We start from the raw sequence: 51,213 nt of genomic DNA on the forward strand, positions 1-51,213 counted from the left end.
AAGCAGTGGTATCAACGCAGAGTACTAGAGAGAGAGAGAGAGAGAGAGAGAGAGAGAGAGAGAGAGAGAGAAAGCAGTGGTATCAACGCAGAGTACTTGTGTGATTAATTTTTGCTGAGAGAGAGAGACCTGTAAAAATAAAAAGGTTAGGTTAGGTTAGGGTTAGGTTAGGTTAGGTTAGGTTATAAATATGTAATATATTATAATTGAACTTTATTTAATTTTATTAAATTCTTTACTTTTTATTGTATTATTTTCTCTACTAGTTGTGTATGTATTTAATGTCGTAAAATGATGTGTTTTTCTCTGTTTATACTACAGTATACTATTTCCGTTCTCAGTACACTGTAGCGACTCACAAAGCAAGCTAAATTTTCCTTACGATTAAGGGTGCCGTCACATGGGGCGTTACTTGCGTAAGCGTAACCAGCGGATCGCCAATCACCGAGTTATTCCGATAGAGCTCGACGAAGGGCTCTATCGGAATAACTCGGTGATTGGCGATCCGCTGGTTACGCTTACGCAAGTTACGCCCCATGTGACGGCACCCTAAGACTTTAACAAATGGCTGCAGGCGGCGCTGACAGCAGTGCTGCAGGCAGCGCTGACAATGTTCCTCTTTATTATTTACAATTTACGACACCAGGTCTGCGCTCGGAAATCACGTTCTTAGCGATAGAGTGTCATTCTATCTTTGTTACTTACGAAAAGGTGAACAAAGATAGAACACACACTCAAGGCCGTGGCACATAAAAAAACGTAAGCAGTAAGACTTAAAACTTAAATGAATCGACCAATCACGGTCGAGCAGTAAGGAAGCTATTTTGAAATTTAAGCATTTCTGCGAATTCCGCATGGATGATATTCTTAAGTCTTAAGTCTTACCGCTTAGGTTTTTTCATGTGCCACGGCCTTCAGAGTGCTAAGAACGTGGTTCCCGAATGCAGCTAAGATTGTACAAGATGAACTACAATGTGGATGTGCAACAAAATGCGAAACAAAATGCGGACCAAGAGTCGCAAGATGTGAGTACTTTTTTATATAGGCTATTAACCATTCGCATATAGATACACGAGGTGTCTCGCCACTGAAGCGCGTAACTGGCTGCGCCCACACTACCGTGTCTCTTGATTAATAATAGAAAAATACATTTTTTTGTGTTTCTTTTTCAGATGGATAATTTATTATTAGATATTGATGACTTATCGGTCGACACGCCAGCCGGCGCGTCAGCCAATGTATTGGTCGACGTATATCCAGTCAACGAGCCTGGGCCTGGGCCTGAAAATAGTAGACCCAGACTTCAATCTGAACCTATACTTAGCTTTGAGCGTGCATCTGCTCGTGGATCTAGACTTGAGCCTGGGGCTCAATCTGGGCCCAGCTCTAGTGAACTTGCTAATACTGCTCCACGTAAGTCTGTTATTATATTATAAAGTATTATATATTATATTTTTACTATAAATTTTGATATAGTAATGTTGTGATAATTATTCAGTGTTACAATCACAGGCACAATTAAATGCAATATGGAAAAAGTATTTATATTATATTCTCTTCCCTTTATTCTACAAATTATTTTTTTTTACATGCGCTGCATTTGATTGTATCTGTGAATATGATATACATTTTAATTGCACCAATATAAAACAAGCCTTATTACAAATAATTATTTATGTCATTTAACGACAGCAATATATGTATATATATAGTTGTGACTTATTTTAATACAACGTTGCAATCACAGGCACAATCAAGTGCACATAAGAAAACATATGAGAAAAATATTTATATCTCCTCGCTTTATTGTATAAATACTTTTTTCATCTATGATTGTAACATTGCATTAGAATAATAATACGTCACAATGCTACTGTATATTGCTATCGCTTGATTATATAAAATATCATTTTTTACAATAACATTTGTTTTACATTCGTACAGTTAAAACGTATATCATGTCACAGATACAATTAAATGCAACACATGTAAAAAGAGTATGTATAAAATAAAGCTAAGAAAATATATAATAACTTTTCTAACGTGCTGTTTAATTATACTTGTGCAACGAATTGGAATAGAAAAAATCACTACTGTACTATATAATATAAATAGTCCCAACTAAGATAACATTTTTATTAATTACAGATTATAAAGCAAGAGGAAAGAGCAGGAATTCGAATACAGGAGCAGCGGTTTATGAGCTTTTTATATAAGCTTTCTTCCCCAAACTATCATTGGGGCCCGAGAAGGGGAAGAGGAAGAGGCAAGGGGAGAGGTGGTGAAAACACTCAATAATAAAAGGTATATTTAGATCTTTATTACATTCATTAATTATATTTATTACATTTATATTATATTTATTACATATTTATTACATTTATATTATATTTATTACATATTTATTACACTAGAACAAAACAAAGCGCGCGCTTCGCCCGCGCCATTTATTCTTTTACATTATATATTTTTAATGACATACATACTTACTTTATGAACACAATTAACCCCTTGATACAGCTGTCAAAATTGAAATGACAACCGAAGTAAGCGTAGAGAGGGAGGGAATCAACATTTCAGAAAAGAGGCAATAATACTTCGATGGATTCAAGTATCCAATATATAAAAAAATATTTAATTATTATATAAATAAATAGTAAATATATAGTAAACATTCAAAAAAATTCAAGATGATCTTGTCCTGACTATGCCAACGTCATCCAAGGTTAAAATAATAAGATCTGTAATTAGATCTTCATAAACTCTACAACTTCTGTCCGAAAAACTTTTCTGTAAAACTTATATTTTTCTAGATTTTCCAGAGTTTATATTCTTTGTCCTCAGTTTGTGTGTATATATACTCGTCAACAAAATTAAAGCATATGTATTTTAAGTCAAAATTTCGCATAATTTCAAATAAGCATAACTCCACTAAAAATGATCGGAAAATTTTTTTTTCACTGTCAAGCTTGAAGTCTCTACTTTAAAAACCATTCGTCAGATTTTTAATTTATCCTCCCCCGTACGCTACTGCTTCAAAAGTAAGGACGTGTTTTGTCTCTAAAAAATTGCGTAACCATACGCACGCACGCATACGCACGCACACACGCACACATACACACACACACACACACAGCAGAGAGGTTTGGAGTCATTAAATGGAAAAAATGTATGGGTAACTTTCATATGTAATAACTCCGCGAAAAAAAATCGTACGAACTTTGCTTTTTTTTAAAATTTGTAGTAAAAAGTCCACATTTTACGATAGTTATGATAAAATTTGCGAAAAAAATTTATTTCACCCCGTGGAGTGCATCAAAGTACGCAATTTTTTAGAGACAAAACACGTCCTTACTTTTGAAGCAGTAGCGTACGGGGGAGGAGGATAAATTAAAAATCTGACGAATGGTTTTTAAAGTAGAGACTTCAAGCTTGACAGTGAACAAAAATTTTTTCAAATCCGATCATTTTTAACGGAGTTATGCTTATTTGAAATTATGCGAAATTTTGACTTAAAATACATATGCGTTAATTTTGTTGACGAGTGTATATATATATATATATATATATATATATATATACATATATACAATATATATATCTATAAAACTTTTAAAAAAATATAAGTTTTCATATATAATTATTAATTAAAAACGACAGCCCACAAAAACAATATAGATTGACGCGTCTCTTTCTTCTATTTACAAAGTCAAGCTATACATTTATATTTACCTGATATACTTTTTCATATCGAAATCAGAAAGATCGATCGAGAACATTTCTCGGTCACCAGGTGATATTACTGACATAAGATCTCGACTGTTTGTATTATCAAATTTCCATTCGTTACACCCAAAATGTTGCAAAGCACGATTGGCCACATATATTTTTCTTTGCAGTCCCAATACCCTATATGTTGTATATATGTTAGGCTCAAAGACCAAAAACGCTCATTGAGCGAAAAAACCGATTACAACGCGTTCTGGCTTCTCAGATTCAGTCACAACGCGAAATTTGTGTTGTGGAATTTTCGAAAACGCTCATAAGCCTTTTTGAACATGCAAAAACGCGTTATGATCGGTTTTTTCGCTCAGTAAGCGTTTTCGGTCTTTCAGCCTAACATATATATGAATTACATTTTTAATAATAGTCTGACTTAAAAATTTCTGACTTCTAAAATATTTAATTTGTTTGATACTTACATAAATCGATGTCCCCAAAATTTTAAAACTAGATCTATTAATATAGCAGGTAAGATATGCCACATTATTGTCAATACATAATACATAACTGAACTTTCAGTAAATAATATAGGGGTCCAAAGAATGTTTTCGAATGGTATTTCGTTTTCAAATTTAAGCGCTATATTAGAAAATTCACGAAATAATATATTTTTTTCATTTGGAAAAGTGTTATTGACAACAAAAACTGTAGAACCTGTTCTGAAACTAATAATAGATAATATTATAAATTAATCAATGCATTATTTATATAAGATTTTATAAATTAAATTTTATAATATCTTAAATAAGATTGTTAAAATTATGAGATACTATTACAGAATATTAAACATTTTATTTCAACATATTTTAACGAATTAAACATTAAGAATGTAGATATATTTATAAAAAAACTATTTTTAAAACCTCAGTTTAATTCCATTCCAGAGAAAGTCATATGTAAATTCAATTGAGAATAAATATGTGACTTCTTAACTCTAAATTCTGATGCAAAAAAACGAAGCAAATTGAATAATGCGCGTGTAATGACAACATAAATTTAGTTTTAAATTAAGATAATTTCCGTTTGTAGCTTAATGTAACTAGAAATGCATTGATGTATATACTGATGATCATACGTTGTCGATCCAAGCTTCCAAGTTACGAGAATTATAGTGTTGATGACAGTATCTACTGGCATAATATTATACGATATATTATTACTAGCGTATATTATTCGCATTAATCCCTTTAAGCTCGCAACCGATAATCCCATTAGACCATTAAAATTATCAATCCATCCTGGGATTGGATCCTTTAACGAAGCTATCACTAACAAATAGAATATATTTTTTGGATTATTATAATTAAAATATTATATATATATATATATATATATATATATATATATATATATATACTGCTGTTTGTGAAAATTGTAACACCACGAAGGAATAATGATATTAGCTATGTTGGAATTTTCACAAACAACAGTGTATATTACTATAATATATAAAGAGAGCGATATATATCTTCTCTCTCCTAGTACATTAAACATAGATTTTATGATGCTTTTTTACTAGTTATTAGCAGTTAGTAAAATTGAAATATTTTGATTAGAGAAAATAAAAAGAAAGACTAGTACTAATTAGAGAGTAGCTAGTAGCTAATAAAAAAGCATCATGTAAATCACGCTTTATTAATAAAAATGAAAAACGAAGAACTGCAAGCCTAAAAATTTAATTTCAATTTTTGTTTAACTTAATGTTTAATTAGATAAGCAAATTTAACTAAATATTTAAATATATTGTTATCTAAAATAATTATACAAATTGTTTTAACTAACATTACGTTTAAATAATATTTAAACAATACGTTTAGATATAATATTATATATAGTAACTATTATACAGATATAAAGCTTAATTTAATCTGCTATTAAGTATTTGTAAGCTTTAAAATTTAGATGCATATATATTTTTTCTGCATTATTTACATTTGTATATTACATTCATTCATACATTTTGTATTTCATCATGATATATAAAAGCAAATATTTTATTTTTAAATGCTCTATATAAAACAAAATAGAAAAAATATTTAACATGTTTAAATTGCATTAGAGAAAGAAAAAGAAAAAAGTCACGTAATATTATTATATTATCCTGTTTTTAACATTAAAGAAAAAAGTTACATACCTATGGAAGGTCTCACAATCGCACAAGACAAGGACAACGAATATTCCTCTATTACACTCTCCGCTAAGTTTTTCGAGAATATGTAAGTGTTGGGAATAGTATTCAAACATCTGTACATAATTTCAAACAAACATTGAAATAATTAAAACATTTAAAAAATGATCGACAATAATTGGAATATTATAATATGAATAAAAGGGAATAATTACATTTTCTAATTGACACATATTTAAAATTTACATACGTATGATATATGTATTTGATATTTATGTTTGACACACTTACTTAGCTGTAAAGATATTCAAGATATGCTCATCCAATGACTCAGCCATTTTGATCATATTTCGCCAATCATCTACAGGTGGGTACGCTTTTTCTTCTATAAATGGATTATTCAAATGTGTATATGCTGTGCTAACATATACTAAGGCCTTTAACAGATAAAAATAATTAATATTAAAATTGTATTTTAGTTAAAATGCTATAGTTAAAGTTATTCGGAGCAAAAAATTCAGGCATGTTTACAATTTCAAATATATATATCAGGAGCGCGAAGTACATAGATTATTGTCTTTTTTTTTTCAATTTTTTGAGTTATTATTATACAGTTAATTTTCTATCTCTAAGTAATAAGCAGTTCTTATTCAATAAAATCTACATGCAATTATAACAAAAAAATCGTTTATATTAATAGATATCATCTCTTTAAAATATCTTTGTAAATATTATACATTGTAATATATACACAATATATGTATGTGTATATATGTTTAAAATATTAAGCTTGAAAGACATATTTAATGAAAAACATTTCTAGAAATAAATGTGCAATGAAAATATTAGTGTATCGCAAATTAAATAAAAACCCAGTGTAAGATAATTCACATAATGGAATACAATAAGAGATTTTTTTTCATGAATATGCAGAATCAATTCCGCATTTACTTACGATTAGATTCTTCATACTTTCGGCTAAGATACATATATCTCTCGTTGATCTAGTATTAGTAAGAATGGCATATTTTAAGGTATCGTTAAATTTCACGGTTGCCGCCGCATGAATTATTATAGTGACTCTTTCAATCAGCATTTGTCTATCGACAGTCGACAAACCTAAATTTTCTTGACTGATATCGCCAGAAACCGGAATTAATTTCTTGAAATTTAAAGGTTGCTCCTCTCGTATAACTAAAATTAAAAAATATTATGTATATACAATATTTATTAGAATATTTGGCATGATGTTTTAACTGTAAAATGTTTGCAAAAATTGTAAAATATTTTTTTTATGACTATCTACAATTCATTAAATTACTCTAAACGTTTCTCTCAATACATTTCATCTCATACACTTTTTTATTAAATTTTATAATTATAAAATAAATTTTTTATTGACATAACATTATAAAAAGATCCATAATCCAAAAATTTTTTTTTATTGAGATGTTATAACAATTCTTAAAGAAATGTGTATTGCAAAAAAGATATCCATTTTGATAAATAACTTACCGGTAAGTTTAACATTTTTTCAATTCTTTCGTTAAGATTCAGTCCTTTCTTCGGACGCATCAATATAAATATTTCTCGAACATCCGGACAAGATCGCAGTATCTTTTCGAAATATACTTTACCCAGAAATCCTGTTGCGCCTGTCAAAAATATACTTTGACCAGCGTAAAACGCCGGAATCGACTTGGCTGAATCAATTGTATTCTTATCCATTATTATTAAAATAAAGCAAATAAACAACAAATAATTAACAACGTAGAAGCAACAGCAAAAAATATATACAAGTGTACTTAAAAACGCTATTATCACTTTTAAGTCGATATCGTTACTAAACATTAGTTTATATACAAGTGATAAAGCTAAGCACAAAAAGAGAGAGAGCGAGAAGGAGAGAGGAGGGGAGAAAAAAGGAATTATATGTATCAATAAACCGGAAATATAGGTCAAAGTTAAAAAATAAATTTTTACATATAATGCAGGCAGTTTTACTATTCACCAATAATACGTATCATTCGCCAATAATTTTAAATATCCGTCGATTTAATAAAGAATGTAATGTTAAATAAAGGTGACGGAACACATCCGATATTGTTTAAAGTACCGAAACAGAAATCCGATATATAATAGCCGATAAAATATCAAATAAGAGACATAATATAAAAATAAAAGAAGCATAACCGGAGATAAGAAATATTAAATATGTCTTTTGGTTTAAGCTGCATCTTATAATAATTTTTAGACTTGTTTTTGTAAAATATTGTTGACAATTGTTTTAAATATAAAATACGAATTTAATGTTATTGTTATATTATGAAACACCTTACATCAACAAGCCCTTTACATGGATAATTTATTTTACGTGGAATATTATAATAATTACAAGGAGAATATAATATTAAAAAGAAATTTTAAAAAATAAAGTGTTATTTTCTTAAATTGATTTGAAAATGATAATTTAATTTATTAAAACTTATAATGACAATCAAGATACAAAACGAGAACAATGTACAAAACAAATGTAGGGTGTCTCTCTTTCTGAACGATATATAAAGAGATATATCTACGTGTTAATAAGATATTTTTTTTAGATTAATTATGTTAAATTATATTACATTCGATAGGATATCTGTACCTGTAAATTTGTTCTTTTTTATTACAATATTCAAAAATAGTATATTTGAACAGTTAAGGATTGATTTCGTTTTATATACATATTCAATATAATATTTATTTTTAAAGGAAAGGAAAAATAAATAAATAAATATAATACAAAATATAATATAATATAATATAATATAATACAAAATGCTTTAATAAGTGCTTTATTCATTATATGAAATTTTTTTATAACTATACGAGTACATAAAATACACTGTACATTATGATATCCCACACCAAAAATATAGTGTATAAAATATCAGAAAAGTTAATATAAGTAATGTGAACATTATATTTATTGCTTCTCATTGCCCTTTTTTGTTGTTTTAATTATTCTATTTATGATTCATATTGATTACAAAAATGATGATTGTGAAAGAAATGTTTTACACAAAGAGATTTTTTGCACTATGCGCATGCAATTATAGCAACTTCGCCGCAAATATCGCATGTTGGTTTTAAATAATTTTTTAAACAAAATTCAACTGGTGTTTGAAATTCTTTCGATCTATTCTGTATATATCCACTTTTAAACCACGCAAATTTAAATAAATTTTGAAACCTGGGCGGTGAGAATTGATAATGTGTTAATGATTGCAATTTCGAAATATTATTTCTAACATGAAGATTTATGGCGAGGTCTAACAATATAACAATATAACTAGTAAATCTTGATTGTTATTAAGTATTATATTAAATATTTTAATGTAATAATTATTGAATTATATTTTTTCATAATTTTATTTTGAAGTAAGACAAAAAGATCATCACTAATATGACAATTAGATAAAAAAACAAAATCTTTTACAATCTTAGTTGGACTACTTTCACATTTTATTTCCTTCTCTTAAAGATTTTCTTAAGGATCACTGTGCACTTCTTAAGCGCGTAATTATTGTATGTATTTATCAATCTGGAAAGATAAATAAATATTATTCCAATTAATAAAAGTAAACAGTATTAAAACAAATATTTTATATTACTAAAAAAATTTATTTTAACGTTGAAATTCTTGAGTTTATTCACTGGTACTGCAAAATTCATTGGCCGATATATTAATTGTATGTTTATTTATCGGTGCAGTCGATTTTAGAGATTTGTACTAGTATTTAAACATATACGTGTTTCAAGTCTAATTATCAGGTTTTTTCCGTTAATCTAGATTTAGTAAGTACAATGCAAACAACATTTATTTAAATATAAGTATATTTTTGTTCCTAACAATTTAAGCGAGTAGACACATCATTAATATTCACAGATAACCTAAATGTCATATGTCATCAACAATTTATTTATTTATTTATTTATTTTTCGTTGGAATCGACGCACCGACATCCGCGTACGGCTCTTATAGCCAATTGATTTCTAAATATTTATATTTAATATAGAAGGGCCTTTAAAATTTCTTAGTGTTATTTATTTTTATTTTATTTTATTTTATTTATTTATATTGACTAATTTAAATGTTATTTAGTTGAGACCTCTTCATTTTATTTGAAGTCCGTTGTCTATTTTTTTTTATTCTTTCATAAATAAGTAAACTTTTAATTCTTATTTTATGGCAATCAAAGTATTTCTCCTGTTAAATCAAATTATAAATTAAAATGTGTTAATTTAAAGGAAATTTTAATTTAAAAGTAATATAAATATTTTCAGCTTATTACGTCTAAACACTAGGACAGCATAATTCAATTATTAGGACGAATATTCTTTCTTGTCCAAACATTGGGACATTTATATAGTTTAATATTTTAATTAATTTTTATGTTGAGATGTTCAATAAACAAATATTGGTGCACTCTTTCAATAGTAGAGATTTAAATCTATCCGATAAATATAAATACTTGGAAAAATAAATTGTTTCAATATATTAAAAATCTAAATAAATAAATCTATATCCTTAAACGTCCAATCACTGGAACATTTACCTTAATTATTTAAAAATAAAAACTGCAAGATTACACAGCACGAACAAAAAACATATCAATGCATACGGATAAGTACATTATAATATATATTCATATATGCCAATGTTAGATTTATTTATATCGTCTATTTATATATTTGAGTGGGGAAAACATAATAAAAGCATTGGTTAGTCGATGATATCCACACATTCATAGTAATATAGATATCAAATCATATTATTATTTCGCAGTTATCATTGTTCAGTGTAATGATATTTGTAAGTATTGTACTAATTATTTTGGCATGTATTGCCACAAGTTATTTTATCTTAAATTACTGTCGCCGACAGTCTTCCATTAAAACAGTAAACACTCTACCTGGTCCAAAAACATTTCCGCTTATTGGAAGTGCCTACTATTTTCTGCAGCGGAGTTCTCATGGTAATATTAAAAAGACAAAAATATATTTAATTATAGAATAATGCTTAATTTATAGGAAAAAAATGAAGGAAAGTAATAAATAAATTTTTTGAAATATATTTTAATATTTCAGAATAAAAATTGTTATTTGTTCAATATAATGTGTTAACCTTTTTACAAATAAATCTCAAATATCGCAAAAAGCCATTTTTGCATATTAAACCTCAATTACTTCTAAAACCTAACATGCTAGTGAAAATTGGCTTGCGGCATCGTGTTTAGTATTCAAAAATCTATCAGAAACATCTTGTCTTGTTTAAAATAATGAAAAAAATATTGTTCGTAAACTAGTGTTATTATTATTATTATTAATTATTATTAATTAATTATTATTATAGATTGTTTCGATATGTTTAATAAAATGCACCTCCTTGCCCCTCTAAAAAAAATACAGATGCATTTTGTGGTAGCTCGATACATCATGTTGTTGCTCAATTTTCAAGGTCTTTTCTATACCCAACGAATTTTTTCATAGTATTATTCAAGAGATCAAAATCTACAAAAAACATTATTCCTCTTACTTACACCTTTGGGGGCCAAATTAGGAACTTTTTTAACATCCTCCTTTCTAGTTTTTTTTTTTTTTTTTAATAAAAATTAAGTTATGAGATTAAAAATTTGTATTATATTACAATTTTTTCGGAATTTGGATGCAGGGGAAAAGCGGAATCTTTTCTTCGGCCACGTACTTTGCAGTGAACCAAAACAATATAATAAATCGTTCCACATAAATTCAAAGTTTATACTTTCCTTTATATGTAATCCTTGTGACTGCTTTGCATAAAAGTGTTACAAACTAATGTGAAATTATACAATTATAACATTAAAAGTACTAATATTTTTGAATATAATATGTCAAAGTTATAAAAATTGATAACCACGAATAATTTATATACATTACTCTTAAGATATATTTTTTTTTTAATTTTAAAACGGTTTAAAAAGTACAAAACTTTAAAGAAATAAATTTTAGAAACTTAGAAGAGTTTATATATAATGTGATACGAGAGAAAAAAAAATGAATGTAAATCAAAACTATAATATCTGTGAAAATCAGAGTGGTTTATGACGTATAACTTATTTGCAATATCTCTCATCTTTCTTTCTCTTTATTATTTTCTTAATAAAATTTCTTCTTATTAAATTCTTCCTAATAAAATTTACTTCAGCGTCTATGTGGACTAAACAACGAAAAATAGTGACACCAAGTTTTAATACAAATATGTTACAAAAATATTTTGATATATTTGTGGAACAATCTTTAATATTTACGGACAAATTAGAAAAGTTACATTAAACGAGAATGAAGTTTTTCTTCTTCAAAATATAACAGAATATGCTCTGTCTACTGCGTGCGGTAAGGCTAAGTATTTTTATTCATTTGCAGTATTTTAAACATTTCGTATCAAAATTATTATAACGAATAAATGGCACTGTAAAAATGAGAAAATTCGCTTAAAATGAAAAAAGCCTACACGTTACAACGATAATTACATTTTATAAACTAAATACCATTAAACAAAATTTATTTAAAGTTAAAATTTTAAAGAGTATCAAATTATGTACTAATTTTGTAATAGCAGAATCAGATTTATAATATTTTATTCGATTTAAATATAATTATAAGTCTATGAAATAAGTAAAAAAAAGTATCAATTTGTTTTTAAGTTTTTATGTTTTTATGTTTTTATTTTCTTATATTTTAATAAAAAGATATCCAAAATATGCTGTAAAAGATCGTTAAAGATTTGACACTAATATAAATTAATAATGCAAAAAATATAACAATCAACAAAAGCAATGAAATAAGTACAGTTTTTCACAACTGGTTGTTATTTTCAAATACTTGTTAAAGAGGCATTTATTTTCTATTTTGAAAAATTACATATCACATTTATTTATTAAATCTAATGTTTAATATGTAACTCAATATAATTAGTCAGTTAGGTTAGGTATACTATTGGTATCTTGAATATTAAGTTTATTTTTATATGATTGTTATAAAGGTACAAAATCGGACATAAAACTGGAATATATATCGAATTTAATCAGTCAATATTTCAAATTTATAACAAGGTAAAAAAAGGTTTTATCGTAACTTTATACAATATCAAAATGTACATAAATCGTAAAAATAAATTTATTTAAATATTTAAAAAGTTTATAAATGTATTTATATTACTAATTAAAGATTTCTTATAAATAGATTTATTAATATATAAATAGAGAAAATAATATTTATTTTTAACTTCATTGTTGGAATTTAATAATCACAATTAGTTAATGCCTTCTTACATCTTATAAAATATTAAAAAAAGATGTTTTTCAGTTTCAAACAAATTTTAAGAACAAGGATGAAAAATATATTTTTATATCCTAATTTTATATTCACTCTCACTGCTGCGAAACAAAAACAACGAGAACTTTTAAACTTCAAACATTTATTTATATGGAGAGAGATAAAGTAAATATTGCAAATATTACTCTAACTTACATAGCATATTATATATTATACAATCTATTATTACACAGTTCATACAACAGCAGATATATTCATTAAATGAATTGAATACCAAGAATAAAAGTGAAACAAGTCGTAAGTTTGTTATTATTTTATTTGTATTATTTGATCTTACTAATTATAATGTTGCACAAAATGAGTTTTTTCTTAGATAGCTTTAGATAAAATATTATTAAAGTGTGTTTTATTATTAAAATGCTTCATTTTATTCGTTGATAAATTGTCATTTTTCCATTCCCGCATTATTTTTAATATTATAATATTATAATATTCCTAAAGCCTAAAGGCCCATATTCTGAATCCTCTTTTATCGATAAAAGAGGATTCAAAATATGGGCTTAATCTACTAATATAAACTTTCATTTAAGCCGTCATTCAGCTAAATCGAACGTAATAAAAACAATAAGAAGTTTTTATGAAAAACTTGACTCTTTTTTTGCATCTATTCATTAATCTATTCAGTATGCGCACTTTATATATATTATAATCACATCTCTATCTATATAAATTCTATATAATATAATCTATATAAATATATTTACAATTAATATTAAATTTTACAATGTGTCAGTTCACGTTAGTGTCTTATGTAAAACTTAATTTATTAATAAGTTTTGAATATATAATGGGTGAATGGTAAATTATGGGTGAATGGTAATGATAAATTATAAAATAAAACTTTTTAGAAGTTACTCATCTCTAAAAGTGTGATGATTTTAATAATATATATTAAGATTTAAGATCATTGATTTCTCTTTATACAGGTTTATCTATTCTTCAAATATAATTAGGACTGCTTTCGCGAAAAAATCAAAATGATCCAGATTAAAATGATCCTGTGCTGTGATTGGTCAAATCTGAAATTTCACTGAATTTCATTGAAACTGAACGAAACTTACAATTAATGAAATTTCAGATTTGACTAATCACAGCACAGGATCATTTTAATCTGGATCATTTTGATTTTCTCGCAAAAGCAGCCTAGAATTATTAGAGTTATCTTTTGACATATTGTTCTATAAATTATAAAATAATTTCAAACGTAGTTTTCATAAAATTATTATATAGCTACAGTCTACAGTTATGTTCGAATTCTAACTTCAACTTGTGTGCGGTTTGTATAAATATTATTCTTTTTCAACATAAACGCTTATAACATGCGAGCAAACGAAAAATATAATCCTGTACGAAATTTATTATAAATTCGCTAAAGTAGAAATTTTATGTGGAATGTTTTAATTAAATTAAGAATCCTACTAAAACGTACAGAAATGTCTACATTAATCTTTAACATTATCAGTATTTCGATACCAGTATTAATAAGATTACATTTCTTTTATTATTGCATATGTTTATATATATATATATATATATATATATAATTAAATATTATATTCAATCATATAATAGGAAAAAGTGTATAAAGAATTATGGAAGATTTATGGAACAAAAACTACAAAATCTGTCCCCATTAAATATGAAGATTTACAACATATGAATTACTTGGATCGTGTTATAAAAGAAACTATGAGAATATTTACTCCCGTTCCTGTAATTGCGCGTCATCTAACGGAAGATGTACAAATGGGTTTGTTTACATTTAAATATAATTATGTAATTATTTTATGAGCCTATTTATTATTGTGTATACAATTATTATCGTATACCAACTAAATGCGACAAAAATTTGTTTTAAAAGGTAAAAGATACTGTAACTTATTGTTAGAAATAATCACATTTTAAATTATTAAAAATTAAATGTATTAAAAAGGCACAAGAAATCGTGCTTATCACACATCAATACGAACAAATTTGATAAAGTTTATTTTATATATTAACAAGAAATATTTTGTAAAAATAAAATACATCCTTGTTTGTGGAAAATAAAATAAAATAAAAGTGCATTTTATTTGACTATTTTTTATTGCTTTATTTATAAACTATTTACTCTTCTTATAAGTAATTACATTTAAATACAAAAATATGTGTTTCAGGAGAGGTTGTTTTACGAAAAAATTCTGAGGTCTTCATAAACTTTATAACGATGCATCGAAATGAAAAATAAGATGGTCCAATCCGTTAGTATTTGACCCAGACAGATTTCTCCCTAGAAAATAGGAACATCTTATAAGCATTACATGCCGTTTAGTATGGGACCCTGGAATTGTGTAGGTAAATATAAACAAATCACAAAAACAAACATATATCACGATAATATTGATTTGTAATATTGTATTGTAATTGCTAAACTTTTGCAGGCATGAAATATGCGATGATTTCAATGAAAGTTTTCCTAGCAACTTTGGTACGAACATTTATGTTCAAAGTAGATAAAAGTATCCAGATTGATAAAATAAAATTACATAGCGACATGACAATATCTACTGTTGAGCCTATAAAAGTCAAAATTGAAAAACGAAATTTATATTGAAATGAAGCTAGAACACACTTATTAGAATATAATATAATATTATATTATATTCTAATAAGTGTGTTCTTGCTCTATTTCAATATAAATTTTATTTTATATATATATATATATATATATATATATATATATATATATATTGTTGCGCCCGTCATGTTACGTCCCTTTACATCTGTCTGTTGCTTGGTGCAATGTTTAAAACATAGATTGTCTTTTGGCGGTTGAGTCGTCAAGAGAGTTGTGGTTGTTTGACAGCTGTCGAACTACGCGGTCGTATTCTGGCTTTCGGATATTGATATACATTTATGTTACTCCATTATATTGCTTTACGTTTTGTTCCCATTAAAGTTATTTCGTTATTTACGAGAGCGTTATTATTTCGCGCGTGAGTGAACCAAGTTCTCAGCGATTCAAGAAATCTCGAAGTCGGCCGAAGGACGCAACAATATATATACCTATATATTCCATGCACATTCAATTTTATTTCCGTACATTATGTCATATAGTTTCTGTCTAAGAACTAAGAAGTGAATATGACATAACCCAAGAAGAACAGAAAATCAAAATAATGTCAATTTAATGTCATATTGACCAAAATGACGTCATATTAATGTCATATTGACTAAATTTATGACAAATTTGGTCCAAATTTTGTCAATATGACGTCAAATGACATCATTCTGACTTTCTGTTCTCCTTGGGAATGTATTTTGGGAAATAAAATTGTACATGCATGGAATAAAATTGAATAATGGATAATATTATGAATAATATTAATATTTTTACATAATGATCATTAAAAGTGACAGGAAAAAATGTCAAATAAGAATTTTTGCGGATTGCCACTAACAACTTTCTGTACAATAAAACCATTATCAGTGTCATAGTCGTTTTCGCGTTTCAACGAAATATTAAAATATCGAAATAATTTTGTTTTTATATCAGTAAAAGTACGACATACAACAAATAAATATTGTTTAAAAAGGAAGCCCAAGTAATCAGGTCAGTGAGGTATAACTTTTCAATTATAATATTTTTTACGTTCTTCAAATAAAGTGTGTACATTATGATTATATTATACATATACATATATGTACTGTACTAAAGGTTTAAATAAGTATATGTATATAAAGGACAATAGAAATTAAGTGTTAATTAACAAATATGTTTAACTTACATATAGCGGGCGTGTGTGAATAGATTAGAGGTAATATAGTCCTTAATTAAAAAGAAATGAATTACGGAAAAAAGTCAGTTGTAATAAAACGAATAAGTGAACCGACGAGAAAATTATCGCTCACGATCACCTTGTTCGAACGGTGACAAGTATAATAACAAAATAGATGGGTTGTGAGCTTGAAAGTAAAATGCGCAGGGAAGCTCTAAATCTGTTTATTAATTTAAAACTTAAGTATTATTTCTATTAATTTTGAATCTATTAATTTAATAATAATATTTTCTGGATAAAGTCACATCTGTTTATAAACATTAACAATTAAATAGTAATTTTTACTTATTAGTTACAAATATACAGGGTGAATTTTTTAACGCGTTACAAACTTATATTTCGGAAATAAAGCATTTTAGAGAAAATGTTTTATACAAAAGTTTTTTGACTCGAAGGGAGACACAAGAAGGTCCCATTATTTTGACCTTGGGTAGTCGTTTGAATCACGTCACGTGAAAGTCATCTTCAATTTCTTAAATGGAACCTACTATTTTTCATTGCATATTCTTGTAGCTTATCTCAAGAGCTTTCCAAAACACTATAAAAATATTTTTCTTTTAAGTACTTTTTGAGTTATAAGGCTTAAAGTTAATAATTTTTTGACATAAAATGTGAAATATCTTGTAATATATTCGGTGATCTTACCTTAATACTTTTATGCACGGAACAATGAGACCAATCAATTGGTGTAAAGAAAACACAATTGTTTTTAAGAAAAAGTACGCAGCTGTATGCAAATTACATACTTTTTTTTAAAACAATTATCTGTTTTTTTACACCAATTGATTAGTCTCATTATTCCGTGCATAAAAGTATATATAGAAGTATTAAGGTAAGATTACCGAAAACTGAATATTTAACAAGATATTTTACATTTTATGTCAAAAAATTGTTAACTTCAAACCTTATAAAAAAAATACTTAAGAGAAAATATTTTATTATAGTGTTTTAAAAAGCTCTCGAGGTAAGCTACAAACATATGCATTGAAAAATGGGGGTTTCCATTTAAGAAATTGAAGGTTACCTATATAAAGGTACATAAGTGATCATAACATAAGATCACATAAGTGATCTTCAAACAACTTTCCAAGGTCAAACTAATGACACCATATTATGTCCACTTCAAAGTCAAAAAATTTTTGTATAAAATATTTTTCTCTAAAATGCTTTGTTTCCGAGATATGTGTAAGTTTGTAACGCGTTAAAAAATTTACCCTGTATATTAAATTTTTTAAGAAGGCATTCTATTCTCTAAAAAATCGAAAATTAGCCTGAGATTTTTTTTAAAAGAACCGGAAATGCTAAATAATAACCCTTTGCAGAGATTATTAATAAATCTCAAGCTTTTTTTTTTTTTTTTTTTATTCATTGGCTATCATATTGCTTTTCGCTATTATAACACATTTCAGGTGCAAAAACAATAATCAGGTTTCTTGATTTTTTTTTCAGAAAAAATAATTTATATTTGTTAAAAAAATTTAAAAATATGGATACTAATACCTCAATTTTTCAATGCTCTACTATTACTATGATGAACACAAAGGAAGTTTTAATCGATGATACGGAAGAATTGAAAAATAAAAACATGAAAAATCTGACCACTGACAATGATGCCACCGATAAAAAATCTGAAACGATGAAATCAGGTCTCTTTAATTTCAAAACCAACATAATATGGTATATTGTTTTGCAAGTCGCTTTATTGCACGGCATTGGTATTTATGGTATATTGACTTTCAACTATTTAAAAAATCCAATAACTACATTGTGGAGTAAGTATCCCGAAAATTTGATATACATCCCAAGGAGAACAAATAAGTCAAAATGATGTCAATTTGATGTCATATTGATCAAATTTGGATCAAATTTATGTCCAAATTTGGTCAATATGACGTCAAATTGACATCATTTTGACTTATTTGTTCTCCTTGGGATATAGTTCTACATATAAAGACCTAAGAAAGAGATTTTCAAGATTTTTTACATATGTTTCGTGTAACGCTATGATCTCCTTAGCCTTAGAATAATATATTCAAATGTTAAAATATCTGTGATTTTAATTAGTACATTTTGTATACTTTTAGTTCTATTAAATCAAGAGCCGATTATTTAATTGAAACGCTGAATGTTATTAATATTATAAAGAATAAGAAATTTTTTGAACATGTCGATAATTTTTTTCAAGTTTTTACTGGTCTCTACATTATTTTTTCTTGCAAATATATTTTTTATATTATACAATTATTTTGATAAATATATAATAAATATAATTTTCTCATATATTTTTAAGTAATCGGCATGTACATCATATCCAATCTCGGCGTATCTGCTGGCGCACACCGACTTTGATGTCATAAGTGTTACAAAGCCAAGTTATCATTAAGAATTCTACTTCTGATCTTCTTCAGCGCATGTGCACAAGTATCTTTAATTCTTAGTACTTTAATTCCTTATTAAGAGATAACTCTATAAAAGAGATATATTATATATAATGCATAGAAAGCGTAAAAATATTACGTATATATATTGCGGTATTTTTTCTATGTTAAAAAAGTGTAAAAATAAATAATTTTTTACAAATTAAATTTTATAATGCAAAACAAATAAATGGATCTTATACATATAAATAAAATTTTATTACAAAGCTTAATAATTAAAATATTTTGTATTGAAAACTTAAAGGTATAGAAAGGTGTCCAATTCAAATTTGAAAAAATCGATTTTATATAGAAGCTATATTATAATAATTTTTGTATTCTATCTTTTCATATTTTGCTTTATAGAAAATAGTAAATAGAAACGTCGTTGCTGTTCACAGAATACAATATGTAAATGGGTGAAAAATCATCGCATGCATCACAAATATTGTGATACTAATGCAGATCCTCATAATACCCAGCGTGGATTCTTTTATACGCATATCGGTTGGATAATGATGAAGGAACATCCAGAATTTATTGAAAAAAGCAAAGAGCTCGATTTGTCAGATATCATGTCAGATTCCGTCGTAGTCTTTGGCGAAAAGTAAAGACTATTCTGTTTATTTTGTCATAAATTATAGAATAAATTTTTCTTATGCACATAATAAATAAATATCGACATATTGTATTTATACATATATTACATTCTTGAAATATATATAATGCAATAAATTTAATTTTCATAAATAAATCTTAAATTTACTTTTTCATAAAATCGAAATTTTCTAAGAATTGCAAAGAATTTCAATAGATTTTTTTTAGCAAAACGTATATATGACGCTTGAATAATCTCCAAATGTGTTCAGTGTAGTATTTTTATAGATATTTTTTGCCACTTCAACTCTTCTTCGGCTTCATTCTACCTACGATATTACCCGTATACTTCTGGAACGAGACCTGGAGCAGGGCCATTATGTCGCATATGTTTATACGGTACATGATTACTCTGAATTCTGTATGGACCATTAATAGTATCGCTCATGCGTGGGGTGCTAGACCATATAATAAGTACGTAATTCGCACGCATAATTACGATACTTAAAATTACTTTTACAAAATTGCATCTGTGTGTGTATGTGATAAAAATATATAACTTTTTTGTTTATTGGTATTATTGTGTTTGTCACACAATAACATGTAATTATTTTATAAAAATTATTTATAAAAATATATTTTATAAAAATTATTTTAACAAAGTATTTTTATATTCTTACAATTTTCTTAAGAAAATATATTTTTACTTACATAGTTTAGCCTTAATAATTTTTGTGACACAATTACATTATACATATATTAAAATATAATAATTAATACTTATTGTTAATCTTATTATATTTATATCGTTTAATAGAGATTTATCTTTATCGTTTAATTAGAGACATAAAACCAGCAGATAATAATTTTGTCAATTATGTGACAATGGGAGAAGGATACCACAATTTTCATCACGTGTTTCCGTGGGATTACAGATCGGCGGAAACTGGAAACAATAAAATGAATTATACCACATTCTTCATCGACAGTTTCGCGAAATTAGGATTAGCTTACGATCTTAAATAGACATCCGTCGACTTGATAAAAAATGTGATATTAAAGAAAGGTGATGGAACACATCCGATGTTGTTCAAAGTACCGAAACAGAAATCCGATATATGTATATAGCAGATAAAATATCAAAAAAGAGACATAATATATAAAAAGAAAAGAAACATAACCGAAGAAAGAAATAACAAATACGTCTATCTTTTGATTAAGGATGCATCTCGTTATAATTTTTAGACTTATTTTCGTAAAATATTGTTGACAATTGTTTTAAATATGAAATACGAATTAATTAATGAAACATATCAATATATATGTATAATTAATGCGTAATGTTGTTGTTATATTATGAAACACCTTATATCAACGAGCTCTTTACATGAATATTATAATAATTACAAGGAGAATATTATTAATAATATTTTTAAAAAACTTTTTTTTAAAAAAATGTCATTTTATTGTTATTTTCTTATAAATTCTTATAAATTTCTTATAAATTTGAAAATGATAATTGAATTATTGAAACTTATAATGACAATCAAGATACATAAGATAGATAGATAAATCGATCAAAGATAGACATATGTAGATAATAATAATTTTACGCTTATTTATATCATTTGACACTACAAAATGCTGGTCTTAAAAGCTTTTGATGAATGATATTTTCTTCAAGCCTGTCAAACATTTAAAATATAGTTGTACTTATATTATACAGTCATTATGCAATACAAAAAAAAATTTTTTTAAAGAAAAAAGTAAATACGATATTCTTTATCAGATTTATTGACTTATAATTTTCCATATTAATATGTAGATTCCCTTAGACCATAAACTCTTGTTTCTTTCCACAAACAAATGTAATAATATCACATTTAAATATCCTTTTTTCCCTCTTTCCTATTATTATATATCGAAAAAATATGTACAATTTTATTTTTATACAAACTTTATTTTATCTATTTACTCTTAAAATACAAATAATACCTACAAATATATAAGGTTTGACATTGTAATTTTTTTAAAGGCGGAAATTTTACTGTTGCCACATTCTTGCAGTAATATTGCAGGAATATTTCACAACTCACATGCAATATTATAATGTTAGATCTATGCAATATGTTTCTACAATCATTCAATGCTGTATGGGTTAGCGAAAAGAAATGATAAGAAACGATAACATATTAATAGGATACTTACGAAAGGAAACGCTAGAGAATCAATCGTACATTTACGATATTCTTTCGTTAACTTTCGATTCATAACTACGATTAAAAACGATGTAATCGTTTTCTGTTGTTTTCTATCGATTTTTTTTATCAGGGCTGTCTCACAATTCTTTTGTCGTCGTCACTCGTTAGATCGTTTGTTCACTTCTACAATTCACTTATATTCACAGCTAGCGAAGTTAATTGACGACGAAACTACTAGAAAAAGTAGTCGTCGCACCTTAGCAGAAAAGATCGAACTACATCTTGCTATCCGTTTGCTTGTCTGTCGTTCCGGTGAAAGAAATAATTCGTTACCGATTTTAACATCTCAAATCAGCTGTGAGAGTTGAGTAATAGAAGAAAAGGTAAGTCGATCCGATCTGTGAGATTATCTTTCGTTATGCTGCCTTAGTGTCAGTTTTCAAAAGCTCTTGATATGGTGACAATCGCGCCTTTGTCTTTCGTAATGATAATGAATGATGGGAAATTAACACATTACCGGTCAAATACGCTATCGAATTTAGGTGGAAAATTTTATTATTTGGAAGTATATTATATATTCTCTCAAAATAATTGATCGCGATATGCAGAATAGATATCAAAGCTATGGTTGTTCATTGTAATTGAATCAAATTCTAGCTCAATCCTGAAGATTTTTATAGGTTGATAGAATGATTATGAATAATATTTGTTTCCGATTGCTACGACTTTCACAAGTTTCGCGTTTTTATGTGTGATATTTATATACATAAAAATTACTTTTAACAGCATCTTCAATAAAGTCTTTAATAACTTTTAATTAATCACAAATAATATAAACACTATAAATTATATGATTTTTGTAGTTGATATTATATAACATAAAAATTATAAGAAATTAGAGAATATTATCGAAATATTAAAACTTTAAATATACTAAAGATGAAATTTGCAAACAATTTAATGTTATATAAATGTTGTAGATAATTATTTATGAGATATTTATAATATCTAACTAATTATTGTTATTCTATAATTATGGTTATTCTATTAATATTTTAGAGTGGAATTGTTATAGCATTTAAAGATATTATCGCTATTAGTATATTTTGAACGATGTATAAGTGCATATGCTCATAAAATATTAGATTACCGACATTTAAATAAAATTTGTGTCACATATACTTTTAATGTATAAACACGTATGGTCAAAAATTTGACCAACAAAATTTAAATTTAAAAAGATATGTTCTTTATATGAACATAGCTTCTTGTTGTTTCATAAAATATAATAGCATTACAATTTAAATATGTTTTCCTGCATAATAGAAGTTGCAGTTTTAAAATACTTCTGTGTTTCATCGTATCTACTTCGATTTACTTAAATATTCAAAATTTTTATAATATCCGATAAACTTTGATGCCACTTGTAACATGTTAATTTAAATTAATTTAAATTAATTTGAATTGAATGAATATAATTTATTTCATATTATATATTCTATTTAAAAAATTTAAAAGTCAAGGTTTTTTGTTCACAATTAGTACTTATATAGTACACGCATATATGCACTATTAAATTTATTGAAAATTTAATTTAATAAATTAAATAGTATATATGCGTGTACTATATAAGTACTGATTGTGAACTAAAAACCTTGACTTTTAATTTTTCAAAATAGAATATACAATATGAAATAGATTATTCATTCAATTAAAATTAATATGTTGCAAGTGGCATCAAAGTTTATCGGATATTATAAAAATTTTGAATATTTAAGTAAATAAAAGTAGATACGATGAGACACACAAGTATTTTAATGCTGCAACGTACTTCTATTGTGCAGAAAAACATACATATTTAAATTGTATGTAAGACTACTATATGTATTTTATAAAGCAACAAGAAGTTATATACATATATGTAAAGAACACACATATTTTCAAATTTAAATTTTGCTGGTCACATTTTTGATCATATGTCTTTATACATTATAATTATATGTAGCACTAATTATTTATAAAATAAACATATTTATAAAATAAAAGTATCTATTTATTTAATGTAATGTATGTATTAATTATTGTTTCTATTTTAATTAATCCCATTCTATCCATATCTATAGTTATCTCTAACATATAATCTTACCAAGTGTATTTAACATATGTATATTGTAATCAAAACAAATTATTGCAAAAAAAGTCTTAAAATAAAATTAATAACGACACATATGTTACGATTTGTTCAGATAATTATTTATATTACTTTATTATACATTTCATATATGTTGCATACACATAATTGTATATGATAAAATACGGAACAAGTTATTGTGCGCATAAGTAGTGTGCAATATAAGCACGCAAAAACAATGTATATATTTGATATTGTATATTGTATATCTATGTGATATTATTAGAAGATAATTCCTTGAAAATAGAATTTTCGAAAACAATATTATTATTATCTACATATGTCTATCTTTGATCGATTTATCTATCTATCTTATGTATCTTGATTGTCATTATAAGTTTCAATAATTCAATTATCATTTTCAAATTTATAAGAAATTTATAAGAATTTATAAGAAAATAACAATAAAATGACATTTTTTTAAAAAAAAGTTTTTTAAAAATATTATTAATAATATTCTCCTTGTAATTATTATAATATTCATGTAAAGAGCTCGTTGATATAAGGTGTTTCATAATATAACAACAACATTACGCATTAATTATACATATATATTGATATGTTTCATTAATTAATTCGTATTTCATATTTAAAACAATTGTCAACAATATTTTACGAAAATAAGTCTAAAAATTATAACGAGATGCATCCTTAATCAAAAGATAGACGTATTTGTTATTTCTTTCTTCGGTTATGTTTCTTTTCTTTTTATATATTATGTCTCTTTTTTGATATTTTATCTGCTATATACATATATCGGATTTCTGTTTCGGTACTTTGAACAACATCGGATGTGTTCCATCACCTTTCTTTAATATCACATTTTTTATCAAGTCGACGGATGTCTATTTAAGATCGTAAGCTAATCCTAATTTCGCGAAACTGTCGATGAAGAATGTGGTATAATTCATTTTATTGTTTCCAGTTTCCGCCGATCTGTAATCCCACGGAAACACGTGATGAAAATTGTGGTATCCTTCTCCCATTGTCACATAATTGACAAAATTATTATCTGCTGGTTTTATGTCTCTAATTAAACGATAAAGATAAATCTCTATTAAACGATATAAATATAATAAGATTAACAATAAGTATTAATTATTATATTTTAATATATGTATAATGTAATTGTGTCACAAAAATTATTAAGGCTAAACTATGTAAGTAAAAATATATTTTCTTAAGAAAATTGTAAGAATATAAAAATACTTTGTTAAAATAATTTTTATAAAATATATTTTTATAAATAATTTTTATAAAATAATTACATGTTATTGTGTGACAAACACAATAATACCAATAAACAAAAAAGTTATATATTTTTATCACATACACACACAGATGCAATTTTGTAAAAGTAATTTTAAGTATCGTAATTATGCGTGCGAATTACGTACTTATTATATGGTCTAGCACCCCACGCATGAGCGATACTATTAATGGTCCATACAAAATTCAGAGTAATCATGTACCGTATAAACATATGCGACATAATGGCCCTGCTCCAGGTCTCGTTCCAGAAGTATACGGGTAATATCGTAGGTAGAATGAAGCCGAAGAAGAGTTGAAGTGGCAAAAAATATCTATAAAAATACTACACTGAACACATTTGGAGATTATTCAAGCGTCATATATACGTTTTGCTAAAAAAAATCTATTGAAATTCTTTGCAATTCTTAGAAAATTTCGATTTTATGAAAAAGTAAATTTAAGATTTATTTATGAAAATTAAATTTATTGCATTATATATATTTCAAGAATGTAATATATGTATAAATACAATATGTCGATATTTATTTATTATGTGCATAAGAAAAATTTATTCTATAATTTATGACAAAATAAACAGAATAGTCTTTACTTTTCGCCAAAGACTACGACGGAATCTGACATGATATCTGACAAATCGAGCTCTTTGCTTTTTTCAATAAATTCTGGATGTTCCTTCATCATTATCCAACCGATATGCGTATAAAAGAATCCACGCTGGGTATTATGAGGATCTGCATTAGTATCACAATATTTGTGATGCATGCGATGATTTTTCACCCATTTACATATTGTATTCTGTGAACAGCAACGACGTTTCTATTTACTATTTTCTATAAAGCAAAATATGAAAAGATAGAATACAAAAATTATTATAATATAGCTTCTATATAAAATCGATTTTTTCAAATTTGAATTGGACACCTTTCTATACCTTTAAGTTTTCAATACAAAATATTTTAATTATTAAGCTTTGTAATAAAATTTTATTTATATGTATAAGATCCATTTATTTGTTTTGCATTATAAAATTTAATTTGTAAAAAATTATTTATTTTTACACTTTTTTAACATAGAAAAAATACCGCAATATATATACGTAATATTTTTACGCTTTCTATGCATTATATATAATATATCTCTTTTATAGAGTTATCTCTTAATAAGGAATTAAAGTACTAAGAATTAAAGATACTTGTGCACATGCGCTGAAGAAGATCAGAAGTAGAATTCTTAATGATAACTTGGCTTTGTAACACTTATGACATCAAAGTCGGTGTGCGCCAGCAGATACGCCGAGATTGGATATGATGTACATGCCGATTACTTAAAAATATATGAGAAAATTATATTTATTATATATTTATCAAAATAATTGTATAATATAAAAAATATATTTGCAAGAAAAAATAATGTAGAGACCAGTAAAAACTTGAAAAAAATTATCGACATGTTCAAAAAATTTCTTATTCTTTATAATATTAATAACATTCAGCGTTTCAATTAAATAATCGGCTCTTGATTTAATAGAACTAAAAGTATACAAAATGTACTAATTAAAATCACAGATATTTTAACATTTGAATATATTATTCTAAGGCTAAGGAGATCATAGCGTTACACGAAACATATGTAAAAAATCTTGAAAATCTCTTTCTTAGGTCTTTATATGTAGAACTATATCCCAAGGAGAACAAATAAGTCAAAATGATGTCAATTTGACGTCATATTGACCAAATTTGGACATAAATTTGATCCAAATTTGATCAATATGACATCAAATTGACATCATTTTGACTTATTTGTTCTCCTTGGGATGTATATCAAATTTTCGGGATACTTACTCCACAATGTAGTTATTGGATTTTTTAAATAGTTGAAAGTCAATATACCATAAATACCAATGCCGTGCAATAAAGCGACTTGCAAAACAATATACCATATTATGTTGGTTTTGAAATTAAAGAGACCTGATTTCATCGTTTCAGATTTTTTATCGGTGGCATCATTGTCAGTGGTCAGATTTTTCATGTTTTTATTTTTCAATTCTTCCGTATCATCGATTAAAACTTCCTTTGTGTTCATCATAGTAATAGTAGAGCATTGAAAAATTGAGGTATTAGTATCCATATTTTTAAATTTTTTTAACAAATATAAATTATTTTTTCTGAAAAAAAAATCAAGAAACCTGATTATTGTTTTTGCACCTGAAATGTGTTATAATAGCGAAAAGCAATATGATAGCCAATGAATAAAAAAAAAAAAAAAAAAAGCTTGAGATTTATTAATAATCTCTGCAAAGGGTTATTATTTAGCATTTCCGGTTCTTTTAAAAAAAATCTCAGGCTAATTTTCGATTTTTTAGAGAATAGAATGCCTTCTTAAAAAATTTAATATACAGGGTAAATTTTTTAACGCGTTACAAACTTACACATATCTCGGAAACAAAGCATTTTAGAGAAAAATATTTTATACAAAAATTTTTTGACTTTGAAGTGGACATAATATGGTGTCATTAGTTTGACCTTGGAAAGTTGTTTGAAGATCACTTATGTGATCTTATGTTATGATCACTTATGTACCTTTATATAGGTAACCTTCAATTTCTTAAATGGAAACCCCCATTTTTCAATGCATATGTTTGTAGCTTACCTCGAGAGCTTTTTAAAACACTATAATAAAATATTTTCTCTTAAGTATTTTTTTTATAAGGTTTGAAGTTAACAATTTTTTGACATAAAATGTAAAATATCTTGTTAAATATTCAGTTTTCGGTAATCTTACCTTAATACTTCTATATATACTTTTATGCACGGAATAATGAGACTAATCAATTGGTGTAAAAAAACAGATAATTGTTTTAAAAAAAAGTATGTAATTTGCATACAGCTGCGTACTTTTTCTTAAAAACAATTGTGTTTTCTTTACACCAATTGATTGGTCTCATTGTTCCGTGCATAAAAGTATTAAGGTAAGATCACCGAATATATTACAAGATATTTCACATTTTATGTCAAAAAATTATTAACTTTAAGCCTTATAACTCAAAAAGTACTTAAAAGAAAAATATTTTTATAGTGTTTTGGAAAGCTCTTGAGATAAGCTACAAGAATATGCAATGAAAAATAGTAGGTTCCATTTAAGAAATTGAAGATGACTTTCACGTGACGTGATTCAAACGACTACCCAAGGTCAAAATAATGGGACCTTCTTGTGTCTCCCTTCGAGTCAAAAAACTTTTGTATAAAACATTTTCTCTAAAATGCTTTATTTCCGAAATATAAGTTTGTAACGCGTTAAAAAATTCACCCTGTATATTTGTAACTAATAAGTAAAAATTACTATTTAATTGTTAATGTTTATAAACAGATGTGACTTTATCCAGAAAATATTATTATTAAATTAATAGATTCAAAATTAATAGAAATAATACTTAAGTTTTAAATTAATAAACAGATTTAGAGCTTCCCTGCGCATTTTACTTTCAAGCTCACAACCCATCTATTTTGTTATTATACTTGTCACCGTTCGAACAAGGTGATCGTGAGCGATAATTTTCTCGTCGGTTCACTTATTCGTTTTATTACAACTGACTTTTTTCCGTAATTCATTTCTTTTTAATTAAGGACTATATTACCTCTAATCTATTCACACACGCCCGCTATATGTAAGTTAAACATATTTGTTAATTAACACTTAATTTCTATTGTCCTTTATATACATATACTTATTTAAACCTTTAGTACAGTACATATATGTATATGTATAATATAATCATAATGTACACACTTTATTTGAAGAACGTAAAAAATATTATAATTGAAAAGTTATACCTCACTGACCTGATTACTTGGGCTTCCTTTTTAAACAATATTTATTTGTTGTATGTCGTACTTTTACTGATATAAAAACAAAATTATTTCGATATTTTAATATTTCGTTGAAACGCGAAAACGACTATGACACTGATAATGGTTTTATTGTACAGAAAGTTGTTAGTGGCAATCCGCAAAAATTCTTATTTGACATTTTTTCCTGTCACTTTTAATGATCATTATGTAAAAATATTAATATTATTCATAATATTATCCATTATTCAATTTTATTCCATGCATGTACAATTTTATTTCCCAAAATACATTCCCAAGGAGAACAGAAAGTCAGAATGATGTCATTTGACGTCATATTGACAAAATTTGGACCAAATTTGTCATAAATTTAGTCAATATGACATTAATATGACGTCATTTTGGTCAATATGACATTAAATTGACATTATTTTGATTTTCTGTTCTTCTTGGGTTATGTCATATTCACTTCTTAGTTCTTAGACAGAAACTATATGACATAATGTACGGAAATAAAATTGAATGTGCATGGAATATATAGGTATATATATTGTTGCGTCCTTCGGCCGACTTCGAGATTTCTTGAATCGCTGAGAACTTGGTTCACTCACGCGCGAAATAATAACGCTCTCGTAAATAACGAAATAACTTTAATGGGAACAAAACGTAAAGCAATATAATGGAGTAACATAAATGTATATCAATATCCGAAAGCCAGAATACGACCGCGTAGTTCGACAGCTGTCAAACAATCACAACTCTCTTGACGACTCAACCGCCAAAAGACAATCCATGTTTTAAACATTGCACCAAGCAACAGACAGATGTAAAAGGACGTAACATGACGGGCGCAACAATATATATATATATATATATATATATATATATATATATATATATATATACATATATACACATATATATTTCTTCGTCAATTTCGCATCTTAATTTTGCTTTTGCTAAAAGTACATAATCAAAATAATTATTAAATATACATATATGAATTTTTATAAATTACTACATCAATTACTACACTTATGTTTTTTTAATCGTTTTAGATCATTATTTTAGTACTTTACAAATTTTAATAAAATATTTATTGGTGTATAATTATTTATATTGTTTTGCAATAATTTTAATAATTATTTCAATTATTTTGGTAATTATTATTATAATGTTTTAATTTACAATGCTTTGTTAATAAATTATATTTTGTCATTTTCTATTATTGTGATATGAGTACCTCTTACAAAATGAATTTTTTCTCCAATTTCGATAACAAATTTTATAATTCTAAAATTAATTTCTATTGACATATAACATAATAAAAAGATAATCCAAAAATTCTTCTTATCGAGATGTTATAACAATTCTTAAAGAAATACTGTGTGTTACAAAAGATATTCATTTTGATAAATAATTTACCGGTAAGTTTAACATTTTTTCAAGTTTTTCATTAAGATTTAGTCCTTTTTTTCGGACGCATCAATATAAATACACTACGCAAAACAATTAGGGGAGCGCTTTAAAACTTGCAAATTTTACTGATTTTGGCGATTTTTAAGAAGTCATATCTCAGCTTAAGAAGATCATAGAATGTTTCTAGGTGCATTTGAACGGGTGAAGCCTCGAAAATCATGAAATTTCCAGACTTTTTTCACGATCTGATTTTGAGTCTCACAAGAAAAGTAGTTTGATGAGGCGGACAATGCAACCTTACCCACCTTAAAGTCGAAGTTTCATCCGTTCAAACGCGCCAAGAAATATTGTCCTACGATCTCCCTAAATTGAGATATGGCTTTTCAAAAATCGGTAAAATTTGTAAGTTTTACAGCGCTCTCCTAATTGTTTTGCGTAGTGTATTTCTCGAACATCCGGACAAGATCGAAGTATCTTTTCGAAATATACTTTGGCCAGAAATCCTGTTGCCCCTGTCAAAAATATACTTTGTCCAGCGTAAAATACCGGAATCGACTTGGCTGGATCAATTGTATTCTCTTATCCATTATTAAAATAAGGCAAACGTAAGTAGCATTAACAACGTAGTTATTACCTCTTTTAAATCAATATTGTTACTAAACAATATAGTTATGCTTCAGCGAGACGTAAGTTTTTAAATTATTTTTTAATTTTTTTATTTGAATTAATGTTTAATTTTTGTTTGTCTAAATTTTTAATTTTTTGTATTAATTTATAATTTATAATTTTTCTATTGATTTTAAATTTAATTTAATTCTTTTTTTTTAATTAATATTTTAAAAAATTTTTATTTATATTTGACGCAATTTTTTTTAATATCACTATTTTTGTTAAATTAAAATAACACCATTTTGTAAATAAATATTTAACAGTTTTCTTAACTGGTACGAGTACTTGTGGTGCTTTTTTATTTAAAAAAATAGGTTTTTAGAAATTTTATTATAGTGTTGACACAATTAATATTTTTTGAAAGCTAAAAATTATATCAACTTAATTTTATAAATATTTATAATTTTGTAAATCAATCTTTAACATGTTACACACTGTAATATAATATGATAAAATACATTTAAAAAGCCTTTTTTTGCAACTTTAAAATTTCTTAAAATTGTAACATTATGGAAAAGTGTCAAAATCAGGATTGTATTCAGGGTGAAAAACAAATATGACCAAAATATTTTATTCTTGTAATTCTTTTTTGTTGAACTGTGTTATTATTACCCGAATCGTTTGTTTATTTATTTATTATAATAATCACAAAATATGCATTTCTATTTCTGATTACAATATTATCAAGAAAATTAATAATATTAAGAGACGCACTAAAAATACTAATTGTAAAAAAGTTATCAAAAATAATATATTTATTAACTATTTTGATCAAAAAACTGACGCAATGATAACTTATATTGTAGCGATTTGCACAAACGGCATATCTCGTTCTGTTTATTTCATATTTATTCCTTTTAACCAAAGAAATCATTACTCTTTATATGTCTATAGATTTTATGCTAAATTTTCTTATATGTGCGCACTTGACATTTAAACTAGTTTATAATGTATATGACATGTATTATTCAACTTAATAAAAAACTTGATAAAAAAAGAAAACAAACTATTTAATGCAAGTAATTATGGACTAGCTCAAGATCGATTAAATTATACAATTAAAAAAAACATGTTATCAAGAGTAATTACTTGAAAACAAAAACTGCAAGATCGCACAGCACGAATAAAAAACACATTATTGCATACGGATAAGTACATTATAATATATTCATATATGCCAATGTTAGATTAAATTATATCTTCATTCTTTTCTAAAGAAGCTATAATAAATATTAAATTAAAATTATTTAAACAAGAGTAGAAAAATGGAATTTTTTTGTAACACATAACATTAGAATTATTATTTTGTTATATCCTTATCAAAACACTAATTATTTTAAACTAAAATTTATTTATATAATTTTTAACTTTATTTCAATATTCTCGAAATATTTCACGTGTTAGGTCACATTAGTAAACTTTATACTATACTGAAATGTGCACTGCTATGCTTACCTCCCGAGCTTAAGAAGAAAAAGACAGGTTGCTTTGGAACAATTTCTGTCTCTGTCTAGTAAATTTTGATTGATCATTTTATATGTTCTCACTACAAACCAATAGAAGGAAAGGAAATGACACAGAAAAGAACGGATTTAGTTCCAGTTTTTCCTCTCGCTCATCCCGTTTTTTTATAATATAGTCCACATTCCAGTATAATATAGAATTCACTGAATCACATTAGTGTTACACTTTAATGTGACATTTCAAGAATGATTAACGACTTTATTTTTCAACTTATAAGACGCATTAATTATTGCGTAAGATAAGATTTTTATTCTCATTTGTTAGAGTGGGAAAAATATAATAAAAGCGTTGATAAGTCGATATATCCACACATTAATAGTAATATAGATATCAAATCATATTATTATTTCGCAGTTATCATTGTTCAGTATAATGATATTTGTAAGTGTTGTACTAATTATTCTCGCATGTATTGCAAGTTACTTTATCTTAAATTAATTTTTATGTTGAGATGTTCAATAAACAAATATTGATGCACTCTTTTAATAGTGGAGATTTAAATCTATCCGATAAATATAAATACTTGGAAAAATAAATTGTTTCAATATATTAAAAATCTAAATAAATAAATCTATATCCTTAAACGTCCAATCACTGGAACATTTACCTTAATTATTTAAAAATAAAAACTGCAAGATTACACAACACGAACAAAAAACATATCAATGCATACGGATAAGTACATTATAATATATGCAATAGGTGTGGTAGTATGTTAAATCAGAATCACCAGTAATATAAAAACAAATTGACACCTTATCTCTCGACCAAACTGGCAGTATATTTATTAAGAAAATCACAACGTTTCGACCTCTATATTTGGTCCTTATCAAGTGATCTGTACAACGATATATTATATCAATAATGAGGAATTAACAAATGAAATAATTAATTTACACTTACATAGTTCCTTAAAGTTATACACTTATGTCATATTGATACGTGTCATGCTAGACAGACGGTTTATTGCCGACTAAACGACCTTTATTATTTTGTCATAGATATTATTAAGATTTTCAATGTCCTTATGTAAATTTATTGTGTTGTTATTTTTCTTTATATAAAACATCTCAGCAATCTCTCTTTTTCTTATATATTTTTCGTTATGTAAGATGTTTGGGTTAGACCAATCGAAGTCATGGTTAAAATCAATCCTGTGCTTACTCACCACTGAAAGATTACTGCTGTGAAGTTTTATATTATTTGAATGTTCTTTAATTCGCGTACATAATTGCCTTTTTGTCTGTCCTATGTATGAGGCGCTGCAATCCTTACAATTTATTTTATAGACTATTTCCGTTTTTTTCTGAATAGGTAGGATATCTTTCCCCAGTTTTATTAAACGATTTAATTTCTTAGGAATGTAATGCACAATGTTAAGACCGATCGTTTTAAAATTCTGATAAATATTATTTAGGCCTTTTACGAAGGGGAGCGAAATAGTATTAGTAATTTCCCGTTTCTCCTGATTGTTACTAGCGTCATTTGTTAACCGATTGTCCAAGGTATGCAGTCTTTTGTGAACAAACCGATTTATGAATTGTTCAGGAAAGCAATTGTTTGTCAATATTCGTTTAACAATTTCAATATTATTATGGTGAAATTTTTTGTCTGCTAGTAAAATTGCATGATCGACTAAGTTAAAAATCGTATTCATTTTATACTTGAGAGGATGATTTGAGTAGAAATTTATGTATCTATCTGAGCTCGTAGGCTTTCGATACCAATTAGTAACCAAACCTCCGTTCGATCTAATAACCGTTGTGTTGAGAAAATTCAGACAACCATTAGATTCTAATTCATATGTAAACCTCAAACGCACGTGATAATCATTAAAGACCTTCAAAATTTCCTGGACATTATTTTTTGGCACGATCGTGAAAATGTCATCCACGTATCTAAAATAAGTTTGAATATTAAAACTTAGTTCTGATAAGCAAAGAGTATCGAGATCGTCCATTACTATATCAGCTAGAATAGGCGAAAGAGGGGAACCCATTGGACTGCCGAAAATCTGTTCGTAAAAACACCCATTGAATGCGAAACTAGTTTAGTTTAGAATGAACTCGACAACATAGGAAAATTGCGCAAGACTAAAGTCTGTGTTAGAAGAAATTTTATTCCAACGTTTTTCAATAGCCTTTAAAGCCAATTCTTTAGGAATATTCGTGTAGAGAGCCGTGACATCCAAGGACAAAAGTGTTTCGTCGTTTGTTATATTTTTATCTTTAATTTTAGTGGCAAAGGACCATCCGTCTTTAATATGTGAGCTAGATTTGATTTATGTAAAATGTTATGAATATATTTCGCGACATTATAAATAGGACTTCCTATTGCTGAAACAATAACGCGTAACGGGAAACCCTCTTTATGGATCTTTGGCAGTCCATAACATCGCGGTAAATTGCCGTTAATAGTATTTAATTGTCTATACGTGCGTTCGTCGATTAATCCGTTCTCGCGCCAAGATTTTAATAGAGAATTGAGTTTGTTAGTAAGCTGTTTTACGGGATTTCTGTTTAATTTTTTGTACGTTGTCATATCATTTAGTAAACATTCCATTTTTTCTGCGTAGTCTTTTTTGTTCAAGATCACAGTGCATTGTCCTTTGTCGGCTTTTGTTACTAAGACGTCGTTATTTTCCCGAAAAAACTTATTACAAGTTGAAATTCCTTCACTAACAAATCTATCGATATAGCTAATATGCTTATTTACACATAACAATTTTTCAAGAGATTCAGCGATAGATATTCTAGTTGTTTCAATTAATTCTTTAGGAATCTTAGCTTGATTGACCTCTAAGTTCTTTATAATCTCAAGTGAGATTAGCATACGGTCATTTTTGTTGTTAGAATTTATGGGCAACCCGAATTTGTCTCCCAAGCTCAAGATAGTAGTAACCTCAATGGGAATGGTTTTCTTACTTAAGTTAATTATCCATTTTGAGTTGTCTATGTTCAATAAAGGATTCAAATCGACATTATGTTTCGTAGTTAGCGAGATGAATTTTTTATTTAATCTATTTTTTGATAGTGTGAAATGTTTAAAAAGTTTACGTTTATTATAGTCAAAAAAGCTATAAACTAAGTCATGTGGTAAATTTAAAAGTCTGTTTTCTATTTTTTGGTTATTAGATCGAAGGAAGGACAAGTTAAAGTTTACGTCTTTGATTTCTAGTTTCAGCAGTCTAAGTTGGTAATCGTTAGTTATTTTTTGCATTTTCCTTTGAATATTTTTGCTTTGAAATTTGACATTAATATTAAATTTACTTATATGTGGTGGTAAAACATCATAGGTTCTACAGCGCAATAAGAATGTCAATTGTTGGTTCGCAGTTCGCAGTTATTATTTTTTTACGCTTGTTGATCCATGTTTTCATCAATAATGTGTAGTCATTGCCGTAAATCCTCGAGATTGAGTGGAAGTAGCCTTCCTCTGATGTGAGCTCCATAATTAGGTCCAAGAGCGTAAAAACAGTAGGTGTGGCAGTATGTTAAATCAGAATCACCAGTAATATAAAAACAAATTGTATAATATAATATATATTCATATATGCCAATGTTAGATTTATTTATATCGTCTATTTACATATTTGAGTGGGAAAAACATAATAAAAGCATTGGTTAGTCGATGATATCCACACATTCATAGTAATATAGATATCAAATCATATTATTATTTCGCAGTTATCATTGTTCAGTGTAATGATATTTGTAAGTATTGTACTAATTATTTTGGCATGTATTGCCACAAGTTATTTTATCTTAAATTACTGTCGCCGACAATCTTCCATTAAAACAAGAAACACTCTACCTGGTCCAAAAACATTTCCGATTATTGGAAGTGCCTACTATTTTCTGCAGCGGAGTTCTCATGGTAATATTAAAAAGATAAAAATATATTTAATTATAGAATAATGCTTAATTTATATAAAAATAATCAAACAAATAATAGGAATAAATATTTAGAAATATGTATATCAGTATTGCAAAATAAATATTATTATATTGCATTGTGTACAATATAATAAAATGCAGATAAATTGTTTCTTCTATGTAATTGTTTCTTTCATGTAATATATTATAAAACATATTTTAGAACTTTTGGATATTTTCATTAAACTAGCAGAAGATTATCCGTCTCCATTTCAATTATGGATCGGCAACAAGTCAATAATTGTAATATACGAATCAGATCAAATACAGGTAGAAATATATAATAACACTTTTTTTTATGTTTTATTATATATACTAAATTACTTACGTTTTCCTATATAAATAGATGAATATCTATATATTATATAAAGAATCTATTAAAAATAAATTATTTTTATATTTTTATAATCTTATATTTCTCATCTAATCAAAATGCTTTTCTGAAGTTTATAATAATTGTCTAAATAACGGAAACAGATATGTATTATAGAAATATTTTTAAAAATGTATATGTTGTAGACAATTTTACAAAACAGTCATTGTTTGGAAAAAAGTATAATATATAAATATTTTGAACCAGTATTAGGCAAAGGATTAGTTACAGCCCCTGGTAAGATTTCTTTTAAAAAAATTAAACATAATTAGTTACTTTTAATAACTCATTTTACACAATAAAGTAGTTATGTCACTTTTACTGAATAATTTATTTGCATATTTATAAATTGTACTAGGCGCATTTTTAAAGTAAAATCCGTTTTGAAATAAAAAAAGGATCTCAACATATAAAAATAATTTATTATAGTCAAAAAACTTGTAGAAGCTTACTTTATTTTTCCACATAATCACCATTGACTTCCATTCATTTTTGATATTGTTTCAACAGCTTCGTAATTCCATTGTTGTAAAAGTCCGCCGCCTGTGTCTTGAACCAGTTAGTAATGCTGTTCTTTAGTTCGCTTTTCCTTTCGTTTTTTAGTTCGCTTTAGGAAATTGAATAGACAATTCTGAAACCGTAAACCGCTGATTTTCAATAATTTTTGTATTTACTTCTTCCTTCTGTCATCATTGTTGGCGACCGTTACGCTCTTCGTCATAAATATTTGTTTATCCTTTTTTAAACAAACGACACCATTGTCTAACTTTAAAGTCATTCATAACATTTGGTCCAAAAACCTCAAAAAGTTGTCTATTCAATTTTTTAACGGCGAACTAAAAAAACGTTATTAATTGGTACAAGACACAGGCGGCAGACTTTTACAATAATGGAATTACGAAGCTGTTGAAACAATATCAAAAATGAATGGAAGTCAATGATGATTATGTGGAAAAATAAAGTAAGCTTGTAGAAGTTTTTTTGCTATAATAAATTATTTTTATACGTTAAGGTCCTATTTTTATTTCAAAACGGACCTTACTTTAAAAATGCGCCTTGTACAAATATTTATATTCACACTTCCACGATGGCGTATACATTTCAGAGACTTTTTATCATTTTTTAAATATTACATTTGCGCGCGCGCGCGCGCGCGTGTGTGTGTGTGTGTGTGTGTGTGATATATCATCTTTCAATAAATTTTGTAAAAAAGTTCTAACTCATCGATTATTTTGATTTTCATATAGTAAATAGAATTATGGATCAGTAATTTGAATTATATTGCAGACTTATAATTTCTAAGATACGACATTTTGTATAAAATATAAAGGCACTTTGTATAAAGTATAAAGATACTTTGTATAAAGTATTTCGCTCATATATTTCTGATTATATTCAATTTTTACTATTGTGAGTTATTGTATTGAGTGTTATTCATCTTTTTGTTAATATTTTTGTTTATGTTTATTATTTCATCGTTCAGTATAATTGTTATTTTATCGCATCAAGATATTTCATTTATTTCTGTAAGTTCTTAGACAGCTTTCGATATGCAATTATACAATATTTTGAATCTTGTTAAAAATAAAGATAAATTAACAAACCTTTTTATTTGAATATCGCAGAAAGTTATTCTTGAAAATATTAAATTTCCATGGTGGGAAAAAATAAGTATGTCGGGAATATATACTCTATACATTTGTTATATTATAAAATATAAACAACTATATATTTTATTATCTTACTGCAAAATATACATGCGTGAGCAGAGAAGAAGCTGTGTTCCTTCTTCTGTAGTCTCCACGGCAGAAAATTTTAATCTAATCAAAACAAAAGAAAATGTTTAAAAAATACCGAATTTGGCCTCCAAAGGTGTAAGTAAGAGGAGTAGTGATTTTGTAGTTTTTTTTTTTTTTTAGAGGAGAGCGGGAAGAAAGTGCATTTTTAAAAACATACAAAAACAATCTAATAATAATTAATTAATTAATTAATAATAATAATAATAATAATAATAATAATAACAAAACACCATACCATAGTACAAGTGCAACAACCATCATTGAAAATGAAGAATACAAACTATACTGTGATATAACGAAACACACGAAACCTGGGAATTATTTCTCATATAGAGACTGGTGCCTCATATAAGGAGAAGTCTAGCTTTAATTTTTCATAACATGGCTATAAAGTAAAATATCGAAATAAAAAAAATGCATTTTATAGAGGATGAACAATACATTCATGACATCTGATCAGAATTTCCAGATAACGTTAACCTTTTTACAAATAAATCTCAAATATCGCAAAAAAGCCATTTTTGCGATATTAAACCTCAATTACTTCTAAAACCTAACATGCTAGTGAAAATTGGCTTGCGGCATCGTGTTTAGTATTCAAAAATCTATCAGAAACATCTTGTCTTGTTTAAAATAATGAAAAAAATATTGTTTGTAAACTAGTGTTATTATTATTATTAATTATTATTAATTATTATTAATTAATTATTATTATAGATTGTTTCGATATGTTTAATAAAATGCACCTCCTTTCCCCCCTAAAAAAAACACAGATGCATTTTGTGGTAGCTCGATACATCATGTTGTTGCTCAATTTTCAAGATGTTTTCTATACCCAACGAATTTTTTCATAGTTTCATTCAAGAGATCAAAATCTACAAAAAACATTATTCCTTTTACTTACACCTTTGGGGGCCAAATTAGGAACTTCTTTAACATCCTCCTTTCTAGTTTTTTTTTTTAATATAAGTTAAGTTATGAGATTAAAAATTTGTATTATATTACAATTTTTTCGGAATTTTTGGATGCAGGGGAAAAGCGGAATCTTTTCTTCGGCCACGTACTTTGCAGTAAACCAAAACAATATAATAAATCGTTCCACATAAGTTCAAAGTTTATACTTTCCTTTATATGTAATCCTTGTGACTGCTTTGCATAAAAGTGTTACAAACTAAAAAAATGTGAAATTATACAATTATAACATTAAAAGTACTAATATTTTTGAATATAATATGTCAAAGTTATAAAAATTGATAACCACGAATAATTTATATACATTACTCTTAAGATATATATATATTTTTTTTAAACGGTTTAAAAAGTACAAAACTTTAAAGAAAAAAATTTTAGAAACTTAGAAGAGTTTATATATAATGTGATACGAGAGAAAAAAAAATGAATGTAAATCAAAACTATAATATCTGTGAAAATCAGAGTGGTTTATGACGTATAACTTATTTGCAATATTTCTCATCTTTCTTTCTCTTTATTATTTTCTTAATAAAATTTCTTCTTATTAAATTCTTCCTAATAAAATTTACTTCAGCATCTATGTGGACTAAACAACGAAAAATAGTGGCGCCAAGTTTTAATACAAATATGTTACAAAAATATTTTGATATATTTGTGGAACAATCTTTAATATTTACGGACAAATTAGAAAAAGTTACATTAAACGAGAATGAAGTTTTTCTTCTTCAAAATATAACAGAATATGCTCTGTCTACTGCGTGCGGTAAGACTAAGTATTTTTATTCATTTGCAGTATTTTAAACATTTCGTATCAAAATTATTATAACGAATAAATGGCACCGTAAAAATGAGAAAATTTGCTAATGATGAAAAAAGCCTACACGTTACAACGATAATTACATTCTATAAACTAAATACTATTAAACGCAATTTATTTAAAGTTAAAATTTTAAAGAGTATCAAATTATGTATTAATTTTGTAATAGCAAAATCAGATTTATAATATTTTATTCAATTTAAATATAATTATAAGTCTATGAAATAAGTATAAAAAAGTATCAATTTGTTTTTAAGATTTTATGTTTTTATGTTTTTATTTTCTTATATTTTAATAAAAAGATATGCAAAAATGCTGTAAAATATCGTTAAACATTTGACACTAATATAAATTAATAATGCAAAAATTATAACAAACAACAAAAACAATGAAATAAGCACAGTTTTTCACAACTGGTTGCTATTTTCAAATACTTGTTAAAAAGGCATTTATTTTCTATTTTGAAAAATTACATATCACATTTATTTATTAAATCTAATGTTTAATATGTAACTCAATATAATTAGTCAGTTAGGTTAGATATACTATTGGTATCTTGAATATTAAGTTTATTTTTATATAATTGTTATAAAGCTACAATATCGGACATAAAACTGGAATATATATCGAATTTAATCAGTCAATGTTTCCAATTTATAACAAGGTAAAAAAAGGTTTTATCGTAACTTTATACAATATCAAAATGTACATTATTCGTAAAAATAAATTTATTTAAATATTAAAAAAGTTTATAAATGTATTTATATTACTAATTAAAGGTTTCTTATAAATAGATTTATTAATATATAAATAGAGAAAACAATATTTATTATTAACTTCATTGTTGGAATTTAATAATCACAATTAGTTAAATGCCTTCTTACATATCTTATAAAATATTTAAAAAAGATGTTTTTCAGTTTCAAACAAATTGTAAGAACAAGGATGAAAAATATATTTTTATATTCTAATTTTATATTCACTCTCACTGCTACGGGACGAAAACAGCGAGAAGTTGTAAACTTCTGCCATTCAATTATAAATAAAGTAAATATTGCAAATATTATTACTTTAGCTTACATAGCATATTATATATGTATATTACACAATCTCTATTATTACACAGTTCATACAACAGCAGATATATGCATTAAATGATTTGAATACCAAGAATGAAAGTGAAACAAGTCGTAAGTTTATTATTTTATTTGTATCATTTGATCTTACTAATTATAATATTGCGCAAAATAAGATTTTTCTTAGATAGCTTTAGATAAAATATTATTAGTGTGTTTTACTATTAAAATACTTAATTTTATTCGTTGATAAATTGTCATTTTTTTACTCCCGCATTATTTTTAATATTAATTTTCAAAGTAACTGTTCGATAACAATAAAATGTAATTTTTGTACGTACCGAACGTAACTTCTTAACTCTTATTCCAAGATTAATATTAATTCTTTCTATATTCTTGCTATGTATAATCCTTCCTTGTTTTACGACGTTATTTCATATTATGTACAGGACTGAATGTAGTACAGGTTATATAGGAGTTGTCTTCATCTTAGAAACAGGAACCAGAATATTTATAGGATTCAAAACAGGAACCAGGAAATATATATATATATATATATCTGTAAAGAATTCCTGCGTCTCTAAAGAAATTAGGAAATATAATTAAAATATGAATTAAATGATATCACCGTAAGGCAAGATAAAAATGATTATGGATAATATCACCGTAAGGCAAAATATGAATAAGAGTTTTATAGTTTTCAGTTATCACCTTTTAAGGCAGAGAAAATATTAATCAGCTTTGATAAGATTAGATTGATAAAAATATAAATCACCATAAGGCAAAGATAGAATTAATTTGATAAAGATATAAATCACCATAAGGCAAAGATATATTAATCACCATAAGGCAAAGATAGAATTTGTTTGATAAAGATATAAATCACCATAAGGCAAAGATATATTAATCACCATAAGGCAAAGATAGAATTTGTTTGATAAAGATATAAATCACCATAAGGCAAAGATATATTAATCACCATAAGGCAAAGATAGAATTTGTTTGATAAAGATATAAATCACCATAAGGCAAAGATATATTAATCACCATAAGGCAAAGATAGAATTTGGATGATCACCTTATGGCTAGCCTCAAATAATTGGCTTGATGGAAGGTATCGACTATCATGATATGTACTTACATGATGTCCCCAATTGGACAAAGTCGACCTTCCTAACCAGATATATGTAATTAACCAAATATATTTCGATGTATCTCTGATGATCTTGATATTTCCGTACGATGCGCATCGTGTCGATTCAAACATAAAACGAACCACGATAAACAGCTGCATAGCAACCAGATCTTTTTCTTTTCTCACGGCACTCTATGAAAGATTCGAATAGACTTTCCTATACATTTTCTCCGCCCGCATTCAACAATAGATTTGTTGAATGAATTTCAGGATCAGTTGGGATAATACATAATTTTGTTATAGGTCTCTTGTAAATAGAGTTTGCAGTTTTCACTGTAACAACTCTGGTTAAACCGTCTGGTCCTGGATGTAAATGTATGACTCTTGCGAGGGGCCACTTTCCTGGCGGGTAACGCTCATCCGTAATTAATACTAAGGATCCTTCCTTTATTTCATTCGAAGGGTGATACCATTTAGAAATGGCTTGATACCTTTGTAAACACTCTATAGACCATCTTGACCAAAAGTGATCTACTTTCTGTTTAAGTAATTGCCAGCGTGAAAGCAAAGATGTCTTTTCAGTTAATAGACTCGGTTCCGGTAATGTAGTTGGTGCTTCTCCAATAAGAAAATGTCCTGGAGTCAGGGGTGAATAGTCAGATGCATCATCTGATAAAGGACATAATGGCCTTGAATTTAACACTGCTTCTATTTGTACAGTTATCGTTGTCATTTCTTCATACGTTAATATAGTATCCTTTAAAATTCGTTGTAAATGAAATTTAATAGATTTTACAGCTGCTTCCCACTTTCCTCCAAAATGAGGGGTTGATGGAGGATTGAATTTCCATTCAGTGTTATCTTTAACGAGAAGATAGGCAAGGTCACGTAATTCATTAGAAGATGACTTGAAAAAACGTCTTAAAGTTGCATCAGCTCCAACAAAGTTTGTTCCACAATCACTTTGTAGCGTAGCACATATACCTCTTCTACCAGTAAATCGTTTATAGGCAGCTATAAATGCATCAGTGGTATAATCCGTAACTACTTCTATATGTATTGCTGATGTTGTGAGACAAACAAATATAGCTAAATAGCCTTTATAAGTTTTTGCCGCTCGCCCTCTCCAAGTCTTCATTATCACGGGACCAGCATAATCTAAACCTGTGTTATAAAAAGGTCTTGCTGGAGTCACACGTGATGATGGTAATTGACCCATGAGCTGTTTCGCTCGAATTCCGCGATACCGTGCACACCTTCCACATCTTAGGATGTAAGAACGTACAGGTGCTCTTCCACCGATAATCCAATATGAACTTCGTAAAAAACCGAGAGTAACTTGAGTACCTCCATGTAGCGTCCTTTTGTGAGCATCATCAATAATCAAAGTACTTAACGAAGATCTTCTTGGTATAATAAGTGGATGTTTTGTGTCAGACTCTATCTGTGCATTATGGAGACGACCTCCAACACGAAGTAATCCTTCATGGTCTATAAAAGGTGTAAGGCGAATCAAAGGGTTGGATTTAGGCAAATGTTCTCTATTAGAAATTATACGAATCTCGTTCGAAAACCATGCTTGTTGTACAATTCGTACCCAAAAATTACGACTCTTCTCGATTTCCATGGGTGTTATGGGATGTTTAATCAGTGTTGATTGTGATTCTCTACGGAGACAACGAATAAATCTGCGACAAATAGAAGTAATTCGTAATAATTTCATGAGTGAAGAGTACTTATCCAACAATTCCCAGTATAAAGGTTGATGGGTGACAGCAATCATGACTTGTCTGGATCGTTCTTCCAAACCAGTTTCCGGTAACTCTTTACACTTGAAAGAAGGCCAAGATGATGGAGACTCAGAAAGCCAATTTGGTCCTTTCCACCATAGATCAAATTTAATTAATTGATCTGGCCTTAAACCACGAGATGCACAATCCGCAGGATTTTCTTTCCCAGGAACAAAATGCCAAGATCCATAAGGTAATAATTCTTGTATAGTAGATACACGATTACGAACAAAATCTTTCCATTTGGTTGGATGAGCCGAAATCCAAGAAAGAGTTACAGATGAATCAGACCAACAAAACACCGATACGTCAGAAAGTGCTAGTGCTTTTAAAGTATGTACAGTTAATCGCGCTAATAACAAAGCCGCAACAAGTTCAAGACGTGGAATCGTAAGCCGTTTAATTGGTGCAACCTTTGTCTTGGAACAAATCAGTTGAGTAGATATTTTACCATCGTTACTGGAAATTCTTATATAAATCACAGCTGCCATGGCTAATTCTGATGCATCTGAAAATCCATGAATTTCAACAGAAGTACTGGAATGAACATAACCAAACCATCTAGGAATTGCTAATTGATCTAGATGCTGAAGTTGTTTTCTAAAATTCTCCCAACGATATTGCATGTCTTGAGAAAGAGGTTCATCCCATTCAATCTTTCTTAACCAGAGTTCTTGAAGAAAGATTTTGGCTGTTATGAGAATAGGTGCGATAAGTCCTAATGGATCATATAATTTTGCGATTTCAGAAGAAATTATTCTTTTAGTATATTTTGTAGTAGATGTTGGTAAAGCTGAAAAATGAAACGTGTCCGAGTCGGGTCTCCAAATAAGACCTAATATCTTGCAAAGTGTAGATTCAATTTCCACAGCAGATGACGATTCTTCACATTCTTCACCCGACATCGACATTGGCAGAATCTCTCTACAATTACTACTCCATTTTTGTAAAGGAAATCCACCTGCTGCACATAATTGAATAAGTTGATTGACAATCTCTTTAACTTCCGAAATTGAATCCGCTCCTCCAAAGATATCATCAACATATCTTCCCTTTGTCAAAGGAATAACAGCCTTAGGAAAATGATGACCTTCGTCGGTTACTAATTGTTGTAATGCTCGTAATGCAAGAAACGGAGCACAGACAAGTCCATAAGTTACAGTTGTGAGTCTAAAAGCTACCAGTTGATTTTCAGAACCTCGCCACAATATCCTTTGTAAATCCCAATCGTCAGGATTAAGAGCAATTTGTCGAAACATTTTAACTATATCTGTAGAAAAAAGAAATCGATGTGTACGAATCCATATAAGAATATCTGAAATATCTGTCTGAAGTTTTGCGCCTGCGTGAAGCAGATCATTAAGAGAATAACCACTGTTTGTACGGCTAGACCCATTAAAAACAACTCTTAATTTTGTGGTACGACTGCTTTCTCGAAGAACTCCATGGTGTGGTAAATAGTGTATAGGAGAATTATTATTTCCGGAAATATCAGCTAACATCATATGACCCAATGTTTTGTATTCTTCTATGAAATCAACATAGAGTTCTTGAAACTTGGGATTTAAAGTAAATCGTTGAAATAATCTATTGAGACAACATAGTGCCTTTTGTTTTGAATCACCCAGAAGTGAAGGATTTGATTTTAGAGGAAGACGTACAACATATCTTCCAGTAGCATCTCTTGTATGAGTAGACAAAAAATGTCGTTCACACTCTTCTTCTTCCTCACTTAATTTAGATTCCGTTGTAGTAGGTAGTTCCTCTTGATTCCAAAATCTAGCAATAAGATCTTGTAAATCATGATCCAAAGTACAATGATACGTTCTTGCTGAATTAGATAAATCATTTTCTGATATTGGTCCTGAAAGAACCCATCCGAAAATAGTTTGCTGAGCAATAGGCGTTGACAAATCCCCTCGTATTAATCCTGGCAGAATTACCGAGCCATAATTATCTGAACCTAAAATGATATGAATATGACCAGAACAAAAAAAATCAGGATCTGCAAGTTGAAGTCCAGCAATATGAGACCAAGTATGACAAGACGCGTTAAAAGGCGGTAATTTAGTTGTTAGACGAGGTAACACGTAGGCTTCGATTGTACAATTATAAGTTGGATCATAGATGGACTGTAATTTTATTGTAACACTTCCTTTAGTGTGACCGGAATATGTACCACCGACTCCAAGAAGTGGTATTGAAGCTGAACTGCGTTTTAGTTGTGCATGATTTACTAAATTTTCTGAAATAAAAGATAATTCTGATCCTTGATCTATTAATAAACGTACTGCAAAATTTACATCTTTATTTTTATGTAATATGGCTCTACTCGTAGCTAATAACGTAAATTTTGGTAAAGAATTTGCTTGTCCAGATTAATGAGCACATAATTTGTTTTGTCATTCTATTGAAGGTTGTGACTGAGGATTTTCTTTAGATTGAGTAGATTGAGCATTATCTATCTTAGATGATTTTTCACCAAAATGTTTTGATGAAGACACGTTGATGTCATGAATTGAAGTATGATGCTTCTTTCCACATTTGAGACATCTTTTTAAAGAATTACATTTGCTTGCTACATGTGGGCCAAGACAATTAAAACATCGTCGATGCTTCATAATAATATCCCTTCGTTGTTGCTGAGTTTTCGAATGATATTGATCGCACTTTGCTAAAAAATGTGAAGATCCACATAGCGGGCAAATGAAAGAATTAGTAAAAGAATTTTGATTAGATGATGTAGCTACATGAGCAGCTATTTTTGTACGAGACTTTCCAAAAGAGGAATGATCCTTATCCTTATGTGATCCAGAAGAAAAAGTATTATTATGTAAATTAAGATTCTCTAAAGCTCGTGTCCTCCCAATAAGAAATTCTTCAAATTGTAAGTAAGTCGGATATGAAGAGGTTGAACCAAGTTTAACCTCCCATGCTTCTCGAGTTTCAGGATCAAGTATTCTTACGAGCTGATGTAATAATAATGGATCCCAATGATCTACTTCACAGTTCAAAGCACGTAAAGCACCAATAACTTCTGATATGGTTGTCAAAAGAGTTCTGAGACCTTGAGCGCATTTTGTTTTAAGCGGCTTTAAATTTATAATTCTATCCAATTGAGTAGTAATCAAAAATCGTTTATTCTCATATCTTGAAACTAATATATCCCATGCAACAGTAAAATTTTCATCAGAAATAGGCAAATTATACATTAACCGAGCCGCTTCACCAGTTACACATGTCTTCAAATAATGCATCTTCTCAACGTTTGATAAATCTTCATTATCGTGAATCAAAGAAACAAATAAATCATGGAATGATCTCCATGATTGATAATCTCCTGAAAAGCTTGGTAATTTTATACGAGGCAATGCACTACGAGGTAATTGTGAGGTAGATGATGCTACATGTTCCGAATGAGTAGGTCGAGATTGCCGATCTACCGTTTCTAAATCATCTCGATATGTAAGTAATTTAGCACGAGAATATACATAAAACGCTTGACAACGTTCATACACGTGTTCTTTAATATATGATTGATCATTATTCTCAGAAAGTATCTCAAGATATAAATTTTCATGTTCTACTTGAAATTTAGACCAATTCTGATCAAGTAAATCCAAACGTGTATTAATTAATTGACGATTTAAACGTGAAATTTCTACGATATCAAAATCCGCTGCATCTTGTATTAGATTAAATCGACTTTTTTGTAAAGCGATCTTTGCTTCTATATTAGACATCTTGAAAAGCTTGGTATCCGGCTCGAAGGACCAAAAAATGTTCGATAACAATAAAATGTAATTTTTGTACGTACCGAACGTAACTTCTTAACTCTTATTCCAAGATTAATATTAATTCTTTCTATATTCTTGCTATGTATAATCCTTCCTTGTTTTACGACGTTATTTCATATTATGTACAGGACTGAATGTAGTACAGGTTATATAGGAGTTGTCTTCATCTTAGAAACAGGAACCAGAATATTTATAGGATTCAAAACAGGAACCAGGAAATATATATATATATATATATATCTGTAAAGAATTCCTGCGTCTCTAAAGAAATTAGGAAATATAATTAAAATATGAATTAAATGATATCACCGTAAGGCAAGATAAAAATGATTATGGATAATATCACCGTAAGGCAAAATATGAATAAGAGTTTTATAGTTTTCAGTTATCACCTTTTAAGGCAGAGAAAATATTAATCAGCTTTGATAAGATTAGATTGATAAAAATATAAATCACCATAAGGCAAAGATAGAATTAATTTGATAAAGATATAAATCACCATAAGGCAAAGATATATTAATCACCATAAGGCAAAGATAGAATTTGTTTGATAAAGATATAAATCACCATAAGGCAAAGATATATTAATCACCATAAGGCAAAGATAGAATTTGTTTGATAAAGATATAAATCACCATAAGGCAAAGATATATTAATCACCATAAGGCAAAGATAGAATTTGTTTGATAAAGATATAAATCACCATAAGGCAAAGATATATTAATCACCATAAGGCAAAGATAGAATTTGGATGATCACCTTATGGCTAGCCTCAAATAATTGGCTTGATGGAAGGTATCGACTATCATGATATGTACTTACATGATGTCCCCAATTGGACAAAGTCGACCTTCCTAACCAGATATATGTAATTAACCAAATATATTTCGATGTATCTCTGATGATCTTGATATTTCCGTACGATGCGCATCGTGTCGATTCAAACATAAAACGAACCACGATAAACAGCTGCATAGCAACCAGATCTTTTTCTTTTCTCACGGCACTCTATGAAAGATTCGAATAGACTTTCCTATACAGTAACATATAGAATTCTTACCATAAAACTGAGAAAATAATAAACACACTTATACAAAATATACGCGCACGTACGCACAAAGAAGCTTTAATTTTTTTAAATTACATTTTTTATATAGATAAATCGCTTCTTCGCATTTTATTGGAAACATCTTATAAAAAGAAGATGACACAAGAGATGATCCAGGATGAAGTATTTACTATAGCATTAGCGGTAAATACAATATATTTACATATAATTGTAACTATATACATATAAAAACAAAGAAATAAATATATAAAATTTATTTATTAGGCCACCGACACAGTCGCTCATACCATAGATTTTGTGGTCTTAATGTTAGCAAATTTTCCAGATATACAAGTATGTATATATTAAATTTATTTAGATATAATTTATACACTTATTTAAAAAAACGTAGCATTGCGAATAATATAGATTTATAAAAATATAAGAAAATATACATATATATATATATTAGGTGTACAACTTTGCTTCCGCCGTTTTCCTATAGATAGCTTTAGCGGTAAGTAGTGGTCGAAATAAATAGATCATAGACGTCATGCAATAAACTTGGGCATCTGTCAACATAACCCCATAGAAACATTAGTCGATTTGTGTCTGCATCATAAAGTTATTCTCGATTGAAAATGTCAGTTTACGAGCCAAATTCTCGTCATTTGCGGGAGATTATTCGGTTTGGCCGTCGACGTGGAAGCATGGCCGGGATATCCCCATGATTTTCTGCGCTTGGGGTTATCGTAATGAACCCATTTTTCGTCCCCAGTCACAATGCGATGCAGAAATCCCTTCTGTCTTTCAAGCAACTGTTCACAAGCAAACAAACGCCGTTCAACATCTCTCGGTTTCAACTCGTACGGCACCCAATTTCCTTGCTTCTGAATCATTCCCATGTCTTTGAGGCGTTTTGAAATTGCTTGTTGAGTCACTCCCAATGATCGTGCCAATTCTTCTTGACTTTGACTCGAGTCTTCATTAAGTAATGCCTCCAATTCTGCATCTTCGAAAACCTTCTCTCTTCCACCGCTATGCCGGTCTTCGACGTGAAAATCACCGTTCTTGAAGCGTTGAAACCACTCACGACACGTTCTTTCACTAATAGCGGTCTCACCATAAGTATTTGAGAGCATTCGATGAGCCTCAGCCGCAGATTTCTTCATATTGAAGCAGAAAATT

At 27.6% G+C, this 51,213-nt stretch overlaps 3 protein-coding genes and 3 pseudogenes across 4 annotated transcripts; 3 read left to right on the forward strand and 3 right to left on the reverse strand.

The window, feature by feature from the left end:
- Positions 1 to 2,507: 2,507 nt before the first annotated feature.
- On the reverse strand, positions 2,508 to 7,739 carry LOC145948113 (putative fatty acyl-CoA reductase CG5065). Its single transcript, XM_083057870.1, has 8 exons — positions 7,423 to 7,739; positions 6,867 to 7,105; positions 6,203 to 6,348; positions 5,918 to 6,027; positions 4,859 to 5,051; positions 4,203 to 4,448; positions 3,733 to 3,909; positions 2,508 to 2,596 (listed from the first exon to the last, which is right to left on the reverse strand). Exons 1-8 carry the CDS (start codon positions 7,637 to 7,639, stop codon positions 2,569 to 2,571), a joined length of 1,356 nt encoding a protein of 451 aa, XP_082913996.1. The 5' UTR covers positions 7,640 to 7,739; the 3' UTR covers positions 2,508 to 2,568.
- A 6,910-nt stretch (positions 7,740 to 14,649) lies between these two features.
- Positions 14,650 to 15,929, forward strand: LOC145948114 (cytochrome P450 4g15-like; annotated as a pseudogene).
- A 1,204-nt stretch (positions 15,930 to 17,133) lies between these two features.
- LOC145948112 (acyl-CoA Delta(11) desaturase-like) lies at positions 17,134 to 21,591 on the forward strand (annotated as a pseudogene).
- Positions 21,592 to 24,995: 3,404 nt separating this feature from the next.
- LOC145948111 (acyl-CoA Delta(11) desaturase-like) lies at positions 24,996 to 29,454 on the reverse strand (annotated as a pseudogene).
- Positions 29,455 to 36,912: 7,458 nt separating this feature from the next.
- LOC145948110 (cytochrome P450 4C1-like) lies at positions 36,913 to 50,734 on the forward strand. Of its 2 annotated transcripts, XM_083057867.1 has the most exons (9): positions 36,914 to 37,159; positions 37,382 to 37,488; positions 37,738 to 37,828; positions 40,937 to 41,125; positions 41,774 to 41,843; positions 42,100 to 42,226; positions 42,306 to 42,369; positions 50,135 to 50,229; positions 50,311 to 50,734. In XM_083057867.1, the coding sequence occupies exons 1-9, from the start codon at positions 36,988 to 36,990 to the stop codon at positions 50,392 to 50,394; spliced, it is 999 nt and encodes a 332-aa protein (XP_082913993.1). In that variant the 5' UTR covers positions 36,914 to 36,987; the 3' UTR covers positions 50,395 to 50,734. The 2 variants fall into 2 exon arrangements, with proteins under 2 accessions (XP_082913994.1, XP_082913993.1); XM_083057868.1 differs by lacking the exons at positions 37,382 to 37,488; positions 37,738 to 37,828 and having other exon boundaries at positions 36,913 to 37,159.
- LOC145948108 (uncharacterized) lies at positions 44,739 to 48,923 on the reverse strand. Its single transcript, XM_083057866.1, has 3 exons — positions 47,750 to 48,923; positions 44,988 to 47,548; positions 44,739 to 44,881 (listed from the first exon to the last, which is right to left on the reverse strand). Exons 1-3 carry the CDS (start codon positions 48,921 to 48,923, stop codon positions 44,831 to 44,833), a joined length of 3,786 nt encoding a protein of 1,261 aa, XP_082913992.1. The 3' UTR covers positions 44,739 to 44,830.
- Positions 50,735 to 51,213: the final 479 nt, after the last annotated feature.

Source organism: Prenolepis imparis, unplaced genomic scaffold (genome assembly GCF_030444845.1).
Source record: "Prenolepis imparis isolate NDT839.2.m4 unplaced genomic scaffold, iyPreImpa1.0 SCAF_243, whole genome shotgun sequence".
NCBI classification, from domain to species: Eukaryota; Metazoa; Arthropoda; class Insecta; order Hymenoptera; family Formicidae; genus Prenolepis; species Prenolepis imparis.

Coding starts and splice junctions, on each gene's coding strand:
- LOC145948113 (XM_083057870.1), bottom strand. CDS start 7,639: ATGGATAAGAATACAATTGATTCAGCCAAGTCGATTCCGGCGTTTTAC. Junction 5,052..5,917: donor GATTGTGAGACCTTCCATAG/GTATGTAACTTT, acceptor TCTATTTGTTAG/TGATAGCTTCGTTAAAGGAT. Junction 4,449..4,858: donor TGGAAGCTTGGATCGACAAC/GTATGATCATCA, acceptor ATCTATTATTAG/TTTCAGAACAGGTTCTACAG.
- LOC145948108 (XM_083057866.1), bottom strand. CDS start 48,923: ATGTCTAATATAGAAGCAAAGATCGCTTTACAAAAAAGTCGATTTAAT. Junction 47,549..47,749: donor CCCACATGTAGCAAGCAAAT/GTAATTCTTTAA, acceptor AATCTGGACAAG/CAAATTCTTTACCAAAATTT. Junction 44,882..44,987: donor AGAAGAGTCGTAATTTTTGG/GTACGAATTGTA, acceptor CACCTTTTATAG/ACCATGAAGGATTACTTCGT.
- LOC145948110 (XM_083057867.1), top strand. CDS start 36,988: ATGATATTTGTAAGTATTGTACTAATTATTTTGGCATGTATTGCCACA. Junction 41,844..42,099: donor TGTTTCCAATTTATAACAAG/GTAAAAAAAGGT, acceptor GATGTTTTTCAG/TTTCAAACAAATTGTAAGAA. Junction 42,370..50,134: donor GAATGAAAGTGAAACAAGTC/GTAAGTTTATTA, acceptor TTTTTTATATAG/ATAAATCGCTTCTTCGCATT.